Here is a 71,304-nt window from a genome sequence, read left to right on the forward strand (position 1 = left end):
AGCCACTTGTGGGAGTAGATTCTCTGCCTCTGCCACATGGCCCCCCGGCTCAGGCGACCAGGCCAGCTGGGACCATCTCACTGGCCCTTAAAATGTCCTCTTTAAAAACTCAGCTTGAATGAAAGGAACAAGATAAAGATGAATCTAGACATTGGAGCATTGGAGCACCTAGAAGTTTCTCTGAGAAGGAAGTGTAGGCTGAGTGCCACTAGATGGCAGAGGAATGTTACCAACCAACCAGCTGTCCCCACCCTGCAGTTATCTGCAGTCTTATCAGCCTGCCTGGTCTGCAGGATCCTCAGATAACTAACTGTAAGGTGAGCTGTGCTCCTAGCCAGGTGACAGACAGCTCTTCTCCTCCCAGCTGCAGGCACCCACCAGCCCCAAACTGTATTCTGTGTGGCTTCACTATTGTCCAAACTCTAACCCAAAACACATTGACAGCTTCCCAAGCTTTGAGAACTTTATTTCCTACTCTCCAGGGGAGGGATGGGGGGTGGACACGGGAGAAAGGACAACATGCTTGCAGAAAATTTCCCTGAACCACTGTGATGTCATTTTCTTGCCTCACACAAGCCAGACCCACTTCTCAACCTCCAAGACAACAAGCTCTCTCAATTTGTAATTCCTTAATCTCAGAAAGCTTTCCTTTGGGATTTTAAATGGAGTTGCTAGCGTTCCAACATTTGGGAAGCTAGTTTGAATCAAACCTGGATGATGTTATTAAAGAGTTTTCTTTTTGATGTTTGGAAGATAAAGCTGTGGGCCTAACTGGAAGGGCGTTTCTGTTTGTTTTGTTTTGTTTTGTTTTTTACACGTCTAAACTCTAGAGCAGCTGTCTCCTACCTAAGAAGAGTTCAGGATGGGAAAGGTCAAGCAGCCGGGAAAACTTAAGACAGAAAACGGCTGTTCCAATGTCATAGTACAACCAGCAGAACCAGCCAGGAGAGCAAGCTGTGGTCCGCCAAGGATTCACAAACAGACAAGGTGGCAAGCATTGGCTTCTCACCCTGTTCCTGAGCAAGGAACTGCCCCGTCTGGCCAGGTGCTATGTTCTCACCCCCTTAGCATATCCAGCTGAGCCGATGACTGAACGTTGTCCACTCACCCAGGCCCTCGGGGAATGAAGGAAGCCTTCTCGGAGGAAGCTTTGTCTGGGGTGGACAGTTTCCTATTAAGCCAAAAGGATCGCCATTCCTTTTAAAAGAAATCCTACCTCCCAGCTAGTGGGGGAGCTGGGTGCCTCTCCTCTGGCTTCCTCAAAAGGGCTGCTGGAGCCATGGATGGATCAAAGGACACCACTGAGCAATCACGGAGCGGCCAAGGGCGGCTCCGGGGCTGCGCGAGCTCAAAGGCTGGGAGGAGCCGCACCCTCGCTGCGAGCCTCTCATCCCTTTGTCCCGATGTCTCCACTGGGCTTTGAAAGGTGCCCTCCAAGTGGCAAGCTGGGAACAGGTCCCCTTTGGAGCTGCGGGCCAGCCACTTCTGTCAGCGGCCCACCACCCCTTTCCCCCACCCCTGACTTTGATTCCCCTCGCCCCGCCTTCCCTTTTCAGGATCCCACACTTCACCTGGCTTTGAGGACTTCCCAGGAGCAGATTTCTCTGTTGGCAACTGCTGGCCTCCCTTCTGCACCCGTGAGCCAGAAGGAAAGCAGCCCTGGGTTGCTCTTTCTCTTTTCTGGTTTGAAATCTGGGGGACTCTTCCCCGGGAAGCTATTTCCATCTGTGCATGCCTAGCTGGAAACATTCCTGGAGCTTTGACGGTCAGTTCGGTGGGATAAGGGCCCCAAGGGTTGCTCTCTGATAGAGTGCTTTCTGAGCACACTTTGTCAAGACTCGAGGTTCAAACACCACCACCACCCTCCCTAAGATGTAGCCAGAGACTTGCCTTTAGCATTCTGCTTCAGTCAGTCTACTTATGATGTCATTGCTTACCTGCCACGGGGGGGGGGGGGGGGGGCGTGACCCTACCCAGGACCATATAAAAGGACAGACTCTCCACGTGGTCTGTCTGTCTCCCTCCCTCCCTCCCTCCCCCCCCTCTCTCTCTCCCTCCATTTCCCTCCCTTCCTCTCCCTCCCTCTCTCTCTCTCTGTCTCTCTCTCTCTCTCTACCCCTCTCTCTGTCTGTCTGTCTGTCTGTCTGTCTGTCTGTCTCTGTCTCTCTCTCTGGGGTACCCCTTCCTCCCCTTTCCTTATCCCTCCATGCCCATTTAATAAACTCTGTATAACAATATCTGCTGCCTAGTACCTTCTATCTATCGTTATCTTAATTATTAAATATAAAATTGGTGGCTGGTACCTCCTTATATCTTATTACCTTTGTCAATTATTACCTCAATTATTAAATATAACACTTAACACAAGTGCTGTGTTGTGTTGCGCTGGCGGTCGGAGCTGACTTGCCCTATGGGAATTGCTAAGATGGGCACCCTGTACCTCACTTGTTGTGGTACTTGGTGAAGATCCTACAAAGTGTGACATTGCAAATATCACTGAAAGAGACATGAGGAGCTGCTCCTTGCACCCCAATAGGACATGTCTAAGATTCCCACAGTTCCAGAGTCACCATGCCATAGTCCAGATAAGGATCCAACCCTACCTCTTGGCATGGAGATCACAGTTGGAAATTGGCTTTTATTGGCATATTGGGACTATTGCCAAGCATATGTGTGCATGGATACAAATCTATTGACCTTCCTGAATGCTGCGATGATGTTAATAAGAAAATGACAACCAGACTCTTCACGAATCCAATCCATCATCTAAACTAATGAGCCAGAACATGAGTTCTCAGAACTCTTGGGTTTTGGACCTGGAGCCAGGCAGGATGCAATGTCACTATGCTTGGTAGACCTCAGGCAGAGCCTGGCTCCAGAACCCAGAAAATGAGTCTGCAAGCATGGATTATGTCACTGTCACTTTCAACAGTTACTATCTTAGCCAGATAGTGGGATGTCTGCCTGCTGGGAAAGTCAGCCTCAGCTCCCTGTCCCCACCCCGCTGCCAGGAGGGACAAATGTGGCTGCAGCCCTGTAGGCAGAGGAAGTGATGGGGCCAGTACAGAGGGGACTCCTTGGCCTCCCCTTCTGGGGCCACTTCCTTGACAGAGAAAGTCTTGTTCCTCCCAAGGTTAAGCCCAGTTTGGAGCCTGGGAGCCTGTAACCCAGAGCAAAGAGGGAAGGGGCGAAACGGGTTCACCATGCAAAACCCTGCTCACATCCGAGTTTCAGTTCCCTGTCCCAATGCAAAGCAAAAGGCCACAGAAAGGAGTCACCAGGAGGCAGTGGACAGGGCAACAGCAGAGCCAGGAGCTGGCCCTGGCTGGGTAGGAGGGAGCACATTCCAGGTATCTGGAGGAAGCGAAGGTGCCAGCCAAGGGGCAGCTCTCGCTGGACTTAGCTCTGCGGGAGGATGCCAGTTTGTTTGCTTGTCTGTCTGTCTGCTTTATCAGAAGCATTGTCATTCCCGGTCCTGAGACTGGGCACACTGGAAACCTGACGAACAAGGACAGATGAAGAGGGTGCCCTAGCTTTCCTGTGGAAGGAAATGGAGTGGGGCAGAGAACCCCGCATCACCTTCCCACGCATGGGGACGTTTGCTGTAAATACTATTTGAACAACATAGTCAGCGAGAGACCCGTTGCATATCACCAACTATGCAACAGAATTGGTTCCCATACACAAAATAACCCTGTTCCATAAAGGATTTATGAGGTGTGAGGCTCAGGAACTGGCTCTTGCTCAGCATGGGAACTCAGGGAAGTTTCAGAACCAGGATCCGGTCTTTGTCTGCGATGGCAGCCATGACAAAACATCAGGCATCAGAGAGACGTAAAGACAGCGTTCCTCTCATATTGGGAGCCAGAACTTCTGGGCAAAGGTGTGAGGAGGGGTTGGTTTCTTCTGCACCCTGCTCTTGCCTTTGCAGGCATCTCTTGCTGTGTGTCCATGTGATCTGCCTGGATGTTTGTATTTGTAATCCTAATCTCTCTTTATAAAGACACCAGTCAGATTGGATTAGAGCTCACCTCAGTGACCCCATTTTAATGTAATTACTTCTTTTGAGGCACCATCTTAAACACAGCCACAATCTAAGGTTCATACTCTGGGGATCTGAGAAAGGCATGACTCAGTCTCCCCACTGGCAAGATTGGAATCAAACTTGAGACGCAAATGAGATCCAGTAAGAAAAGGAACTTTGGAGGGTTTCGGGTGCTATAAATAAAAGCAAGCTGTCACTCTACAGGTAGGACAGGCATCTTCCACAGTGTGCCTTGCGGGTGGAGGGCTCTGTGAACGTTCTTGTCTTTGTGTATTGTCACCAGTTACATACACACTCTGTGTGGAAATAAGATGGAGGAGGGCAGCTAGGGCAACAGGAAGCTGGCGGGAAAGCTGCTCTCTGGCCGCTGAGACTCGCTGGACCCTCACTGAACATTCACTTGCCTTCGGGAGCTTTTGCCTAACCCTGCCTCAGGCACCAAGGCTGTTGAGAACCTGCACATTGGGAGGTCATCCTGGGCCTGGGCCTGGGGCCACATGGTCTAACCTAAGGCAGGAACAGACCCAGGTTACTCTTAGATGTCTATTAGGGCATAGCTGACACAGCGAGACCATTCCGGATTGTATGAAAACCAAGAGCCAATGGTGTTCGCACACAGAAGCCACAGGAATTTACGCTTGAAATGGAATGGTGTTTCTGGGTGGAAAGATAAACTGTGTGACTAACCAGACTTCACCAGAAGTTGCTTAGAAGACTTTAAAATATCCCCAAACTTTTAAACTATTTACCCTTGTTCTTTGATAAAGATGGTAATTTTAGTAGTTTTTATTACTAGAGATTTTTCCCCTTTGGTCAAGTGTTGGAGCGCGAACCCAGGGCCTTGTGTGTGCTAGGCTGGTGCTCTACCACTGAACTATGCCCCCTGTTCATGTGTTCTGTACAGGACTGAAGAGTCAGCTCACAGAAAGTCAAATCTAGCTATCGTTGAAGGGCTGTGGGGTTGGTCCTGGACTCCTCTCAGATACCTGGAACCACAGATTCATGAATCCATTATATGAAATCGTGAAAAGTTTGCATATAACCAATGCATCTCGTGTGCTCCTAATTATCTTCCAATTACTTGAAGTAATTAATTCCATATAAACATTATGTAAATTGCTGCTGTAATGAATTGTTTAAAGAATAGCGATAAAAGAAAAATTTGCATGTTCAATGAAGGCAAGTTAAAAATGTGTAATTTTTGCCGCAAATTGGTTGTATCTATAGATGAAGAAGGCTGAGTGCAGGCTCCTCATATGTCTTGAGCATTCTCTCACATTTTGAAATTTTCAAAGTTGACAGAGAAATGAAATACCTAGGTTCCCTCTTGCCGTGGCTGAGGAGACACTTCTCTGTCAAATCCTGTTTCATGCACCGCAGCCAGTGAGGAAACAGTAAGAAATACTGTTCTGCCTTCCTGGGATGTTCAAGAGCAAAGACGGGACACCTCGACTGCTTTCGGATGCCGGGCTTTGAGTGGCAAGTCTCACTGGATAAGAGAAAGGGCACACTATAAGCAGTCTGCAGCCATTAAAACAACACAAGTCAGAAGCCAGAGAGCCGAAATTGGGCAATAAGATGGCTCAGCAAGCAAAATCAGGTGCCGCCACACCTGACAGCCTGACTTCCTGGAACACACAGGACAAAAGGAAGGCCTTAACTCTCCCCATTTCCCTCTGATTCCACACGCGTGTGTGTGCTTGTGTATGCTCGTGTGTGCATACACACTATGAGTAAATAAGTTTAAGAAGGGGCTATGCTAAATATTGAGTAAACATTTAACAATTCTGTGGAGGGAGTAAAACAAGAAAGTCCAGCTTGTCACATGAACGTAAACAAGACAGCACAAAAGGAAACCCGGAAGAGCACAGGGCTGAGAGGAGTCCTGACTTAACTTTTTACGTGGAAGCTCCAAGCTGCTCTGCATCATAGGAAGCGTGTCTTTCACTTGGACTCCAGTCTTGCTTTATTCCCAAATCAGGATTGGAAATAGGAATTATAAAGCCAAAAATACCATACAGCCTTAGACTCTTGGGTAAAAACATCCGAGGCAACACACGACCAAGCTCCCCCCGCACGTCCCCCCCCCCCCCATGCCTGACATTTGATTATAAGAGGAAAACCACAAGCCAAACCCAGCGAGCACCGTTATAATTAGCTCAAAGCCCTCGTGGGCGCACTAGTGGTTTTTAGGTCTCAGACACATAATGTCGGATGTTACTTAGTAGGCGATACAGAAGGGCAAAGCACGCTTTGCTGTTACTGAGCAGCAGCCCAGCCTGGTTCCGCATCAGGGCTAAAGCCCAGAGTTTCCAGGCTCAGAGGAATCATTTGCATGAGATCTATTTACGTATACTAGGTACAAGTTATATGGGGTTCTTAATGGCAAATAACAAGAATCAAATGTGACCCTTTGAGGAAGAAGCAGGGGTGCGTCAGAGTGTATTAAGCAGCTCCCAGAATCCTTTGTGGGCTGGAGGCTGAAGCTTAGAGGCAAAAAGTCAGTCTCGTAGAAGTGATTCTTAGATACCCTCTGCCTTACTGTTCGGTGGAGATGCTGTGGCTTTGCCCTACAGCCTTCCTTCCCATTGGCTAAGATGCTAGCTGCTCCATAACCTGGTTGTGGCAGCCACCAGCCTGCCAGCACAGCCCCAAATTCTAACCAGGCTGTCATCACTTTGAGGCTTGAGCTCCCATCCCCATACCTGTTGCTTTGGCCCAGGCTGAGGCTGTCTGTCCACAGCGGCACCCAGGCTCCATCTTGATGACGGGTGTTTAGACAGGAGTCCCACAGAGACTGCCGCCTCTGAGCTGCGCGTAGCTGTTCCCAGTTCTGCCATGGGCTTCAAAGGCAACTTGGGCTCTTTGCTGCTGGAAGCTCATGCAGGTCTTTAAGGGAGGGACAAATATTAAGCCTCAGAGGACAGTGTGGTTTACACTTACACTAAGAAAGAAACTTCTCACATTTGTAATATACATTACAAAAGTCATATACAATTTTCAGCAGCGTCTGTCATTCTCAGTTTTATGCCCAACAGTCACCTTGGGAGAGTCTAGGACAGCAGAGGACTGTGGCTCGGGCCTAGGGACACACCTGGCCACTTATAGTAAGGACTCTTCGTCTATTTGTCCTTCCCATCCCCTCTGGTGGGTAGAGGGCAGCGGAGGGGTGCTGTCAATTCTTCCCCATCCACCTGACTTCATTCTTCACTTGTTTATGGCCCGAGGCCATGTGTGGAATATGTAATGTGGCTGATGGCCAGCTCAAGGATTACTACCCCTCCCACCCCTTCCACGGCACTCCTCTTAGGAAAGAAAGAGCTAACCTGGCTCTCAGGTGAGGTACCAGGTTCTGTGTCCTGGGTGCCTGGCCTTGTCTTGGAAGCCTTCATTTAGTCCAGCCGTCATCAACCTTCCTGACGCTGCGACCCTTTAATACAGCTGCTCATGCTGTGGTGACCCCCAACCCTACAATTATTTTGTTGCTGCTTCATACCTGCAAGTTTGCTACTTTGCAGGCTGAAGGGAGCAGGAAGGTGGTGGGCACCTGAGCTGGCTGGTTGGAAGGGCCTGAGGCTGGTGAAAACCCGTTTCAGCTGGAAGATGCTACATTGAACAATGCCGTATCTTGCTTGAGGACTGGTTACCTGGAGACCAAAAAGGAAGTGACCACTGGCGGACATTCGGATCCCTGATGGCCAAGACAAGTCCCACCGAGACCCAGTCTAACATGCAGGGGCAGGATGCTCACCAAACCCTCCTCAGCAGCACTAGGACCAGCCTGGGTTCAAGGCATAAACAAAGGCCATGTGAGAGGGAACCACAGCAAGCACCTACGGGGTTAGGGGAGTGGAGGAGGAGTGCATGCCCAAGGGCGCGGTGATGGGAGGCAACCTGGCTGAGCATCATCTCCAAACTGAGAGAATTGTTGATGAAGTCTGACTATGCCCCACATCCTTGATGTAAGAATTGTTCTAAATTGTCAACCTAAAAGGATTTAGGGTCACATGGGAGATATGCCGTTAGGTGTGCGTGTGAGGGTGCTTCTAGAGAGAACTCAGACAGGAGACCTACCACAAAGTGGTACCTCACAATGAGTGGCCTGAGGAAAAGGCGCTGTCCCCGACTCTCTGCTTCCACCCAAACAGGACCATCTATTGCCACTGTGGCCATCCTCCCCTGGCCCCGTACTCTAGCCTGGACTGAAGGCCAGCAGCTCTCCAACACTTCCCCCCCCCCCACCAGGCCTTCAGCATAGCTAAGGACCTCTGAGGCAGCCAGCTTCAGGGAGCGAGTATCTCCTGGGTTCTCAGCCGCTCCTGTGTGCAGGCAGCCATTGCTGGACGCTCAACCTCATCTGTTGCTTCTGTCCTTCCAGCGATCCCTGCCTAATACACGTGGCAGTGATGTTGCTAAGGCAGGACGGTGAGTTTCTGTCAACCCCTCAGCCAACCTTTGAGGTTGCTAATTGTCCCGTTCTCATACTCCGTCCATCCTAACTCCTTTCCTTGGTGCACCGTATTATCTCAGTGTGACTCTGGATGTCACCAGCTTCTCTATTCAGACTCTCCCTCTAGTCAAAGGTCCACCCCGGATACCATCTGGGGTCTACTTGTCCTCTCTGTCCTGAGCAACAGCATCCACTCAGCCGTCCTCCCTTTTCTATAATGACTGTAATTTTGCCTGATCCCGGGCAGTGATCTTGTACAATCCCTCTACCTTGCGTTTGTCGGGATTTTTCTCACAATTAGAAGGGGTCACTATAGGACTTGAGAAAGAGTTAACAGAGGGTGACGAGCATTCTCATCCGACAGCTCAGACAACCCACACAACGTCGTCTGTGTGTCAGCCCTCCTCCTTGGTTAAGGATTTCCCCAGGGTAAAGAATTATTTTTCCCTTCCATTTTCTAGTCTTTATAAGCATCCAATCCTTTAAAATCTGCAATAGGAAAATATAGAAACCTGATGCTACTTGAAACTGAGCATGAGGAAGCAACAGTATCTGTGACCTGGTACCTGATGGAAGGTTTTCTTGCAGCCCTGTGCCAAGAGCAAAAGTAGTAACTCTAATGGTGGGAATTTCAGGATGGGTGACAGTTGGGTGTGGGCGTATGAGCTGGTGTGACAAACGTAAGCAGCCTTTCCATCCCACCACTTAGGCAGTGCCCTGCTCCCTGCTCCTCCTATATATAGGGTGAGACCACAGAGTGTACTGTTTATAAAATCTTGGTACAGATTTGAAAAATTAGCACTCCCACACACAAAGGAGGAACCATCCTACCGTTTATTTTCTAATTCAGGGTGTGAGTGCAGATTTAGAGGGACTGGTGGTTATTTACCCAGGATACTCTGAGCATCCATGATTGGGGATATAACCAAAGAGAAAAAGGATTACTTTTCTATTCCAAGTGCAATGAGAGGGTTGCTCCGTTTCAAAAGCAAGACCCTTCCTAACCCTTCGCTACAGAAGGGAAGAGATGGAAACACTATCACATGTCCTCCTTGGGGTCATGACCCCTACTTGAAAAGTTTCCACTGCTTTGGTCACCCTGAGGCTTCCAGGGCTTGTGTTTATTCCACTGTTGCTGCTGCTGGCCCCAGATCATGCTCCACAAAGCAAGGGCCTCTGTGGTTGATCTCCCAAGGCTCCATGCACCACTCAGGGTTTGTGAAATGACTGTTGAGTAGACGTTGGAACATGGCATAAGCTCTCTGTTGGGTCTCTAACTTGTGGAGTAGCGAAGGCTTTATCCACAGCTCTGGAGAGACCAAGTGTGGTGATGCTTATGCAAGCGCTGCTGTCAAAGCTAACGTTAACTTTCATAACCATCCCACAATGTCCTCTCAGTAGGGATGGGATAGGGGAGGTCTTCGAAAATTTGGGATCCTGTGGAAATCTGACAGACATTATGAGAATTTGGATAGGTCCCTGGGTGGGTGAGTTGAGGTCAGGAAGCCTAGCTGAACATCTCTCACCAAGGCTGACCAAGGATCTGGATGGATCTCAGCTCCACCCACCTCTACCTGGCTTATTGCAGCACAGCTCATGGGAACTGATTCTCTCCTTCTATCCTGTGGGGCTTGGGGATCAAAGTCAAGTCTTCAGGCTGGGCAGCAAGCTCCTTTTCCTGCTGAGCTGCTGTTTGGCCTTATCTTGTTTATAAAGAAAGGGCCTCTTGTTCAATCCATTTGTCCACAAATTTCAGGAATTCCTTGTTTTTAATAGCTGAGTAGTATTCCATAGTGTAAATATACCATAGTTTCTTTATCCATTCTTCTACTGAGGGACACTTAGGCTGTTTCCATGTTCTGGCTATTATGAGTAAGGCTGCTATGAACATGGTTGAGCATATGTCCCTGTTGTGTAGTGGAGCAGTTTCTGGGTATATTCCAAGGAGTGGAATAGGTGGGTCTTGAGGAAGCCCTATTCCCATTTTTCTGAGCGAGCACCCGATAGATTTCCAAAGTGGTTGTACTAGTTTGCATTCCCACCAGCAATGAAGGAGTGTTCCTATTTCTCCACATCCTCGCCAACATGTGGTGTCACTTGATTTTTGATCTTAGCCATTCTGATGGGCGTAAGATGGAATTTCAGTGTCGTTTTGATTTGCATTTCTCTGATGACTAAGGAGGTTGAGCATTTCTTTAAGTGTTTCTCGGCCATTTGATATTCCTCTGTTGAGAATTCTCTGTTTAGTTCTGAGCCCCATTTCTCAATTGGGTTATTTGGTTTGGTGGTAATTTCTTGAGTTCTTTATATATTTTGAGTTCACTCAGAAGCAAAAAGAGTCAAATGGTATATACTCACTTATATCAAGACACTAGCCCAAGGGGCATGCCATGAAAGTCTTCACTTACCAGGAAAGTGGGTCACAGGGGAAGACATCCTATTGGGACTTTAGGTGAGAGAAGCATGGGAGAATGGGGAAATAGAAGGATCTAGCAAGTCCTAGAAACCTACAAGAAGAACATTATGATGGGCGGACCTGGGTCCAGGGGTCCTGCTCAAACTATGGCACCAGCCAAGGACAATCCAGGCAGTAAACTTCGAACCCCTACCCAGATCTAGCTGATGGACAGGACATTCTCCACCACTGAGTGGAGAGTGGGGTCTGGCTTTCATGCGAACTCTGGTGCCCCATTTTTGACCATGTCCCTTTGATGGGGAGGTCTGGTGGCACTCAGAGGAAGGATAGCAGGTTAGCAAGAAGAGACTTGATACCCTATGAGCATATACAGGGGGAAGAGGTCCCCCTTAGTCACAGACATAGGCGAGGGGAGTAGAGGGAAAGTGAGAGGGAGGAGGAATGAGAGGATACAAGGGATGGGCTAATAATTGAGATGTAATATGAATAAATTAATAAAAGAAAAGATGAAAAAAAAAGACAAGGCTTCTCACTGGGAGAATCCTGGAGTCCACCAATTAGGTTAGGCTGGCCGGCTGGTCAGCACTCCTCCTGTCTCTGCCTCTCCTGGGCTGGGATTACAAATCCACGCATTTCTTACATAGATACTAAGGGTCAAAGTCGGGTGCACATGCTTTCATGGCAAACACTCTGAGCCCAGTCCCACATCGTCCTTTCTTCAGTGCCGCTGGTGGGTGTCGGGCTGCTTGGCAAAGCATAAGAATGAACCTCTGCTCCTGCAGACATGAGTGTAAATGGAGCCAAACCCAAGGAAGGGGAACATGATACAGCTGGTAAACAGCGAGGCAATTAAAGCCAGCAGCTGGAGCCATAGCACAACAAAGTAGGTGGGGAGGGGGTCCCAGGCAGGAGGGTCCCTTGTGCGGATTAGGGAGACTACAGGTAGGAAACCCAACCAACTTCCTCCCAAGTGGCAATGAGTTGTTCTTCTCTTAAAGAAATGTGGCGTGGTGATGATGCCAAACCTCACCTGGAAAAATGCAGAAGCAGCACAGCTAAGACAGGTTTGCAACGGGGAGGGTCCCCTCAGATGCTGCAGGCCAAGCATTAGAGTGTGGACAGCTCAAGTCCTAATGTGGACAACTGGGAACACTTAAGTGCCAAACATGGGCAGCAATGAGGGAAGACATGCAATTTATCCAAAGAAAGACTGGGAAGGGTTATTTGCCAAAAGTCAAAAGGCTGGCCACATCTGAGACAGTAAAGTGCATCAGAGATGGTCTGGCACGGAAGTGAAACACAAAGCTTTTTAGAAGCAGGACAAATCAATCCCACCTCTGGATCCTGCCTGAGCACCACATCACTCAAATGAATGTCGAGGAAGAATGGGAGTTACGGAACTCGGCAAGATTAAACAACGGAACCTCACACGACAAGCTGACAGACGTTTGAACACTTCAAGGAAGAGTCGCTGCAAGGCAGAGTCGCTGTCCTTATTTTACAAGAAAACCTTATAAAATATCAAGAAAGGGGGCAACACAAACACAGGCAATGGACATGTGCAGAAAGGCAAATACCCAGTGAACACAAATCATGCTCAACCTGCAGGCTAAAGAAAGCACTAACTATATGTGTTCAGGGTGCATGTTTCCACCTACCAGAGTGCCTGAGGGTTTTAAAAGGAGGGCTTTGGGCCGGGCGTGGTGGCGCACACCTTTAATCCCAGCACTCGGGAGGCAGAGGCAGGCAGATTGCTGTGAGTTCGGGGCCAGCCTGGTTTACAAAGTGAGTCCAGGACAGCCAAGGCTACACAGAGAAACCCTGTCTCAAAAAAAAAAAAAAAAAAAAAAAAAAAAGAGGGCTTTAACAAGATGTGACATGAGCCCTGAAAAAATTTATTTTTATCACCTTTGCCCTCAAACTCCACATTCAGAAATCTCTTTAATGGGTAGAAACTTGGAGGTGACCTAGTTTTAGAAGGGATACACTCTCCCCACAAGCTGTAGCTCCCTGGGTAGAGTGCCAGCCGAGCACACCAGAGGGTTCGAGTCTTCAGCAGCCCCGAAAGCAGGGCATTGGCACACAGGCCTGTCAAGAGTTCAAGGTCATCCTGAGGCACGAGCTACTGGCTCACTTGGGCTACGTGAGACTCTAAAGTCCACCACCACCACAACACATAAAATGAGATCTCGGCTCCACGTTAACCAAGACCCACAAAATTCCAGTGGACGGCACCTCCTGTCATATTACTGTAACCCTGAGTTTGTCATTAAACCACGAAGTCACTAACACTGTGATGACAGGCAAGTCTGTTACCTAGCCTCTCTGGACCATCTGTGACGTTGCTCTTGCTGGCTTGTTGCTCGCCTTTAGCGCTTGCTAAACGAACCTCAGAGTTTTTGCCTTCGCGTCTTCCTTCCATCCCATCCTTGAGAGAGGGAGGTCCTTGTTCGACTGTCAACTCCTCAAACTGGGATGAGTTTGAGTTTGCACAGAAAATGAGCACCTGGCAGAAGAAGAGGAAAGGACGTGGTGTGAGAAGAGCCTCAGGAGGTCAGAGCTGGCTGAGGGAAAAGATGGAGGCGCCACACAGAGCAAAGCAAGCGCACTGCTCCTCTGGGAGAAGAGAGCAGAGACACCTCAGATCTGATCTTAGACCCTTGGATCTAGCACTGACCAGCCTAGACTCAAACCCAACACACCAAGAGAAAGCAAGCCCTGATCTCAGAAATGCTTGTGGCTATCTCTCTTAAAGGAAATATCCAGATGCATTGCTCTCCTGCAGAGTTCATGGTTTTCTCCCGACCAATGGCCGGATGCCTCTGCTCCACAGAGGACACAGATCTCTGGAGGACTTCTGGGTGGAGTGACTTTGCGCTCTCTCCCAGATGCTCATTAAAAACTCTGATTGGATTGTCTACCATTGGATCCTAAGGAAAACAGGCTGTCATGTGCCAGGAAGAAAGAGAACTTTCTGTCACATCGTATATGGCCTGGACTTGGCTCCATTGAAGGGAAGGGGTCACTGACCCAGGGCTGCTGGAGACAGATGTGTGGCACACTCCCAGGCCCCAGAGGCCTCAGCTTGGGGACTATGAAGTCTTGCTCATCGGATCTGAGAGGTCCTGGGCTTCCGTCCTTATCATCCCTTCGGTCTGTCATCTTGTCTCCATGTCTGTCAAGCTGTCTCTGCTGGACCCCTGTCAGCCTGACCAGAAATGAAGTTTTCTCCTCTTTCCACCAAGAATTCGCTCCTCCTAGGCCCTGTGTGGGTCCAGTTGTCCTAGCACCGGGTTCTCCCCTGAGGCAATTCTGTCCCTTGGGGCCTATTTGGTGATATCTGAAGACAGTTAGGTCACCACAGCTGGAATGGTGTGCTACTGGCATTTGTAGGTAGAGACCAGGTGGAGTTACTGGCCTGCACTGGAGCCACGAAGGCCGTGAGCTTGGCTGACGGCCCTGAGCAGTGCAGAAGTTTCCTTCATCCAAGACTTTTCCCATTTTCTCTGACACAGTCGTCTATGATTTGGGAAGAAAACAGATTCCTCTCCCTGTGTCAGTGCCCGTGTCAAAGCAATAAGAGCATGGCTTGGAGGTTCATCCACTTTACCATTGAGCTGGTAAAGTTCTAGAAGGGCACAGGCGCAGCACTCGCCTCTGGTGAGGCCCTTTTGGGAGCGTCTGTGAGAGCTTGCTCTTGGGAGAACTAGGTGAGGTCTTGGGAGGGAGGCATCCCCGGTGATGTAATTACCTTTCATGGGGCTTCACCTCTTAAAGTGTCTGTCACCTCTCAGAATTACAGCGGGAACCAAGCTTTTACTACTGAAACTTTCTAAGGCAACCGCAAATAATATCCAACCACACACGATTATGCGAATTCATCAGATTTGGGGACCAGTAAGAGCGTGTGGACGAGGAAGGGGCACAGAAAGCTCTGAGACTCCTCCAGCATAGCCTGGAGTGGAGACCCACGTGAGGCAGAGCCACACACGGGCATGAGGAGCCCAATCAGAGGACAGCTGCTTCAGAAAAAGTATGTTTGCTGCTGTGAACACAGTCAGGGTCCCCTGCCGGAAGCCCCAAGGTTCTGAACCGCCTTCCCTTCTCCCACCTGTGGAGAGCCACAGATAGCAGCGCCCCCTGCTGCTTCCCCAGTGCAATGCGCCCCTTATGCACATGCACAATGTGCCCTTGAGTGAGCCCCTTATGCGCATGCCTGAAGGCATAGCGTGAGGTGGCGTGATCCATATGCACCAACCAAGAGCGACGACGTGGCAGTCTCTGATAGGACCAGGCACACTATAAAGGTTCTGTGGAAGCTTTTCCCGGGGTCACTCGGGTAGTCAAAGTTCCTGAATAAACTGCTGCAGGAAGAGTTCCCGGTGTTGGTGTCTTTCCTGCTGGATGGGGGCGGCATCGACACCACCTCCAGCCACTACCACTTAACTCTCGGCGGGAGCTGGTGGGCCTCTGACTTGGCAGAGCAAAACTACTGTGGGTTCTTTCACTTACACACGATCTGTTTAAACAGGCTTAGAAGAGGCTCCCAGTTGTGGAAAGAAAACACCTTGTCCATCTCTGGAACTTTCAGTGCAGACAGAATACATCGGATATGAAAGACCCCTTCCTTCTAAAAGGGCACAAAACTACAGTTAGATGAAATGCTTAGCTGTGTGAATGCCATCACATCTCACCATGGTAACAGTCAGGATAGTAGGTTGTTCTCTGAAAACAACAAACAAACAGAAAAGCACTGTTTTCAGCCCCCAAATGATGAGGAGGCCATGTGTGTGCTAATTAGCTCCATGCAGCTCTTCCTCAAAGCATGCACACCTCAGAGCAGCATGCTGTAAATAGTAAACAATCCTACTTATTAACTGAAAATGAATTTGAAAAAATTAAGAAGGGCTCTAGTTTCTTTTGTTGTTGTTGTTATGGGATGATAAAACACCCTACCAAAAACAACTGAGGAGAGAAAGAACTTCTTTCTGCTCACAGTCCCGGGTCCAGGACAGCAGAGAAGTCGTGACAGCAGGAAGTTAAGATAGCCAGTCTAGTCACAGACAATCAAGAGCAGAGAGTACAAAATCCATGCCTTTGCTCAGGTTATGCTGGACATGACTTCACCACTCTTAGACACTTTAGGACCCCTCCTAAAGAATAGTGCTGCCAGCTGGCCACGGTGGCCCACACCTTTAATCCCAGCACTCAGGGAGGCAGAGGCAGGTGGATCTCTGTTAGTTCGAGGCGAGCTTGGTCTACAGAGTGAGTTCCAGGAGAGCCAAGGCTACACAGAGAAACCCTGTCTAGAAGAGAGAGAGAGAGAGAGAGAGAGAGAGAGAGAGAGAGAGAGAGAGAGAGAGAGAGAGAGAGAGAGCGAGAGAGAGAGAGAAGTAAAGTGCTGCCTACAGTGGGGTGGCTCTTCCCGTGTCAGTGAACTTCATGGCAGTTCTCCACAGGCCAACCCTGTGTCCAGTCCTTCAAGAGATCTTCTTCCTAGTGATTCTTGCGTGTGTCGCATTGATAATTGAAGCTACCCACCAGCAAGCCCATCTGAGGAGCCGAGCAGCTAGCTCCCTTGCAGAGGAGACACAGGGCACCTGGTGGTGTTGGTGAGCTCCTAAGAGGCCATGAGAGCCTGAGAAGCAATCCAGGCATCCTTGAGAAAAATGAAAGCTGAGATTGCCAAACTACAAACCCCAAGGGGGTGGGGGGGATTTTCACTCTGTAGGGGAAGGAGGAAGTGAAGAAAATCTCCCAGAAAAAGGGAAGATTAAAAAGAGATGGCGAGACTTGTTTAATAAAAAGAAGAACTAACTCCAAAAGAGATTGGGGCGTGGAGGGTAGGTAGAGGCAGAGAGCTGAGGAAGAGACACGTCAGGGCACTGAAAGTTTTCTACATTTTTTTTTGTTTGTTTGTTTTTCCTCCAGGGAATGGTGAGGCTCTTCCTAGAGAGCTTGTGTTAGGCATTACCAGGAAGTTGGTCTGTACCAAGAACAGACATACATAAGCCTGACATATTAAAGTCAGCCTGAGCAGAGGACATTGGCAGGCTCTTCCACTCCCCACAGCTAGGCTTGGAGAGAGCCTGGGAAGGCATGGGGAAATGTGACGGCTGTAACTCAGGGCTTCAGGGACACAAGAAGAAGGTCCTACTCCGAATCACTGAAACCACTGCAGCCCACACAATGAGCCGATAGACTACTTGGGTCATGGTGGCATGTGTTTCTATATCTATGGAACCTGCTCTGCTGAGGTAGATGATGAGGAACTGAGCTCCCTGAGAAAGCATGCCTGAGAAAATGCCACTGGCACCGTCCAGGCCTGCAGGCGTGACACATGTTCCCCGGAGGCAGAGACCATGCTGGTCTGAAGTGAGGATGCTTGTCAGGCTACCGAGACTCCGCCAATGCTGCCCTTGCTCCCAGTCTGTCTTAAGGACAGTCTCCACACGGAGGCTGTGACAGTGTCTGCCTGCCTGTTCCTGCTGTGTGCCACCTGGGCATGTGGTCTCACACACCTGTCCCCTGTCTGCTTGCTCCGGAGTGCAGCGTTTAACTCTTTGGAGTGGCCGTGGCCTATGTGACCGGCACGAATGAATACTGTTTATTTGCTAGGCAAAGTGCATCTTGATTGGAATATGAGATGAAAACTTATTCCTAGGCGATCCTTCCCACGGACCACCTCACTGTCTGCTGCAGTTCTGGGGTCACCCTACTGTGTGACTTTATGCACAGAGCTGGCTAAGGACAGCAAAGCTGTCAGCACCAACCCACAGAAGCATTTCCAGAGGGAAGGAGGTGACCCCTGACCAAGAGTCCCAGAGTTAACAAACCCCAATGCCGCCGCCACCAGCTGGGAGGGATTAAGGAGGAGACTGTGGACCGTTACAGGCCCTGGGCAGCCCACACCATCCCTTCTGCTTTTGCAGACCCAAAGAAATCCTGTAGCTTTGAAATCCTGAGCAGGAAATGAGAAGGGCTTGGAAGCTCAGATAACCCTGAGATGTCTTCAGAAGAGGGGGAAAAAAATCTATGGAATAAATGATAAAATGAGGCAGCAGGACTTTTATTTTTAGTTGTTTATTCCATGCAGTATTTATACATTTTTTATCAGGTACATATTTTATTTTGCAATATTTTTAAGTGAGTCAGGAACACAAAATAAACATCTGGCTCGGGAGCAGAGCGGTCCAAGGACCAAAGTTCACAGCCCTAGGATGCTTTGAGTCACCAAGACTTGCTGGGAACCAAGTGGCAGCTCGGATGTGGAAGCCAGACTGGTGAGAACAGATAAGAGTCCAGGCCTGGGGCTGGAATTTTGATTTGAATACCCGCAGCCTGTCTTCTCGTGAGACTGTGGTGGAGAGATTATCATAGCCATCGACCACAGTAAACCCTACCCCCGCAACCCTTGATAACTTCTTTCCATGGTGATTCTGGGTCCAGCATGTAACTTGCTTGGGCCAATAGGATGCCATCAGACATGATGGAAGAAGTCTGAAGGGTGCTTGTGGACGGACTGAGGCTGGTCCTTTCAGAAGGCTGTCTCCCTGTCCTAAATCGTCTGGCCCAGTTGACAGCTGACACCGACCTGCTGATGTGTCCTCTTCTGTGTTAGCCCCAGAAGAAAGGCCAGATCAATGAGTTCAGGAGCTTGAACAGCAGAAGAAACGCTAACCCAGCCTTGTCCAACCACAGAATCCTGAGCGAGCAAAGCAATGGTGGTTTATTATGCAGCAATAGACAACTGGTCAACCATGTCCTCTGCCTGTTATGACCTTTGCATCTAGCACTTTGCCCTGTGACCCTGTGACCCTGTGACCTTGTGACCTTGTGACTCATGTGACCATGAGCCTTTCTATAGCTTCTGTTTTAAGGAGACACTGACAGAAAAATGAAAATTTGTCTGGAATGGCTAGAACTGGGCCTCACACTGGCTCGGTTAGGCATTTAATCTCTCCACACTCTAGTTTATTTTCGGATTGGCGAGTTCATAGATTTCATGGAGTCTAGGTCACAACAGATGCTGCCCATGGGCTTCATTCTCCTCTGACTGCATCATGAGGTCAGAAAGATGTCTCCAGTATTCAAAGGGGGGAGACGTCAACTCACTCTCCATCTGCATTCCTCTTCCTGTTTCTCGTGAGATGACTTGAAGGATTCAGGGAGAAGTCAGCATCGGCTGGACCAAGTGGTAGACATGTCATCAGCCCCCCAGCTCCTAGGCTGAGCTCTCTTCCTGGGAACCACTCCTCCCAGTCAGCACAAACCGCCAGGCAGTGCTAGCACGAGGCATTGGCCAAGCACTCCAGAGACTATTCATGAACCTGAACCTTCTCACGGCGTGGAAAGAGAAAACTAGCACTTCATGGAGCGAACTACATCAGAATTTCTTGGGAATTTTAAGATATTTGTCTTTGGCTCAAAGAGTAACTTGTCTATTGGCCGTGGGTTTGCAGGTTATGGCCAATTATGTAAATAGTTCGTGAATGATTTTATGACTGATAAATATAATTAAAAAGTGGAACGAATGGACTGTGTGCTAAACAGAGACTTTTTCTCAGAATGATTTATTTAATGAGTCACATTGTTCTTATCTTTTTTCCATGGAGAGGGCATCCTGGCTGCCGCTCTGTTGCCAGGTTCCTCCTAAAAACATTGTCCTCTTTGCACCAGAGAAGCGCCGTGTGTGCAGATCTGCCCTGACCTCAGAAGAAGGCTGCCCTTTCCTTCCTCCTGTAGCCTCTCCCACAGAGGAGGAAGCAGCACTTGTCTCAGGCAATTTATTTTGCAGGTACTGCTTCTAAAAATCCTTCATCAGCCACTACTGCATCAAGGTCAAAGCCCCGGGGACAGGCTTCCGCTGAGTGGCATCCCAGATGCTGTGCCTTTCCTTTGGGGCTTCCGAGGGCTGCCATCTGGGCATGTGCCCTTGGCTAGCTGGAGGCTTTTGGAGCACCACGTGGATCTTTGTCATGAATGGATGTCAAAGGCATGACCTTACGGGGGCCCTCACTGACTCACTCCCCTCCACACGCTCCCCACCATCACCAGCAGTCAGTCAATCCAAAGCCTGCTGCGACTGCCTGTCAGAACCAGTGTAATGAGACAGCGAAGGGGCATCTCGAGGAGCTTCTGGTCACGCATGCAAATGATTTACATATTAAACAAAGTCAAGCCAAATCAACAAAGATAGGGGGAAAGGACCCAGAGTGAATGCTGACAGAAGCAGATCCGCTCAAATGTATTTCAGGGTAGAGTGGGAGCATTCAGGATGGTTTGGCTGGAGGCCCAGATGCACTTCAGAGGTAAATAACCAGAATGCACCATGGCGGTGGGGGGGGGGAGGGGGGGTGGAACCAAACCAATCGACTGTTGAACGCAGTACCCTGAGTGTAGCTGCTCAGTTGGTAGAGAGCAGTGAAGCTGCAGACAGACTTTGAGCCCTCGTTAACATGTATCTGTAGTAACTAAGCGACAGTGGCTGCTGTGGAACTGAGCAAATGAACTGGTGGTGTGAAACCAGAGCCTCCCCACCAGGGAAGATGGGACCTGCACACACAGAAGGGGAAGCCAAGACAACTTCTGCCCATTAGAGGTGTCAGGAAAGCTCATGACTTCCTCCTGACCCCCTCAGTAGTCTCCATCCTTTCCTTTCTGGTTTTTGTATCCTGCCCACCTTGGTAGGGTGACGGGCAAGGTCCCCAATGCCTTGGGGCAGACCTAGGGCGATGGTTCTGCAGGTTATGGTGTTGCCATCAGGCCCAACTTTGGTGCATGGAGGAAGGAGAGAACCAATTCTGACGAATTGTCTTCTGACCTCCACACTCATGTCATGGTATGTGTTCCCTCCCTCCATATACACTCAATCAATTAATTTAAACAAACAGGCCCTCTCTGGGAGATAACTGAATTGGTAAGTTACTGTACAAGCATGGTAACCTGGTTCAGATCCTCAGCACCCACATTAGAAACCAGGCTGCTGGTGCACACCTGCAGTCTCAGAGCTGAGAGGAAAAACCAGAGGACCAATGAGGTCCAGGTTCAGTGAGAGATCTTGCCTGAAAAAAATAAGAGAACGCGTAAAAAATAAGCCTGATGGAGATCTTTGGGTTACACGTTTTTGTGTGATCACCTTCACACATACATGCACAAAACACATGTACCCCGCCCCCCACCCCACCCCACCAAAATAAAGCCCACTGCCTTGCTCCAAGATGTCTTCTATCTTCCCTGGGCTGTGTGTTTGCTTTCTCTGAACTTCAGTAGTGTAGAAGTGAGGTAGAGCAGGCGCACGGAGGGAGGAAGGTGCACCATCTCGCAGCACCACGGAGGGAGGAAGGTGCACCATCTCGCAGCACCACGGAGGGAGGAAGGTGCACCATCTCGCAGCACCACGGAGGGAGGAAGGTGCACCATCTCGCAGCACCACGGAGGGAGGAAGGTGCACCATCTCGCAGCACCACGGAGGGAGGAAGGTGCACCATCTCGCAGCACCACGGAGGGAGGAAGGTGCACCATCTCGCAGCACCACGGAGGGAGGAAGGTGCACCATCTCGCAGCACCAAGGTGGAATTTGGAGAACGGCGGTCTGCGGGGATGAGGGCCAAATTGTGCTAAGAAAGTTTGTTAGAGGAACCAAGACAGACACTTAAGAAGCAAGTCACCCACTAGGTCTGAAATTGAAGCTACTATTTCCATTGCCTGTTGGCTAATAAGCCAGCTTTTCACGAGCTTTTATAAATAAAGGGACAGAATGACGTAGCTGAGAGCCCTCCTTGTTTTATAAGGCCGACTCTCCAAGATGATGTTACTGGTTACCTTCGCAGACTTCTGAGCAAAAGAGAGCTGTGTGGGGAGAGAGACAGAGACAGACAGACAGACAGAGTGTGTGTGTGTGTGTGTGTGTGTGTGTGTGTGTGAGAGAGAGAGAGAGAGAGAGAGAGAGAGAGAGAGAGAGAGAGAGAGAGAGAGAGAGAGATGTATTGTGGAGGTCAGACCAGGCTCTTGTGTCTCTTCCCCTATTGCCCTTCACCTCTTTCCTTGAAATGGGATTTCTCGCTGAACTGGAAGCTGGAAGCTCCCCACCTTTTGTCTAGGCTGACTGGAAAGCAAGCTGTCAGGATGTCCATGCTGCTGCCCGGCCATTGCTGGCCTTGTAGGCTTACACTGCCACGCTTGGTTTTTTCAATGTGTGACATGGACATACAGACTCCATGCTTGAAGAGCAGTCCCTCTTGTCCAGTGGACGGTGTCTCTTGCCCAACAAGTATCTTAGAAAAGAAGGCTTTACTATGAAGTTAGGTGAAAGTCAGAAAAGAGGGTGGACACATGAGCTGAGGCCAGTTCTGGCCATTGCACCTCAACTTCGACATGATTTCTCAGAGGCGTATGTCCAAGTGTCAGGAAGGACGGAAGGTGCCAAACTCTCGACCTCTGTATGGCAACTTCACCTGAGTCAAATTAACTTCCTGTCTTATTGAGTAATCGAAAACCACAACGGTGATGCCAGTGCTAAGAACACCACATCAGTGGCCTACGCGCTCTGAATACTTCTTTTTCAGGTTCCTTCATGAGAGCAGTTAAGTCGTGGGTCACTAGAGAATTCCTGTAGCCATGTCCCGCACAACAGTCAGCACTGCTCATAAGTTTTAGAGCACCCAGGGAACTTCCGGGTTCTCTACCCCCCCACCTCTCTCTCTCCCTCCCTCCCTCCCTTCCTCTCTCCCCCCACCACTGTAATGTTGAGAGCACTGACCACCCTCTTCCTTTTTCAGTTGCTCAGCGGCTTTGTAATGAGGTTTCACCCCAAGCTGTAGCAGAGTTCTCACCATGACAGTTCCGTCTGTGTCTTAAAATAAAATGTTTCGCATGGAGAGATAGATGCTCAGAGCTACTTGTGGACAGGAGATTCCTCTCCAGGTCACTGGTTTGCAGTTGCCACAGAATGGAAAGGCAGATCACGCCTGGCCACCTTATGGTGACCAGGGCTGCCAGGACTACAGCAGGCGTGGGATGGAGGAGATGAACTCCGCCATAAGCCACACTCCAGTCACCTTAAAACGGTAATCAGAGGAGTACTAGGTTGTAGGTGAGTGGCCTGACCAGGCTGCTGTGTGGCAGGGTCCACCCAGTGATAAATACAGGAGGTGTGAGAATGCAGCCAGACAATCTCAGCTCACAGCGCTGTGACAAGAAGGGCCGTCAGGATGCGTCAACTTGAAGTGACCCTAGTGAAGGGAGCCACTCTGAGCCACACTCTTGCCAGTGCATCTGAAAGGGTCACCCCAGAGAGCCTGGACCTGCCTTTCGTGGGTCTTCCCTTTCTGCCTTGCTTTCTTCACTCATCCAGTGACTGAACAGAAAATGGATATGGAGGAAGAGGATCTGGGAGGCAACAGCACACGCACGCGCACACGTGTGTGTGTGTGTGTGTGTGTGTGTGTGTGTGTGTGTGTGTGTGTACATATTACTTCTTCAGCTGTGTAACCACAGTAGCCCCAGGATTTGGTAGAGGGACTGAGTGTGAACTGCGAGCTCAGGCTCTCTCACTCACTGAAGCACTCCACACCTCTTCTTTCTCATTGCCAAACATGCTCTGTGACCGACTCTGCTCTAGAGGGTGTGTTATTGTTGTTATTAGTCAACAATAGGATAGCCAGAGAAGCTGAGAGAAAGCATTCGGCACAGCTGTGGCATGTAGGCATCATTTCCTTTGCCTTACCAGAGCATTGGTCAGCAGTGGGCCAGGGGCTTGCTGCGTCAGTGAGCATTGGTCTGCAGTGGGCCAGGGGCTTGCTATGTCGGTGAGCATTGGTCAGCAGTGGGCCAGGGGCTTGCTATGTCAGTGAGCATTGGTCTGCAGTGGGCCAGGGGCTTGCTATGTCGGTGAGCATTGGTCAGCAGTGGGCCAGGGGCTTGCTGTGTCAGAGAACATTGGTCTGCAGTGGGCTAGGGGCTTGCTGTGTCGGTGAGCATTGGTCAGCAGTGGGCCAGGGGCTTGCTGTGTCAGAGAACATTGGTCTGCAGTGGGCTAGGGGCTTGCTGTGTCAGAGAACATTGGTCTGCAGTGGGCTAGGGGTTGGCTATGTCAGCCAGCATTGGTCTGCAGTGGGCTAGGGGCTTGCTATGTCAGTGAGCATTGGTCTGCAGTGGGCTAGGGGTTTGCTATGTTGGAGTCTCAGCATCAGGGTTGTGAACCTGGAAGGAGCTAGTGGTGCAGGCTAACTGATGACTCAGTGACTACAGGGCGACACCCCAGCATTTCTTTGTGCCAAGAAGGACTGGAGAAGGACAAGTGCCATAGCTTGAGCCTCTTGCCTGTCTACCAAAGCCTCTGGCAGAGAGCTGAGAGGGACAGTCACGCGGCTGCCCTTGAATGAAGCTCTCCTTTGCACAACTGATAATCATGAGAATGTTTCAGAGCAGAACCTGGCATTAGTAAGCAGGTGGCCACTTGTCTTTTCCTCACACAGAGTGCAGCCCATACCCCTCTTTCTGTGTGTGTGTGTGTGTGTGTGTGTGTGTGTGTGTGTGTGTGTGTGGTGTGTGTGTGTGTGTGGTCTTCCTCAGTCACTCTCCATCTTGTTATCCAGACAGCGTCTCTAACTGAACCTGGAGCTTCGTGATTCGGCTAGAATAAGTGGCCAGCGAGCCCCAGGGATCTGCCTGTCTGTACCTCCCCAGAGCTGGGATTACAGGCTTACTCCACCAGCTTCCACCTTTTAAATGGATGCTGGGGATTTGAACTCAGATCTTTGTGCTTGTATTGTTGGCACTTTACAGAGGGGGCCACCTCTCAGCCTCTTCCTGTTCTTTCTACATCCATTCTGAAGGTAAATTTCTGGATCCCATAGACCAGAGATGGCTGTTTCTGCATTAAGCTGAAGCCAAACCTCAAGGTGAGTAAACGCTATGAGAAGTGTTTAAAGAAAGTCACAGTCTTCCCAGATGGACCACATTTGTCTCTTTACTGCTTCTTAGAATTTATTTCTAGCATTTGGAGGCCTGGGTTCTTAAATCCATATAGGGTTTGGTGCACCCATGATTGATTTCCTTGTACTGCTGGGTGGCAGAACGGCACCCAAAGGTCCTTAGGAAGCAAAGCCTGTGAAAGTCCCAAGAAGCCACAGCCCCAGATTGTTCTCCTTGTCCCTTGTTTTACAGCTGCAGACAGATGCGAAGGGCTGCCGCAAGTGGCCTCTTGAGTCCAGTTGTCAGGAGTTGATGAAGCAAGCATAGCTAGCTTTGGCATCATCAGTAAGTCAAAGTCTCTGTGCACAGGAAAGCCTCAAGGGCCGGTGTGGCGGGCAGATACCCAAGCTGGCCATAGCCTGGGTCTCTCACGCAGACATGTACCGAGGCTTAACGTTTAACGTGCCTGTGGCAGCAGCCAGAGAAATGTTCTCCCTAGAGACATTTTTTGTTATTTCTTTTGTTTTCCGAGATTCTAATCTAGGTACATCGTTTTGCTCTTCCCTTCCCTCCGTCCAACCTCCCAAATACCCTTTCTTACTTTCTGTCACATTCATGGCCTCTTCTTCCATGAACTGTTGCATGCATATGTGTGTACACATATGTTCCTAAGTACAGCCTCTATAATGTTACTTGTATGAGTGCTCTCAGGGCCAAGTCAGAACCCTGGGGTCCATATTTATTTCACATAAATGTTACAGAACACACAGGGCCTCTGTAACTTTCTCACGGGCCTATGCTTCAAATTTCCCTGATAACCCTCTAGTGCTTTGTTGGGTAGCACAGAAATGTTGGTGCAGGCAATTCTGTTGCTGGGCTGTTTCTCACACCATGAGGTGCATAGCACCATCCATGGCCTCCAACCCTTGGGAGCAAGGAAGAGAACACACTCAGCTGAGACACCAACATGGCCCTGGAGAGCACTGGTGAGGTGGTTCTGCACAGTTGAGACAGAGTTAAAATTTTACCAGTTCAATTAAAAAAAACTCACATGCTTGATATTATGCAGGATAAAGTGAAAGCTAAAGCAACAACGAGATTCAGTCTACGCAGACTAAAATGGCTAAACATTTTCAAAATGACAATGCCAAGTGCTGGCAAGTGCATACAGAGAAGCTGGGACTCTCAAACACTGCTGGTGGGGATGCAAAATAGGACAATAACTTTGGAAAATAGCTTGGCAAGGTTTTCGTCTTAAAAAATAAAACCAAACATACATTTATTACAGGCCAGCAGTCACGTAGTTAGGAGCGAGATTTACTCCTAAATTTGTACACAAATGAAGATTCAGGCTCACACATAAGCCTGAGAATGGGGGCTTAGAATTTCTCTGTTCGTAGCTGCCAAAAATGTAGGCACCACCCGATGTCTTGCCACTTGTATGGGGACAAACATGCTTTAGCACATCTATCCAGAGACAGGAAGCAATCTCCTGGGGTAGATGCGGTGCTTGGGAGGGTGAAAGAGGGGGCTCCACAGCCACAGGCTGTGTGTGTAACCAAGTTCCTGCAGCATCCCAGGCAAAGGCACACTGTGTGAGCAGAAAGCAGACCCAAGCTTGCCAAGGACCATGACAGGCAAGAGTGGACTGCAAAGACCACTGGGGGACTTGGGAGTGCTGGAACCCCAACATTTCTATTCTGCTTGTGGCTATGTGCCACATGCTTTTGTGAAATGGCCTAGGATGGTGTGCTTTGAAAGGCTGAGTTTTCTCATACCTACCATACATGTATTCATTTAAAAGTATTGATGTGGCCAGAGTAAGTAAGGATAGCTCACCTAAAATCAACACAATTCCTAGCCTTTTCCAAACTAAACATGTGCTACTTTTAAAGGGTTCTCAAAGAGAAGACAAAAGGTAAATTTGTTGATTTAGTGACACCTCAGACATTTATTTAACATTCGCATATACTCCAAAAGACCAGGGCAAGCCTCTCCCTGCAAGTGGACCCCACCTTCAGCATCAAGGGCCATTAACTGGTCAGGCACATTTTTTATAGGTCCTTTCCACATTCTTTGCCCACCTTGGTTTTCTAAAAGTTTTTTTTTAAGTCTGTCTCTCTGTCTGCCTGTCTGTCCATCCGTCCATCCGTCCATCAGTACATCTGTCTATCTATCTATCTATCTATCTATCTATCTATCTATCTATGGTGACTAGTGGATGCAGGTGTATCTGTGCCTGCCTGTGGAGGCCATCTTCTAGGGCACGGAGCATCCTGTCTATCATGTATCACTTTATCTCTCAGTAAACCCTGAGCTCATCATGTTTTGGCTAGGCTGGCTAGGCCAAAGGCTCCCGGGAGCTGTCTCTCTGTCTGCCAGTGCTGAAGTTACAGGCACTTGCGGCTTCTCCCCGGCTTTTTATGTGGGTGACAACGATCTGAACTCAGATCCTCATCTGTGTGTAACTGTGCTTACTAAAGCACCTCCCCACCCCCCTATTCGTCCCATTCACGTCCTGTGGCCACAGCTGCTGGGGCGCCCTTGGGGCAGGGTGCACCTCTGTCTGTGTATGGCAGGCAGTCCCGAAGAGAAGGCATTTGATGTGCGCGTCACCATGATGACCGCAGTGAATCAAACCATGGCCCACTCATAGAGCTGCTTGACTTCTCAAGAAGCCAGATTGGAAGGACGGAAGAACGGCTGGCAGCATTCCCCTCACTCACCTCTGCGTGAGAAAGTTATGCAAATGAGAATGCAAGGATTTTAATTGGTGAGCTTTCTCATCTGCAGACCATAAGAGGGTAGTTACAGGCCCCGCTGAGCCATCTGTGGGGCTGGGGTCTCACCTCCCAAGGGGGGAGTTTAACCTCTATCGAGATACTGAGCTGCCAAGAATAATGATCTTAGGAGTGAGATTAAGTCCTCTCCCAGAAAACTGTCTTCTGGGGTTAAGAGGTTTCCTCTGGAGCCAAATCGAGCTTGACTGACAGGCAAGACAGAGGGGCAGAGCTCCCTAGGGCATGAATGGTATCCGACACTCCCCTTGTTTGAAATTCTTTCCCTTTATTGTCTCTATTTAAGTTTTAAATGACGAAAATGAAGAGAAATGGTTAGTAGAATGAATTCTAATAACAGAGGCAGCAATAAAAAGTAACATCCGAGGAATAATTGCCCTGAGCCTGGTGGAAAAGTTCTGCAATCCCAGCTACTTGGGAGGCTGAGGCAGGAGGATCAAAAGTTCAAGGTCTCTCTGGGCTACACAGTGAATTCCAGACTAGTGAGACAGGGCTCAAAGAAAAGAGAGAGAGAAAAAGGAAGAAGAGGTGTGGGGTGAGGCTCAGTGGCAGAGTGCCTGCCTAGCAAGAGTGAGTCCCTCGGTTCAATCCCAAGGTGGGGAAGAAGGAGAGGGGGAGGGGCAGGGAGGGAGGGAGGGAGGGAGGGAGGGAGGGAGAGAGAGAGAAGGAGGGAGGGAGGGGGAGAGAGAGAGACAGAGAGAAACTATCTAGTGTCAAGGGAAAGCTCTTCTTCAGTCAAACTGGAAAATCTAGAAGAGACCAGCAAATTAGCCAGAAGATTGAAGCAAAAATTCAAACTGGATTCTCCTTGGAGAAATGTGTAGAGATCTCTGTAAAGCAACTGGCACACCTGGCAGAGGACTTGTTTGAACCGGTGCCAAGGGTCCCTGACCTTTGGCTGTCGCTGCCGCTGGGCGTCAGGATGCACCAACTTCTCTCCCCTGTGTCCATCACCTTCTCCCTTAAAATGGAGTTGAAGTCAAGCAAACTCCAGACCATGGGCAGCCAGCCTCACAGCTGGAAGCAAAGGAGGATCAACTGCTCTGAAAGCTGCCATGCTGGGCAGGAGCTCAGTATCCACAGCCACCAGAGCGCTGACTTTGACGCCTCTCAGCCATGGCTTCATCAGAAAGTGGAGAGCTGCAAAACCAGACGTGCATGGGAGGAGCTGCCGATGAAACCTCAGCTCACCTCGCCCGGGTCCCCTGTGGTCTAAATCCACAAAGGTCAAGTTCACCAGAACCCAGGAGAGGACTCTTCTCTCTGAAGCCGACAGGCAGCTTTAGATGTTCTAGTCCATCTTCTGAGGCCCAGCTCTCCCGAAACTTGAAGATGAGAGAGTGATATCTTGGAATTCAAACCTGCAGGTCCTCAGTGTCCACGTGACTGACAGCCAGGCTGGAAGGACTGTGGCTTCAAAGCACATGTTTTGGAAATTATGCAAATAAGTTTGTTTACATAGTGGATTATGAAAACCTTTTAAAAACAAACTGGAATTTACATCACAGACCTGGAGACTCCAAAAAGTGGTGAGGTTCTAGTAAGTCAACTCTTGTTTGCCAGTGGGAGGCCTTTTAAAAAACACTGTCTTGCGATGAAGTAATGAAAGAAGGAGAGGAAACCGCAGGAAAAATAAGGTTAATGAGCCGCCCTGGAGACCACTGCTCCACGTGACTTGTGGGTGGAGGGAGAGCCTGTCTGGGTGAAGAAACTACAGCTGGTGACAGAAAGGGCAGAAGGCTGCAGCAAGTCCCAGCAAGGTAACCTGAAACTCCACAGCAAGGGAAGACAGCAGCGCTTGGCCCTCCCTACTTGAATAACATTTGTGGAATTAGTCACTTCCAGAAGGAGGAAAGAAGCTGTTTTTCATCATGAAAGCATATTCATTCGAAGAAAATAATCCCCCGAAGTCAACCAAAAATCTGTTGATTGCAGCTTTTAAATGCGTCTTTTAATCTGGTAAATCAGAAGTCCTGTGATTCTCTGTGAACCACGCATTTTTATTTTCTTCATCTCACCCACAGTTCTCAACACTTTCCAATATCAAAAAGTTTTGCCCTCCAGGAAGCATCCTGTTTAGTGAAGAGTAGCTTTACAAAGCTAGTTGTCACAGGTGCTTTAAGATCTCAGGAGATGTTGCTAAGCAGTTGCAGTTGGAAACGTGGGCCTGCGGGAACGGCCCAGTAGACAGGGCGATTGCTGTGAATACACGAGGGCCTGAGTTCGAATCCCAGCACCCATGTAAATGCTGAGTGGGCACATGGCAGCCAAACTGTAATTCCAAAGCTTAAAGGACACATATAAGGAATCCTGAGCAACATGGCTTAGCTGGGCTAGTCATGGTGGTGATCTGAGTCCAGGTAAAGATCATGAATGAGGGTACCAGAGACTGAGGAAGACTCTCATCGCCTGCGTCAGGCCTCCATATACGCACATGTGCACTTGTGCTCATACAAACAGGAACCGTATGTATAACACACGTGTGCAGGAAAATAAATAACTAGTAATAGGGGCCAGATGGAAGGTCCCAGGGCTACAACATTAGCTGCCTCCTCAGGTCCCCGTGCACCCCATCTCTCTCACTGGCTTATGCAGCAGACTCTAAATGACAGACTGACTATGGGAGCTAAGTGTAAGGAGACTTTAGCGCTGATTTGACCTTACCTGCATCAGGCCTTCATTGCATACCATGTCTCTCCCCTGCTCCTGCCTGCAGCTTGAGCCTAGACTGAACCTGTCACTAAGCAGATGGGAGCTTTCTGGCTGCCTTACATCATGTCCTGGTCTACACTACAAGACCACATTCCTCCGGTGTCTTCCCTGCCACAGCCACAGGTGGGTTTCTCTTGTAGTTTTCCCACCAGCCTATTGGGCCACGCTCCCCTGGCCTCCCGGCTGCTGTGGCAGGGTGCAACTCTGCATCCGTCTCAGCCACTTCTAGCTCCCGCCTCCATCCTGCACTGGCTGCTCTTTCAGAGCTGTTATTGGCAGCTACTCATCCTATTTCATGGGTGGCTGCAACAGCAAGGTTTTGCTTCTGCATCTATTTAAAAGGAAACTACAAATGCTGGGCTTTCCACAAGTATAGACTTTTCTAGAAAGAAAAGAGAAACACAGAGATAGATAACTACAGCTATTGGGTGACCAAAATAAATCAGTTTCTAGTGCTCCACACTACCAATCTACTCTAGTCTCTTTCTTGAAACGGCCATTTTGTCCTTCCCCAGTTATCTCCTGGGCAGTGTGCTGTGTGGGCTCTGGAACTCAGCTGGTCTGATTCTTCACCCAGTCTCCTCAGATGGAATTTGTGATGGCCAGTGTTGTCCACTTGACAGATCCTAGACTTACGTGGGAATGCACTTCGTGCCTATGGAGGCTATCTTGATTGCACTGATTGTGCCATCCCATGGACAGGACCCCATGGAGTATCCTGAGCGCAGATAGCAAGCTTAGCACTAACTAGCACACATGCATTTTCCTCTATCTCCTGGGAATGCGAAATAACTAATTCCCTCAAGCTCCTTCTAGGGTTGCTTCCCCATCGACTGCGGGGCGGATGAAGGAGTCAGGGTTAGCTCTCTCTCTCCCCAGAGGGGCTTTGTCAAAGCACTCTGCCACAGCAAAGGAAACGAAACTAAAGTAGAGGTAGAGTTAATGATACCGAAAAATTTCCTTACTGTGGGATTTTCTTTTCAATCCTGAGATCCACCACTAAACCACATCCTTAGCTCCAAGTGTAGGAGTCTTAGTCTCTACCTTTCTTATCCTGGAGAATCTAGCTAGCCTACCCAGACAGACGCGCCAGTGCTAGAGCTAGCTGCCCTGGTGGGGTGAGGTAGGGAAGAAGTCTGACTCCAGAATCTTGTGACGGCCACGCAGGGAGACAGAAACACGAGGCTGGACCATGAGCAGGGTGACCACTAAAGGCCGTCCAACTCTGAGATCTATGAATATAAATTGTTTTCTAGAAAGCCATTAACATGTCAAGTTAAATTTGTACCCATTTATATAGAGACACCAGACTTGACAGAAATTCTAGTTAAGTTTACTGACTTGTTTAAAAAAAAAAAAAAAACCAAAACCAAAAAACGAAGAACAGGTCTTGCAGGGACAGGGGTTGGACAGCCCCATGGAAAAAGTTGTCTGGAGCCCTGCAAGCTGGAGGAGGGATGTAAAGCGCTGCAGCGCTGGCTGTGCACTCCCCGCCCGGCACACTGGCCTTCCCTCACCGAAGTCTGAGGTCGCCTGTGAGGTTTATGAGCATTCTTCTCTCTAGAAGCTTGAGATTCACTCTGTGGGCTGCAGGCTCCCAGGAGAGGCTTTTCAAGGGAAGAGAGGGGAGGGGAGGAGAGGGGAGGGGAGGGGAGGGGAGGAGAGGGGAGGGGAGGGGAGGAGAGGGGAGGGGAGGGGAGGGGAGGGGAGGGGAGAGGAGGGGAGGGGAGGGGAGGGCTCCAAAAGCCAAGCTGTTCCGAACAGCATCATCCCAGAAATGTGCTCATGAAAGACGGTCTGTGGAAGGAGTGGCCGTGTGATGGGAAAACAACTTTTTAATTCACACAACTGAAGTTACTTGTGGCTAAAAGGACCAGGTTTCTTATTAAATTTCAAAGTTGCTGAAAAGAAAAGAAAAGGAAAGAAAGAAAGAAAAACGTTGGGTTTGTATCCGTGTGGTGGCTTGAGTCAGGTGTCCCCCACAGACTTGGGTCCCTGGACACTGGGGTCTCAGTTGTCGGTGCCGTTTGGGCAGGCTTAGGAGGCGTGGCCTTGCTGGAGAAGTATGTTTCGAGGCTTTGAGGTGTCTCTTGTTTTGTTTTTGCCTTCTAATGCCAGAGTCTTACGGGGGGACACCTCATTCAATCCACCAGAGGTGACTTGCCTCAACTGCTCATCGCCTCTAATTTTGGGGACGAGGTCTCACAGAAGACCTGAAACTGACTGATTCAGCTGGGCTGGTTGGCCAGTGACCTCCAGGGACCCTTCTTATTCCCCCAAGGCTGGGGTTACAGCACGCACTGCCCCCGCCCGGAGTCTCATGTGAATTCTCGGCGTCTGCGTGAAGCCTCTCTTACTTCTGCAGCAGGTGCTTCGTTGACTGAGCCATCAACATCGGCCTGGAAAACAGGGCGTTTTAACAGAGCAGCAAACAGTAACTCACTTAAAACTTTTTGTATCAGACACACGATTACATGAGAGAGTTTCATCAGCGGAGCCACGCTCTTCACCCACGGACACTGGTCACACGTATGTTCCTGTGTTGTTTGAGGTGTATTCTGGCCAGAGTGCCTGGGAAATGCCTTTGCGTTTTAGTAGATGGTGCGGGCACCTGGGTAGACCTCAACAAACCCCTAGCAAGCAGCATTTCAGAGCTGTCTGAGTGTCTGGCCACTGGTAGGACTTTGTCCCTCCCCCAGCCGGGAGATGTGGAATCTGACACACGAAGCATGGCTATTTAAAGGCCTTCTGCTCTGTTGAACTTAATTGTCTGCTGTGTCCTGGTGTCCCATGGATGTGGAATTCTGGATCTCTCCAAGTGAGGGGGGAGTGTCCCGCAGGGTTCGGGATGCCTGCTCCTGAGGAAAACACACCCGTGAGAGGAAGAGCAAACAGCGCTCTGGGCCTGGAAAGGAAAGCAGATGAAACCCAAGGCGTCAAGGTCAAAGGAGAACTCCACGTGTGAAGCTGGAGCCATGACTCTCACATCTTTTATATCCTAAGTCTTTAACAGCCACCCAAGGTGTCCTAGCACGGTGCTGGGTACGTGGGGCAGGGCCCATGGGATAGTTGTACCGTTTGGCCCACTGGACAAAACCCAAGCTCTCAGAGCCATCCAACCATGGGTGGTTTGCACCAGATAGCCCCAGAGAGGCAGTGCTGAGAAGGCGATGTGCCACCAGTCCCTTAGAAAGACATTCTGAGTGATAGGCAGGAGAGGGCGGCATCTCAAGACACAGGTTCGGCAGGTGGCCCTGGAGGCAGGATCTGGAAAGGCCCAGCACTCTCCCGAAGCCTCATTTGGGGCAAGTTGTTTGCCTTCTGTCAACCTCATCCCCAAAATGTGGTGGCACAGCACTGATGTCTGGGTTCTCATCTCTCAAGTGATGAGAGGGGTGGGGGTGGGGGTGGGGTGGGGACAGTCATCGTAGAGCTAAGGAAAAATCAGAGAAGAAGCAAACTATTGTTTCAAAACCTCCTCCTTTCGAGCTGCGCAGCACTCTGGAGAGAGTGTTCTGCATTTTCCATTCATGCTAAGACAAATCTGGAGAGCTTGAAATCGTTGCTCTGGGTGATGGCCCGGAGCAGGGTACCCACAGAGACAAAGCACCCTGAAGGCTGCGTGAACTGCTTCTGAGAAGGGCAACAGCCCTCCTTCTTGTTAGAACCAGCCACCGACCACAGCCCTGCCTGAGGTGGGCTTCAGTAATGAACTCAGATGTAATTAACATCTCCCACTGTGGATCTTCCTATTGTTTCCGGCGCTTTGCTGTCTAATGACTACATGTCTAGGAGTCCTATTTTTAACAAACGTTTACAACCTGGCAGATGACAGCTCTTAGGTTCTAATTGTTCGTTAAAAATAGGACTCTCAACAGGTAGCTGTTAAAAAGAGAAGGAGGGCTGACTTATTAGGGGGAGTCCTCCTGACAAGCACGGATGAATACGGCTGAACGCGGCACTACAGTGAGGAACAGAAAACGCCAGGTCAACACAGCTCTGTCCGTCAAGGGAACCAAAGGCTGTGCGTTACGCAACAGGCAGACATGGCCGTGCCAGTGCCAAGAATCTGCTTCAAGCTGCCTTCGCCCTGTTCTCACACTGAGTGACCTTCTTGGAAGTGGGTGAATTTGCCCTGCTATTCCTGGCAGCTCTCCTGGTCTCAGGCTCTTGATGCTACCAGTTGCGCTTCTGAAGTCAGAAGCTCGCTGTCGGCCTGACACTGGGCCCCGAGCACCGAGCACCGAGCACCGAGCCCACACTCCCGGTGATGGAGGGGAGGGTCCTGCGTGAACTGGGTCTATTAGGGCAGCAATTCCAATCTAAAGACAGAAACATTCCCCTAGCTGTTCTCCGGTTATTTAGCTGGTGTGTGTGTGTGTGTGTGTGTGTGTGTGTGTGTGTGTGTGTGTGTAATTTAATAACAACTAGAGCCTGTGAGTGTGTGTGTGAGATTTAATAACAACTAGAGCCTGTGATTTTCTGGCATCCTAATCAACATTTGAACTGGATTTAAAGAAGGGATATTTGTCCCTAAGATAAATGACTTTTAGAATCTTGGTGAGATGCATTCATTTTGGGAAAAAAAGCCACAGAAAAGTTGTAGAGCAATCGCCCCCTCCCTACCTTCACTTCCCGACTTGGTTTGTGCGGCTTTGGTTAGTGCTCTTGGAAGTTCTTGCTCTTAGCTGTTGCTCATCTTGAGCCAGCAAGGCATTGCCCCTGACTTCAGCCCCACTCTGAGCCGCAGAGCTACTTCCCTAGCTGCTTAGGGGGCCTCTCTCCTGCCAAGTGTCCCTCAGACCCATGACCCTGGGCCACACGCTCCGTTCACGGGGGAGGGGGCGTTTCTCCCAGTGAATTCTGCTTTCAATCCTGTCTCAGTTTTTTAAAAACTTATTTATTTTTGATGTGTGCATTAAAGCGTATTTATCTTTGATGTCCATGCAGGGGTCAGGGAACAGCTTCTGGGAGTTGGTTCTCTCCCTTCACCCTGTGGATTTGGCAGTAGCACCTTTACCCGATGTGCCAACCCCCACCCCCAGCCCTATCTTTCTCCATTTTTTCCTCCACTGGGCCAGCCTCCCTCATATTGTGGGGTGTAGGATGCATCTGAAAGCCGACTTGATTACTCTTCGCCCCAAGACCTTTGAGGACTCCCTTCCTCACAGAATGAAGTCCAGGGTCCTGCGACCTTTGCCTCTTTACAGGCTGGAAACCTTATGATGACGCTGTTGTGCACATTTTCCTGGTGTCTCCAAAGCCCGTCCTTCTCTTCTGAGTTTTCCAGCCTTTGAAATCTGCTCTTGTGTTGGGACCATCTTTCTTACCTCCTGGCACAAAGCACCCAGCACTCAAGTTCCGGTTCACTGGGGACGCCAGCAACGAGAGTTTCCCCAACCATCCCAGCCAGTTTTCTCCTGCTCTCTTTTTAGGGTCCCACAGCAAATGGAAGCTACAGTTGCTTGAGAGCCATTGGTACTTAAAGCCACGCAAACACTGAGAAGCAGGAGAAAGCCTAAGCAGTGGTGTGGTTTAGCCGTCTCTCTTTCCGCAGTCAACATTGAGGTAACCAGATATAACGTTACTCGAACCCCCATTTACTGGAGGCAGGGGGCATTGGACGCCATATAGGTCTCACTCCTTATCAGGAGCCGTTTCTGGAGAGAAAAGAGACCAGTGATGTTCTGATTCCCGTGGTAGGGCTGTTCTCCTAGCCCTAAGGACGGTCCAAAGCAGGCAATCCCATACAGTGCTTTCATGCATGCTTGCGTAATCCTCAAGGTCAGAAAACTGCCCAGGACAGACAGCTAGATACTGAAACCGAAACAAAAGCTTGACCTCTGGACAGAGAAGTCTGAAAGGGAGAGGCGCATTTCACCCAGGCGGCACCCAAGGGTGTTAGAAACTGGAGGAAGCAGGAGGCGGGGCAGCCAAGTCTGAGGGAATTGTGGGCCCCATCACGCTCAGACCATCGAGCTAAACAACGTGAAAACTTCTGGTCCCAGAACTCTGTCCATGGGTCACTCCTGAGCGGCCTCTCCCTCCGGATCCCAGGCTTGTCCTCTGAGGTCAGACTCAAGACCCCACAATGAAAGCTGATCCCACAGCACCCTGGAAGGTGCGTGAGCGAGGAGTGGAAATAAAATAAACTTCCTTTAGGATGGAGACGAAGAGACGGGGATTTCTACTGTAGCTGAGTTAAATTGCTGGTGTTGAGTCTGGTTTAACAATGAGCGGTGGGTGATGCTGGTCTACGAGGTGGAAGACTTGGTCCTGGGTCTGGCTGATGCCACTGTAGAGGAACACACTGGGTTTCTGTCTGGCTTTGCTTTTTTTTTTTTTTTTTTTTTTAGCAGAGTTCTCCATTTCTGCAGCTGAATGAACTCCCTTGGGCTATTTGCTTGACTTGTAGCTGGTCTCTGTGAGCTCTGAGCTCTTTACCAAACAGCAGACCTCGGGCACTGAGCACAGCCACATCGCTTCAGGAGCCTTTCCTTCTGCAAAGGGAACCGATACACAGCTGGCAGTTTGCTTTGGGACATACATTCCACCCAGTGACTTACCCAAGACAACAGGCAAACAGCTTGCTGTGTGTACACAGCAGTTTACCTGTCCAGACTTGCTTTAGGACGCTGTTCTGTGCTGTCTGCCAACCCTACAGTGTTATGTTACAAAGGCTGCCCAGTTTCACCAGTTCCGCCTTGATAGACTTGCCTGGAATGTGTCCATGCTAAAGCCCATGGACAGCCAGCCCTGCCCTTCGCCCTCCTGAGACCGACGTTCCTCCTTGCGACTGGGCGTTGCAGCAGCAAGCGGTCTGGTGATGGTTTAGGGAGTTGCGCACTCTGTGTCTTCAGTCTTGCTTTCCTGCTGTGGAAGCAGGCCCCAAGAGACTGTCACAAGCTCAGCTGACTGGCAGAACCATACTGGAACCTACACGTCGGCTCTCCAAGTCTGCCTTACTGCAGAAGCCATAACTTCCTTGTCTGCAACCAAAGAGGATTACATTGGCTCTTTAAGTCTTAAAATTCTGCCTTGCTCAAACTCTGCTAAAAACAAATGCAGGGCTGGGAGTGGTCAAACACTCCTGTAATTTCAGCACTTGGGAGGATTAGGAGTCCAAGGCCGAGCCTCAGCTACATAGCCAGGTAGAAAGTGGGAAGCCAATCCAGGCTATATGAGACTCTGTGTCAATAAGAGAAACAAAATAAGACAAAAGGAATAAATTAAAAATAAAAACCCAAACTTAACCACTGCTCAAGCCATCCTTTCTCTCCTCTTCTCTCTCTCTTGTTAAAATACGTTTTTGTTTTAATAAGATTTTGTTTATTTAAATAAAGTGTAAGTATATCAAAGGGCCTTATCAGGTTTGTCTGGGTGTGCATGCATGCTAAACAGGTAACAGAACTGGTTTTAGCCATGTGCTTATGTGCACAGTTTGGTGAGCTCACACTCCAAGTTTGTGCTGTTATCACCGTTATCTGATGTCACTACATTTTCATTGCCCTAAAGTAAACTCCATGCCCGTTAAGCAACTGTTCCCCATTTCTTCTCCTCGCAGCTCCTGGAAACCACTAGGCTATGTTCTGTGTCTGTGGGTTTGCCTGTCCTTGGCATGTTCCTGCAGTGCATGATGATGTCTTGGGGTTGCCCATATGACGGTGGGCCCATAATACCGCATCACCAGCGTGTCATAGCCATCTGAGAGCAGGTGATTACACTCTATGGTGTTCACACAGGCTTGAAATTGTCCACAGACACATTTCAGGATGTATTCCAATCATTTATGACTTTTGTATACATGGACCAATGCAGTATGTGCCTTCTGGGTGGCCTGCCTTCCTTGGCTTAGCAGACTATTTTCTAGGGTACATGAGATGTGGGCATCTATAATACTCATTTTACGTGTGTGTGTGTGTGTGTGTGTGTGTGTGTGTGTGTGTGTGTGTGTGTTTCTCTGAGTTTATACGGCTGGATCTATCTTCTTCTATTGCTGTCCCCTTTCTTTTTTGAGACCAGTGAGTTCCAGAGGTCTGCGACTGTTCACTCCCCACCCAACCCTCAATTCTACCTCCATATCCAGCTGTTTACACGGGTGCCGGGGGGCTGAGCAAGCACTTTGCCCATGGAGCATCTTCCCGCCCTTCATGGTATCTTCTTCGTATTAAATAGCAGCAGAAGAGTCAGCCAAATATAATCAGTATCATGGCGGAGAGCTTTTCTCCTACTGGCAGGTAGAGAAGAAGGGAAACCCTCCCCGGGCCTGGACCACTTGACCTCGGAGGAGCTGTCCATCACTGTCCCAGGGAGCAGAGTCGGGCAACTGGAGGTTCCTGTCAATGGTGGAGGAGGGTCTGGGTGGGGCCCCCTTTTCCATCTTTCCAGAGTAAATGGTGAGAGTTCAACATGCTAACACCTCCTGCCTTCCCATGGGCTTGCAGAGGTGTTGCTGCCGGTGAGCTTCTTTCTGATGCTTGGACCAGAAGGTATACTCTCTCGAAAAGACCAGACAGGAGCTCAGAGGTGTGTGTGTGTGGGGGGGGACGTGTATGGAGGTGTGTGTGGGCTGTGTGTGTGTGAGAGAGGTGTAGGGGATGTGTGTTTGTGTGTGGTATGTGTGTGTGTGTGTGTTGGTGTGTGTGTGAGGGATGTGGGGGTGTGTGGAGGTGTGTGTGAGTGTGTGTGTGTTTGTGTGTGTGTAGGGTATGTGTAGGGTGTGTGTGGTGTGTGTGAGAGAGGTGTGGGGGATGTGTGTTTGTGTGTGGTATGTGTGTGTGTGTGTGTTGGTGTGTGTGTGAGGGGTGTGGGGGTGTGTGGAGGTGTGTGTGTTTGTGTGTGTGTAGGGTATGTGTGGGGTGTGTGTGGTGTGTGTTGGTGTGTGTGTGAGGGATGTGGGGGTGTGTGGAGGTGTGTGTGAGTGTGTGTGTGTTTTTGTGTGTGTAGGGTATGTGTGGGGTGTGTGTGGTGTGTGTTGGTGTGTGTGTGAGGGGTGTGGGTGTGTGTGAGGTGTGTGTGAATGTGTGTGTGTTTGTGTGTGTGTAGGGTATGTGTGGGGTGTGTGTGGTGTGTGTTGGTGTGTGTGTGAGGGATGTGGGGGTGTGTGAGGTGTGTGTGAGTGTGTGTGTGTTTGTGTGTGTAGGGTATGTGTGGGGTGTGTGTGGTGTGTGTTGGTGTGTGTGTGAGGGATGTGTGTGTGTGTGTGTGTGAGTGTATGTGTGTTTGTGTGTGTAGGGTATGTGTGGGGTGTGTGTGGTGTGTGTTGGTGTGTGTGTGAGGGATGTGGGGGTGTGTGAGGTGTGTGTGAGTGTGTGTGTGTTTGTGTGTGTAGGGTATGTGTGGGGTGTGTATGGTGTGTGTTGGTGTGTGTGTGAGGGGTGTGGGGGTGTATAGGTGTGGGGGGGATGTGTGTATGAGGGATGTGTGTGTGGGGTGGTATATGGTGTGTGTGTGTGTGTGTGTGTGTGTGTGTGTGTGAGGGGTGTGTGTGTGTGTGAGGGGTGGGGTGTGTGTGTGTGTGTGGGGGGGGGAGATATATTACTGTTCACTCAGAATTCTCTCCCATTACACTCCTCAAAATGTCAGATAGGAGAAATTCTGCGCCTAACACTAGCAAGTCTGAATCATGCTTTAATGCAGGGGACCAGTGTAAACTTTTATTCCCCTGTGGCATCTCAACACTTAAAAAATTTACTTCAGCATTTCCTTTCCTGGCTAACGCCAAAATGAAAATCACTGCTTTGAAGAAGGTGCTAGCTGGAAACTGTCTTTTCTTTAGGGGCTCCTTTTTCTTTCTTCCCCCTCTGTGTGTTGCATGATAGAATACATGAAAATACAAAAAGAAGAACTAAAGAAGTGCTATCGCTTTTCCTGTCTACAACCTTTGAGGTAAAGATGAAGGGTCACAGTGGCTCAGACGTGGTTATTTTATGCATCTTGGACTGAAAATCTTAAGTTGAGGTAAATGTCACAGGAGCTACTGAGGCATGTGGCCAGTCAGTCTGAGACAGCTCGAGACGAAGGTGCTGCTCTCTGCGTTTCCACACTGGCTGTGAAAAGCAGTTGCCTTCTTTTCAAATGTGGCAAACATCTGAGGTAGGAATTTGGGTGGGAGAGGGGTTGCAAGACACTGACTATTTGACATGGAAATGTGTGTGCATCTTTCTGGAGTGGAGAAAGAAATATTCTTTAACAGCTGTTTGCACATTGCACATATGTGCACTTGTATATGCACATAGATGTGGAAGCCACAAATAACCAACAGGTGCCTTTCTCGGTCTATCTATCTATCTATCTATCTATCTATCTATCTATCTATCATCTATCTGTCTATCTATCTATCTATCTATCTATCTATCTATCTATCTATCTATCTGCCAGTTATCACTGCATAGCCCTTTCTGGTCTAGAATTCTCTGGGTAGGCCAGGTCAGTTAGACTTGAATTCCTGAGTGTTAGGCTTAAAGGCATGCACCAACACACCCACTCTCTGACTTACGTTTTGACTCAGGGTCTCTTGCTGAACCCGGAGCTTACAGACTGCCTAGACTGGCTGGCCAGCAAGCCCCAGGGTCATCCTGACTCCACCTGCCCAGTGCCAGACACATGCCACCATAGCCTTTGTGTCAAACTCAGGCCCTCATGTTGTGCAGCAAGCACTTAACCCACTGCCTCTCCCTGAAGGCCCTGCAGTGCCTGTTGTGAAGCCGTCCTACAGCTGCAGTTCTATGAAACTCACCCTCTAATAAGAGTCAAGGAGATTGTTTTGCTGAGAGGTCAGGGCAGGCAAACAGGACTAGCCACATGATATGCTGACTTCTGTTGCTTCCCAAAAAATGTTTCTCTTGTGTCTATGATGCCTCTCACCAGGAAAGTCAGCTTTGAGATTCAGTCTTAGTTATTTTTAAATCTTTTTTGTTTGTTTGTTTGGGCTGGGGATATAGCTCGTTGGTAAAGCAGTTGCCTGACATGTGAAAGGCCCTAGGTTAAAAGCGAGCAGCACACACTCACACATGCATGCACACGCAGCTAACCCTTACCTCAGTGTAAGAGCTTTGAATGGTATTACCGCTGGGTGAGTTGTCAGGCCAGAGGTGGCAGGTTTAAAACCGCTTTGATGGCTTCCTTCATGACCAGGTGATGTTCTACAAAGGGACATGTCAGAACACGGGTCAGCAACCTCATATGCCAAATTCCCTAGGTCCAGAAAGCTCTCAAGATAGAGTTTTTCCATAACTCATTTGGCAGTTAGTGTGACCTTACTTGAACTCATTTGGCAGCAAAATCTGACTTGAACTGGCATGAGGCTATTTATAGTCATTATTTATCTACTTGGCATGAATAATCATACATTTCACAGTAGAGACACTAATATTTGCTTATAGGATCCTGACCTGGACCTTACTTAGTGTAGCGTGTAATGACTTCTATCACAATTTATCTTGCAAATATTCCAAAACACATATGGCCCCCTGGGGCTGAGGATAAGAGTCCGTGCCATGTTCCATGCATTTTGTCTTAAAAGTCTCTCTCTCTCTCTCTCTCTCTCTCTCTCTCTCTCTCTCTCTCTCTCTCTCTCTCTCACACACACACACACACACACACACACACACACACAGGGTGTATGTGTACACAAGCATCTACACACATGTACAAGTCTAAGTTTGACATTTTCAATATATGAGTTTGGTTACTCTTTTTATTTTTATTATTTTTATTTTTTTGCTTTTTCAAGATAGGGTTTCTCTGTGTAGCCTTGACTGTCCTGGACTTACTTTATAGACCAGGCTGGCCTTGAACTCATAGTGATCCACCTGCCTCTGCCTCCTGAGTGCTGGGATTAAAGGTGACGTGCGCCACCACACCAGGCTTGTTTGGTCACTCTTAAGAGAAATAAAACCTTTCTCCATCTTTCAAGATTGAGCTGACAGCAGCTAGCTTCTGAGTTTGATAAATGAACTTTTAGAGTACGTGCTCTCTTTGTCTTCACTAGTGCGACATATGGCTGCAAGCTCACAGAAATTCTAGAAAGGGGGTTAGTGGGGGCCAGGAGATGAAGGAGGCCAGGAAGGGCAGGGGTCAGATATCCAGGTAGGGGACTAAGACGCAGATGGCTGACTGTGAGACACCATCACAACAGTTAGTAACAACACACTGTGCCTGCCAGAGCTGCTATAAAGTTGGATTTTGGATGATTGCATCACAAATAGAGGGTAGAGTTAAGAGCTCTCACAAAGGGCCTCAGTTCAGTTCCCAACACTCACCTCAGGTGGCTCACAACTGCCTCTAACTCCAGCTCCAGACAGTCTGATACCCTCTGTGAACACGTACACACACGACACACACACATGTACACACACTTGCACACATACACATAAATAAAAGTAGTGCAAATAAACCTTTAAAAAAAGAACAGGTATGTGTGGAGATGGATATGTTAATTAAATCATTAGTATGATATGCATATATATATGTACACGTGTATATTCATTACATTGTGCTGGTGAGTATATAAAGCTATTATGTCAGTTAAATTAAAAAAGTTAAATATATTATGCACACGTGAAATGAAAGAAGAGCGACAAAGACAGTACCTGCCTAACACTGAAGACGACCGTTCTCGGAGTTGGAGAGTCACTCAGCAGGTAACAGCGCTGGTTACTCTTTAAGAGGATCCAGGCTCAGTTCTCAGCACCCACAGGGCAGCGCACAGCTCCAGATCCAGGGAATTTGACACCCTCTAGTGACCTCCAATATCATGTACATGGTGCACTTAAACACACGAAGGCAAAATGCTCATACGTGAAAGTAAAGACAAATAAATAAGAAGACTGCATACAGGCCAGGACATAACTAGAAGAACAGATGCCTAAACAGCACACATTTCAGACTTTGCTCTGTGACTATAATCTAAACTGTGTTGTATTGAACCCAGGGCCTCAGGGCCATCACAGACTGCACCGTTTCTCTTCCCTAGGCAAACATGGTTTCTCCTCATAGACCGGCTTCTTGTGGCTGGAGCCTGGATGGCCGGCCCTGCAGAGCGGGCTGTTTTCAGAGGTCAAGCTGGCTAGGCTGCTTCAGACACTGTGAATGATGAACATACACTTTCAAATTCGTCCCATAGGCAAATTAGAGAAATAAGGGTTTGGATGTGGGCTAAACGCGTCCGTGTTGTGTTTCGAGGAAGAAGAACACTGTCTCTGCCAGAGAGACGAACGGAGTCAAACACCTGGTGCCCAGGACCTGGAGAGAGAGCCAGGAGTGTTTCTACAGGAAATGGGAACTCTTCTCAGAGTAGCAGAGAGGCTGTAAAATCCCTCCCTTCCCCAAGGCTTCCATTAGCCCCGAGATAGCGGCTGAGAGCAGAGGGAGGAAGCTCTTGTAAAGAGATGGCCAGGTCAGCCAGACATAGCTGTGGCCTGCATAGGTAGATGGCTTCTACAGAGCAGGAATGCTTCTGTTGGGGAGCGAGAACGTGGGCACGTGCGCTCGGGTGCTGGAAAGGGGAGACAGAGTCCGCAAGCTGCACCTATGGGAGAAAGAGTGTGGGACTCAACAGCAGGAAGCTCCCTGAATTTCAAAGATCCAGCTTGCTAAGAGCCCTGTCGTTGTAATTGTCTTCCCCGGATGACGAAAGAATGCAGAGAATGGCGTCTGTGGTGTCCACGCTGCGAGCTATTGATCCGGCCTTCCAAACCTATATGTCAATCTCAGAAACTGATGCCGAGGAATGCGCTCATACCAAACAGGGCTGAGTGTGTAAGTGTCACGCAGCCGTGCTCAGACAACCCCTGAGCTGCTCCTTCCTGCCCAGTCGGCAGCGCTATACTGAGTATCTCGCAAACAAGAATTCTGGAAACGTAATGTTTGATTGACCATGCGACCTCTGAATATGTACCCCAAATGATCAAGCCAGCTGAGTATAGACATACATTCATACCCGTGTGGAATCAGTCCATGTGCCAATAGGTGAAAGAAGAAAATGTGAGATGCACATATACACATATGTATATATGTGTACACATACATATATGCACATATATACATAGACACACAGTGAAGTTTTATGCAGCCATAAAGAACAAAAAAAATTTTTTTTGGCAAGGAAGTGGACAGAACCAGGCAAAAATCAGCCAAACTCAAAATGGTAAGTATCATGTTTCTAGTCATGTGAAATTTATATAAAAACATTAAAATTGAAAGTTGGACTAGGAAAGCTATAAAATTGAAAAGAAAAAGCAGGAGGATGGGAGAGGGTGATGGGGGCTGAATGCTATCCAAGTACACACCTGTGAAAATGTCAGATTAAGACTGATATATGCAATGAAAGAGACATTTCCATTGTTCAAAATTAATGCACATTGCTGGAAGCAGACAGATATATAACACACAGAACAAAGAAGGAAGTGTAAGTCTTAATGCTTTCTCAGATGGTATTTTGACAAATATAATTTCCCTGAGCAGAGAGTTTCCTGTAAAATCTCTCTCTCTCTCTCTCTCCCTCTCTCTCTCTCTCTGCCTCTCTCTCTCTCTCTCTCTCTCTCTCTCTCTCTCTCTCTCTCTCTCTCTCGCTGCCCCTCTCTCTCTCTCTCTCCCTTCTCCCTCTCTCTTTAGTGATATAATGATTAGGAATCCCTTTCAAGACTGAGGGGACCTGAAAATGCTGAGAGGGCTGTGATGTCCATATATGTTATAGAAGGCTATATACAATTTATCTTTAATGGCTATAGTGCTATTTCTTGCAGTGATGGCATACAGGAACAACAACATGTGTTCCTCTCCTAGACGTGATCTGTGTTTGATTACGACCTTGAGCAAACTTCCTGAAATCTTGAGCCCTCCACCCTCAGGGCATGCCCTTTGGCATATACTTGAGCTCATGAGCTCAGAGATGTACCTGGTACATCTGTACATCTCTTACCCCTGAAACTGAATGTAAAATAAAAAAAGCCAAGTCAGTAAAGATCTCTTGTATATGAAACGGTATAACAATTAGTTTTCTATTTTGTGCAGTGAGATTACTGAATAGACTCAGAATTACTTTTGAAAATTAAGGGAGATTTATAGTCAACATCGACAACTGATCTCTTCCAAAAATTGCTTTAGCCCTGACATTTCTGGTCATAAATCGCTACGCTTCTGGAAGGAGGGGTCCATAAACACCTTCTCTGCTCTCAAGAAACTCCTCCAGGCATCCAGTTACACCATCGACTTCTGAGCCAACAAGAAGTGTCTGCAATCAGCTATCTCCTATCAGAATACTCATCTCTGAGTACCCACAATGCTTTGCTTTTTTTCACATAGTTTCCTCCCCCTAGTAACTTCCCAAGGAATGACCCTTCGTGCATTGCACTACCTTCAAGTTTATGTCGACATACCATCCACTCTGTCTTCCCCTCCTGAGCACCTAGAATGTGGCTATTGCCAATTGAGATGGGTTCTAAGTGTCAGACACATGCCAGATTCCCCAGGATTTACATGCATGTGCACATATACACATACATACATATATACATGTGCTCATACACACATATAGAATATCTCGTTGATAATGCTTTTATATATCATTTATATGTTAAGAAGCGAATTTCATCTATTTTTCCGCTTTAAGAAAAGAAGTTACTAGTAAATGTGAAATTAAACACAGCTTGTATTGTGCTTCTAGTGGATGGAGCTGGTTCTCTTCCCTTTTACCCCATATGTCTGGCATATAGCTACACCTGCCTCATTATCACATTTTCTGGGGGGCGGTGCCTAATCTCCCCAAAGTGTGAATGCCTTGGGGACAGACTCAGAAAGGCTGGGAGAGCCCGGAGTACCCTCAATTAACAGGAGTTGGACATGTGACTCACAGCCGTCGTCACGGGAGGCCCCATGTGTTTCTGAGCACATCTGTTGTGAAGACAGCACACGTGCCCTTCAGGTCTATCGCCACTGAGGCTTTAGGAAGAGCTGTGCACCTGTGTCTCTCAGGGAGCAGCTGTCCTGAGGCTGGTGGAGGGAAAGCTGTGTTGCCAGCTCTGCCCCATGCTCACAGACGCTTCTGTGGGATTGTAAGGATTTGTTTTGCATGTTACATCTTTTCACTTTGTGTAATTTTTTTTTCTTTAAGCTTCAGAGCTTTGTGGATCTGGTGACACTGATTTTTTTTTAATTGCTAACAAATTCCAGAAAGGATGCCATGCTGATATTGGCTAGCATCTTGTACCAGGCTGTGTTTGTTCTCTTCTTCGGCCACGAGCTATCTCTGGGACTAGAGATGATTTGTGGTTAACAACAGAAAAGAATGCAGTGGTGTGACACTGTTGAGGAAAGCAAATGGGATTGCCTGTAGCGCAGAGAACAGTGCAAGGGGTCATCAGGACAGCTGAGGGCAAAGGGGCGGGACCATCAGGATGGCTGAGGGGGAAAGGGGCGGGACCATCAGGATGGCTGTGGGGAAAGGGGCGGGACCATCAGGATGGCTGAAGGGGAGAGAGGCTTGCCACAAAGCCTGACTACCTGAGCTTGATCCCTGGGACCCATATAGTGGAAAGAGAGCATGGACTCCTGAAAGTTGACCTCTGACCTCAGCATAGTGTGTTGTGGCATGCAAACACAGCCTGAGAGAGAGAGAGAGAGAGAGAGAGAGAGAGAGAGAGAGAGAGAGAGAGGGAGGGAGAGAGGGAGAGGGAGAGATGTTTTCTTTGAAAACACCTAAAATACCTTTGGCACATCTGTGAAAATTTCACAATAAAAGCCATTATTATATGTAAATAATATATGCTAAGAAATGTACTTTAAAAAAGAAAGCTAACGAAGGTTTGGTGCTGATTTTCATGTACCTCATTGGAAAGCTCTGGAAAGAGCCACTCAGATGGACTAGGAGCTAAAACTCCAGAAAGAATTTTAGTCTGCTGTAAGGGAAGAGGCTGCCAAGATGAGGGGTAAATGCATGGCGGACCAGCAATTTAACCCTAAACTTACTCCAACCCCATTTTCTGAGGTTCGGCATCGATTGGGGAAGAACTCCACAGGGCTGGGGAATCACCAACCAGATGCCTCAAGATTCCTCACATGCCAAAGTCTAGAATCTTTCTAAGTGACTTGGTTTTCCTTGGTTCTGCCTCTGGGGTGGGGGTGGGAGGGTGGGGGTTGGGGAGGGTGGGGTCGGGTGGGGGGTGGGGGTGGGAGGGTGGGGGGTGGGGAGGGTGGGGTCAGGTGGGGGTGGGGGGGTGCAGGGGGCAGGCATTGTCTCAGGATTGATCACAGAATCATTTAAGTGCAGCCATTCTTCACAGAAGAGCATTTTCCTAAAAATGTTACCTCTGCTGGCTGCAGAAAATCCCCACGCTGCAGAAAATACAATTGCCACATATATTAATGTTTACCATTTTTAAACAGATTTTAACAAGGATCTCAAAATTACAGCTAAGTTCCTGTAGCTAAAATGACAGATATTAGAAAGTCAGTCAAGTTCCTGTAGACTTGACGCTGTTTATTAAATCGGGAACAAAGAAACCCAATATCCCACAAGCCACGAAACAAAGGTAAGCAAAAGAGTGCAAGCGCCTTGGCCCTCAGCAGTTTTCCGTCTCCAAACTGCTATTCCAAGAAAAAGAACAAAAAGATAGTTGCTATTAGCATTTACGGCTGGACGCTGAACTGTAGCCTTGTGGGACTTTGCCAGTTGACTTACTTTTCTCCAAGTGCGGGTGGTTTCAGAATCATTAAACTGCCTTCACACGGTGAGCAGGAAGCAGGTTCTTTAATCCCATGCTCAGGAAGCAGATTACCTTGTTCAGTTGTGGTTTCTGTGGAATTTTAAATGCAATTAAAAAAGAAAAAGGAAGGCCTATTTGTTTGGATGCGTGGGGTATTTTATATATATATATTTTATTTTTATTTATTTATTTATTTATTTATTTTGCTATTCTTGGTTGGTCTTTGTTACTTAAGAAAAAAAAGCCACAGGGATTTTTGTGGGTGGAGCTGCTGGAGCCGGGAGATGGTGGTCAAAGAGAGGGTGGGAGCTGCTGAGCTCTGCAGAGCTGCGAGGACCCCTTCCGCGAGGGAAGGAACTGTAAGCAGCCTTACTGGGCACAAAGCTCAAAGCTACTCAGTAACTTTGCTTATAATTCCCTTTGAGCTGCTTGTCTGAGAGCTCCATTCACAAGAAAGCCTGCTGACTTCCCCAAGGTCACTGGGCACAGGAACTGCACTTAGAGACGGAGCCAGGAAGGCCCACGTGGGCCATCTGTTTGAGCAGGTGCTCTGCTTCCTAAAGGTGCAAAGCACAATTCCCGCAATCCACCCTCAACTCCAACACACCAACCAGCTTAGGAAAGAACCTCAGTTCATGTCGTAGAGTTGGTGAAGAGTAACCAGTGAGAGGCTGGACTGATGAGGTAAAGTGGTTGCGAAGAGAACGCCAGAGGCTGCCAGAAACACCAAGGCTGGGAGGGCAGCCCACCCTCCAATACCAGGCCCACCAGCAAGGACTCGACAGGAAGGTATAAACAACGCAACGTTATTTCCTGGGACTTAGCCCTTCACTTTGAACAATACTTGAAGTCTTGGGAGGGCGATGGAACATGGCATTTAATGCATCAGAGGTACATGTTAAATATAAAAGGTGATCTTGCTACTCTTAATTAACAGCTATGAGCAAGAACACGTGTTGAACAGAGAAGAAAAAGAAGGAGGAGGAGGAGGTGAGGGAGGATGAGGAGGAGGGGAAGGAGGAAGAGGAGGGGAAGGAGGAGGAGGGGGAGGAGAGCGAGGGGAGGAGAGCGAGGGGAGGGGGAGGAGAGGCATTCATGTGCTGAGAAATGTGATGAACCAGTTTTAGGAAACCATTTGTGAGAAATGAACAGCACTTGTGGAGAACTACATAGTCTGGATATTTCTAGCTCATTTAACAAGAAAGGAAAGGACGCAGGTATGACGGTTCGACGACAAGAACTGGCCTTGGGTACAGAGTGCAGGCATGAGACCAGTGCCCAGTATCCGACTGAAGGTAAAGTTTAAAGGCAGCAACTTTTTGTGCTGCCTTGGGTGTTGCTAGCATGCCTGCAAAGATCCTGTTCTCATGGCCAGCCACCGTGGGCCTCTCAGTGCTGCTGGCTCTTTGCAGCCTGTCGTTAGAGCAAGTGCATTTGGAAAGCTCTTAACTGCACCATAACCCAAGCTGATTGACGAGTCTCTCCCTCCTCCCGCTGAAAGGTAAAAGGACCATTGATGCAATAGGCTAGTCTGCACAGTACTTATCCACAGCAATGATAATGCCACCTGGATTATGTCATAGGGGCTGCCTGGTAGACTCTCAATGACAACAGGTTAAAGGTGGGTGTTTCCAGAGCCAGGAAGTGGTCCGATGGAGCTCACCTCAAAATCACTACAACAGATCAAAAACTACTTGGAATATAGAGATTAAAAAAATTATGAGATTCAGAAGCAAGATTGTGGATGGGAATTCAAATGACGTGGAGAGTGTGAGTGACGGGGAAGAAGGAGAAATTAATTTAATTCCATTTGCTGATGTGCCTGCAGGGAGCTATTTTTAGGTATAATCCAAACACTGCATATCTTCTCCATTTTGATTAGTAGAAAGTTGGCAGAGAGCCAAAAGAATTAGTGTTTCTCAGCACAGGGAGCCAGAAACGTACAAATAAAACTACATTATCTGTGCCAATGCATTTAATTTGAGCTGCTCATAAGTTTTCTCCACCGCCCCCCCCAAGAACACTTGGTCCAGATTTGGGGTCCAGATTTGCAGAAGACATCTGTCATCAGTAGCAACACAAGCTCTATACTGATGTCTCTAGACCCTCTCTCAGAAGCTGCTGCTAGGACCTTAACTCAACGTTCCTCAGGCACTTTGGGCGTGGAATTTCTGCCTGGCAATTTTACATAATGCTGAAGGAAGTAAGCAATCCAACACAATGTGAAATTTAAATAAGTTGGGGGAAATGTGCTTTAACAAGGAAAGGTTTCCCAATAGGCACTTATGAGTTATTAATAATACCAGTTCCAAGGAAAGCACAGAGCAGAAAAATAGGCTCAACGGGCCAAGCTCAGAACTGGTGAGCTAGTGAAGGGCCATCGTACACGCCGTGCCCATGTCCACTGCTGAGCGTGGGGGGAAGATGAGTGTGTATATCCCGGAAAATCCTGATTATTCCACAACTCCCAAACATGAAATGCCCTATCTCATCCCTAGTGTGCAAGCCACCAATGCATGGTTGCGTTTCGTCCACTGTTATGAAATTAAAGTGGTTGTCTCTGGCATCTTGATGTGCACAGGTTCAAGGGTAAGGGTAGCTCCTTGTACGTACACTGCCCTTTGCCTGCCAGCTCCCGCCGTCTCTCCACACACGCCACCCTCCTAAGGAACCACCCAAGGTAGTTCCATGTGAACGCAGAAGCATGGGATGCCCCTGTTGGAGAACACAGGGGAACAGAGAAATCTCTCCTGGTTTCCCACAAGCCCATATAAGCAGGCCCCTAAGCCGAGGGACATCCCCTAGCTAAATTATGCAATTTGTTCTTAGAGTTGAAAGAGCATTCACGATTCCAGAGCTGAGGCCTGAGGACCTGGGGTGAGGGTACTCCTGTAGACAGCAAGGTGTTTAACCAGTAGCTTCGGGGGGTCTTCAGAGGAAACTAAAGGCACCGAGTTTTAACGTTATGAATGAAAACCTTCCAACAAAATGCACGTATGTTGGGGGTGGGGGGCAGTGACTGACAAGGGCAGTTCCTGGGGCACTTACAGTTTATCCTGAGATGGATTTGCATTTTCCAAAATAAGTGTAAATAATCTTCTTTTCAAAAAACGTTACCATCATTCTTTCCTTCCCCGCCCCCCTCCTTTCACTTTTTCCTCTTTCTCTCTTCTCACTTTCTTTTTCTGGAAACATGGGGTGGTAGACTTCTGAGGGGCCTTTGTTGACACGGCTGCCATTCATTCAGCTTTCCTTGCACAGGGTTCTACAAGGGTAGCCCCACCAACCGCTTTCAGACTGTCCCCTCAGCTTTCAGACATGCCTTTGTGAGAAAGAATGGTGTGGGTCCTGCCTCTGCCTAGAAGAAGCTTAGAGCCTGAGCCAAAACCTTATACTTTTCATTTTACATTACGGTCCAGTCCGTGAAATGAAAAGCTCGTTTAAACATATTAAGTAAACAGATTTGAGGAATGTACAATTAATCTCAGGATCGAACCTTACTATACTGCCCCCGGGAACTAATTTTAATGAAAAATACTCTGTTCGTTGGCTGTTATAACTCCGTTAAGAAGTTAAACGAAAGTTAGAAATTCAACTTTTCCTTTCCTGCCCACCCAGAACTTCTCTTGAAAAGGCTCTAGGTACTTATATGAGAGAGAGAGAGAATATTACTTCAGAAGCCTTTTTATACATCTTTGCTTAATCATGAACGTTTCCCCCCATTCTAAGTAGCCACTGGAGAAACCTGAATCCACTGTGATTTTCAATGGGGGAACAAAAATAAGCCAGGAAGCCACTCACCGCATTTCAAGTGGGCAACGTGGGTCCCTCCCTCCTGCCTGTATTTCTGTGGGCAGTTGCTGCTGTGTTACCTGGCTCTCTCTTGCCAAAGATAAGCGATCCCTGCTTCATTCAAGTGAGGCAGATGGGCTCTTTGAGGTGCCTAAGCTGTCTGGAACACCTTGAATCCGGCTGTGAAAATTTAGGGCAAATCTGTGGCTCTCGGTAGGTGAGCGCCTTGTTTGGTCTAGAGGCATTTTGCTCATGATTGAGTCATGACGAGATATTCAAAGGGCTGCCAGTCTGTATTCTGAGCATCTTTTTTTTTTTTAACCATCACCAACCCTTTACAGACACACGGTACATGACCTCGATTGTGCCGCACTGGTGTTTTATTGCACATGGACCAATTCCTCACACAGTAGTTGGTTGCACCAGAGTATAAATACTTGGTCACACACACAAGAGGAAACAGAATATACATGAGTGCTAAGTTTCACCAGCAGATTCACGTGGGCACTTGGACATTAAAAAATAATAAAAATACGTAAGATAATAATATTTATAATATGGATACAGTTACAGTACCATGATAAGAGTATAAAAACTAATTTCCCAATAAATCAACTCAATAACATAATAGACAAGAGAAACTGAGTTTGAATTTTATTTTAGCTTTTTAAGATCTGCCCACCTCCCTGTCCCATTAAAAATATTTAATTTTTTTGTGCAAGTTAACAATGTCTATGGACTTTACAATGCCCAACACTGTGCAAAATGGCATTTTCAACCACTGCCTTTTTATAAAAAGTCTCCTTTGATTTTAGCCACATGTGCAATAATCTCAACTGTTTCCTTTTTTTTTTTTTCCTGTCTGTCCTATCTTCAGTTGACAGAGTCACATGTCACAGAGAGAGACTCAGCGCCTGGTCCTTCCAACTAATATTGATACATAAATAAGCTGTTTAATATAAACAAGTCTTTCTATCTTGCTGTGCAATGTGCACAGAGTGAGGTAGAATACCCTTAGCAGGACCACCGAGGCGCACAGGGGACAGGGTTTGCCCTCTAGAAGAAAGCAAGGTGAGCCGTGTGTTCCACGAATAGCTTAAAGTTTCTGGAAACCAAATATCTCTGTTTTGTATCCATCTTTTCCCTTTGCTTTAAGAACACTCCGGAATTAACATGCAGTTTCTTTAGAAAGCAAAAGGAACCGCTTTCTGGCTAATTATCACCCTCCCCCACCGCCACCCCAAACCAGAGCTGACTGCTTAGGTTCCTAGGTGTGGAACCTGGCTGCCGCGATTCATTTTATCTTCCTCGTTTTCCTCCCCTCCTAGTTTCCACACGGGTCCCTGCAGAAAGTGTCAAAACCCACCTGGGGGAAAATGCCTAAAGGCTCACTTACGAATACACTCAAAAGGCCTAACCAGGGAGAGAAAGGAACCCAAGACAAATCAGTAAGCCACACTCCCCCAACTACTCCCAAACTTTCCTTTTGTGCAACGGTCAGCGTGGAGCTTTTCTGTACGTCTCGGATGATTCAAAGATCTGTGGGCTTCGAGTTCACCTGCTTTCGGTCTTGAGTAAACAAAGATTTCCTTTCTCCCCCCAGGAGCGGTTCAGGGGCGCCGGGGCAAGCTCTCTCCCTCTGGGGATGCTGAACATATGTCCAGGCCGGGACTATGGGGACCGGCATCAGTGCGCCCCTCCGAAAAGCCTGACCATCTACACCCTGGATTCCGAAGAGAAGTCCCGGCGCCCCGGCTCGTCCAGGCTCGAATCGCTGTCCACAGTGGTCGCCCCGCCATTGCAGCCCGCCCAGGGCTCCAGCAGGCGCGCGGGCGGTGTGGCCCCAGCATCGTCGTCTTCGTCGTCCGAGGGAGCTCCGGGGGACGGCGGCGGCCCAGCTCCAGCCAGGCAGCCGGAGGCGCGCGGCCGGTCACCGTGGGCTGCGTGGCGTCTGCGGGCCGCCCTGCGAGCGCAGCAGAGCAGGCGCTGGAAGGCCTTTCGGAAGTCGGGGCTGCGGCAGTAGATGATGGGGTTGAAGGCCGAGTTGGCGTAGCCCAGCCAGTTGAAGAAGACGAAGAGGCGATCCGGCACCAGGTCGCGGTGGAAAGCCTTCACCACATTGGCCAGGAAAAAGGGCAGCCAGCAGAGTGTGAACACACCCATAATGATGCCCAGCGTCTTGAGAGCCTTCTGCTCGCGCAGGGCCACGAGGCGCGACGGCCGCCGCTTGCTGGAGCGCCCGTTGGCTAGTGAGTCTGCAGGGCGCGGTGACCCTGGAGACGGCGAGGGCGCAGGTGAGGGCGGCCGGGCCGGGCCACCGAGGAAGCGGCGCTCGCAGCTGTCGATCTTCTTCACTTGCTTCTGGGCCTCGCGGAACACCCGCAGGTACACGAAGGCCATGATGCACAGGGGCACGTAGAAGGAGACAACAGACGAGGCGATGGCGTAGGCCCGGTTGGTGACGAAATCGCAGCACTTGGGGTCGTTGTAGCAGCGACGCGCTTCGTCGTTCTCGGCCCGCCACCAGTGCATGAGGATGGGCAGGAAGGACACCAGAGCCGAGATGGCCCACACTGTGCACACGAGGGCCCGAGCTCGCGCGCGTGTCAGCAGGCTCTGGTAGCGGAAGGGCGACGTGATGGCGAGGTAGCGGTCCAGGGCGATGACACAGAGGGTCTCAATGCTGGCCGTCACACACAGCACGTCCACCGAAGTCCAGAGCTCGCAGAAGAAGGAGCCGTACTCCCAGCGGCCCCACACCACGATGGTGGCCCCGAAAGGCACCACCAGCAGCCCCATGACCAGGTCGGCGCTGGCCAGGGACATGATGAAGAGGTTGGTGAGTGTCTGCAGCCGCGGGGTCTTGGCGATGGCCACGATCACCAGCACGTTGCCCACCACGATGAGCAACACGATGAGCGCCAGCAGTAGGCCCATGCCGGCGGTCCACTGCTGCGACAGTGGTGTTGAGCCCTCGCTGGCTGGAGGCAGGAGCGAGGCGGGCGGCGACGCTAGCACCAGCAGCCGCGCCGCGGTGGCCGCGCCGTCGGGCAGCGGCGCGGCCGACGACAGGTTGCAGGGTTCGGAGGCGCCCAGGGCGAGCGCCCCCGCGCCCATGCCGAGCTGCGGAGGCCGGGGGCGGGGGGTGTGGCGGGGCTGGGCCGCGGCTGGAGAACACCCCAGGAGCAGGAGCAGGGGGTGCGGGGCCGGTGCAGGGAAGTCGCGGCCAGGTCAGGGCAGCCGCGGCTCGGGGCCGGAGGCATGGACGCCGGGCGCCTTCTCCGCGGTAGTCGAGAGCTGTCGCCGCCGCCGCCGCCGCCGCTGCTGCTGGAGCCGCTGCCGCTGTTGGAAGAGCCGCCGGGACCTCAGCATGTTTCTGAGCGCGCGGGGCTGGCAGCTCCAGCACCCAGCACCCACCCAATCCCACTGCCACCCCTCCCACCCCAGCCAGCCCCCAGGGCCGCGCGTCAGGCTCCCGCAGCCAATCGCCGCCAAGGCACGCCCCCGACAATGGTGCCCCCACCCCCAACCCCAGCACCCCCTCCTACCCGCGATTGAGCGGTTCCAAAGATTCCGGGCCGGCTGCGGAGCCAGCACCTCCCCGGCACCCACCGGCTTCAGCGAGCGCGCACTTTCCTGCTCAGGCTTCGTCCAGAGTCTGGCTTGCTGCGCCCCCTGCGGCGCCCAGTCGCCTCCTGAGTCCCTGCTCCCTCCACGTATCCCCGCTCGCCCCAGCACCCACCTCTCTTTTTGCCTCGGTGCTGCGCTCCCGTAAGGACGCCCCTCTTTCCCTTCGGCGCCCTGCAGCACCCTGGTCTACCTCCAGTGCCAGGTTCTCTGTAGCCAGAAGGGAACCTTGCTGGCGTTCTTGAAACGCGGAGACGCTGGGGTGCCTTGGACAGCTTATCTGCTGGGGTCGGAGGAGTTTAGCTGTGAGGCTGGTTTTGCCACTAGGCAGCCTGGCTCTTCTCTGATCCCGAGGGGACCCCGCCAGCATGACAGCTTGGGGGAATGGGAAGTGGGTGTCAGCGGCTAGAGGAAACTTTGCAGCCAGGCGGATTGCTGGAGCGTTGAGTGCATCTGTCAGAAAGGCTCTCTGGGCGCTGTTCTCACGCAGCAGACCTGTGCTGTCCCTCAAGAGCAGTAGATAAAGAAAGGAAGTGAAGGTTTGTGGATGTAATAGCCAATGCCAAGGACCAGTTGCGCGCGCGCGCACACACACACACACACACAGACACACACACACACACACACAGACACACACACACACACACACACACACGTACCCCAACCTCAGCTAAGGAAAATGACGCAACGTCGTGTTCCGAGTATAAAGGAGAAGTTTAGGGCAGCACTAAGCCTAGAGTAAATGATACCATCCCCACCCCTAGCCCCAAAATAGAAAGAACCCACAGAATGACGCTTCAGATTTTTTGACTAAGGTACTAACACCTTAACACCTGCATCTGTGCTCTAGTCTTCCAGGGAGTTTAGAATCTGAGCTGAGTCAACAACACAAGGCAGGATCCCTTTTAGTTGACGTCATGAACTGGGATTTCAGATTTCGTGGTAGGGAAGCCGGGTTTCCCCCCCCCCCCCTTTTTTTCTTTCTTTCTTTTTTCTTTTTTTTTTTTCTCTCCTTTACCCAAGTTGCCAGTTTCTCAGTTCCGTGAGATTAGCTTTGGAAAGACGAGGGAATATATTCAAGGCGATCAAATCTGAAAGCGTTTAAAGTCATATCGCATTTTCCCTTTCACGTTGTCAAGGGAATCTGAAACTAGAATAGTTTCCTAAACCCAGGAGGACTAGATGGTGGAAGGCGAGGAGGGTTCTCAGGGCCGGGGTCCTCAGCCTGCCCCTGGGAATGTCCCCACCTCAGAAAATGAAATGTGTAATTAAGTTTTTGAGAAGCAAACCGTTTCCAATTGTGTCAGAAGGGTGCACGGTAGTGTTATATAATGTTATGTAATGCTTTTTGGCATCGGAATAAAAAGAATAGCATCTGGGTTGGGGGGGGGAGGCACATCAACATGCGGCCAAGCCGGTAGGCACTCTCACCTTGTGCACAGATGTGCGGCGTCACACAGCTGCCCATCTCCAGCAAGAGTACTCTTTATAAAGTTAAACACACGGATGTGCTTTAGGCTCAAGCTTGACCATTGAGAGAGTGTTACAACTGGGGAGTGATTTGTTTATTCACCCCTGCCCTGGACTTATAAGCCTCAGTTCTGCCAACTTGGGGAGTTTTGAGAGTCTGGGAACAGGAACTGCCTACAGGACAGAAGGAGTGGATGCTCATTCTCACGCCAGCCTCTCCAAGCCAGGCTCTCCCTCGTTCAGGAAGGACTTGGGGGCGATCTGAAAACAGCCAGCGTTCTGAATGAGCTGACCAGGAAAGGAGCCGGATGCCGGGATACAGGGCTGTGCAAGAAGACTGGTCTCTTAAGTACTGTTATTAGGGTGTCAACTTCGTGTCCCCAAGGCACAGCATTCCTGGGGGATGATAAGGCCAGAACTGGGTAGAAGAGGTTTGAGTCAGGAGCTGAGGCCAGTAACCTCATCATATTTATATGTATAAGCATATCAAGACCAGGCAGGACCATAATTCTGGAACTGTTGGTTCGCCTGGAACTTTCTCCTTGATCACTTGGTATCGCATCAAGTTTCCCTGCATCTCTGTGGGAGAAATACGTTCAAGTGTAGATGTTTAAAACCAGGCCGGGGGCGGGGGGAAGAGGCGGGGGTGGCTTTTCTAGCAGGGCCTTCAACAGAGGGCTGCAAGCTGAGAGGAATCTCAGATACTTTTAGGGACGTCCCTCAGCTGTCCTGACAGGCAAATTTGGAACAGTGCAGCTTCAGCGGCCACATAGACAAAAGTTTTACTTTCATACACACACCCGCCTCCCGCCCCCCCTTCCACCTCCCCACCTCCCCCCGCCCATTCCTCCCCCTACAACACTTGTCCTCAGATAGGGATATGAGGTTAAGAAGAAAAAGTTCAACACGGCAATGCGGTTAGTCTGGCTTCTGTTGCCATGACGGGATACCTGACACTGGACAATGTAAGAAGTATATTTTGGCTTAGAATCCTGAAGGTTGGGAGGTTCAAGTCCAGGCGGCTGCCTCTGGTGAAGGTTAGGGTGAAGAACGGAAGGCATAAGGGTCGTCTTCCTTTGTAACACCCACTGTTCTGACACGTAGTAGCCTGCTCTCATGGGCAGCCGCGTCCACCCTGTCACGGCCCCAACCACACTTAATGCTTCTGCCCCCTCAAACCAACAGTGTTCAAACTTAGCATCCCCTTACATCCGGAGGAGCTGCTGCAGGGTCAAAAGGTGGTTTCCTACTTGCCACTCAAAAAGTGGACCAGTTCGTAGGAACCCACAGGTTTAGCGGTGCTTAAGACAACGGTAGATCATGGGAGAAAGGCAAAGTAGAAGGACCCAGAGGGTCCTAGAAGCCTACAAGTAGAACATTATGATAGGCAGATTTGGGCACAGGGGTCCTGCTCAAACTAAGGCACCAGCCAAGGACAATACAGGCGGTAAACCTTAAACCCCTACCCAGATCTAGCCAATGGACGGAACACTCTCCACAGTAGAGTGGAGAGTGGGATATTGCTTTCTCACATACTCTGGTGCCTCACCTTTGACCATGTCCCCTGGAGGGGGAGACCTGATGGCACTCAGAGGAAGGACAGCAGGTTACCAAGAGGAGACTTGATACCCTATGAACATATACAGGGGGAGGTAATCCCCCTCAGGAACAGTCATAGGGGAGGGGAGTAAGGGGAAAATGGGAGGGAGGGAAGAATGGGAGGATACAAGGGAGGGGATAACCATTGAGATGTAACAAGAATAAAAAAAAACTATGTATAAAAAAAAAAAAAAGACAACGGTAGAAAGTTCTAGTCAGTGCACCTAAGGGTCAAGAGCCCCTTCCTCAGAGTCCCCACCCTGTGGTTTCCTTTCCAGCCGTGTGCTCCCTGCACCCTACAGGGTTAGAGCATTCCAAGTGTGCTGTCACTAGTTCTTATTATTCCGTTGAGCCTCACACACCAAGGCTGAGCGCGTAGCTCCCTTGTGCAGCATGACCCTAGCAGACACTGTCTCCATCTCACAGCGGCAGAGCTCTCCACGGTCCCCTCGTGTGGAGCACTGCATTTGTTCCTTGGTTGTGGGTCTATTCTCTTTCCATAGCTGGGGTATAGTCTCATCTTTTGTCTCCTTCCTCCGCCTGTTGCTTTTGGAAATGACCTCTAACTGACCCACCGTAATCGTGATTTGGGTGGCTGCGACAGATTGCCTTTTGGCATCTCTTAAATCATTTTGATCTCTGTGTGATTTTTTTCCCCTTTTCTAGGTCATATGCTTATGGAGAGTCAGAGCTATCTTACTGCTTTTACAGCTTCCACATTCATTAATAATTACTTGACATTAATTAATATTTAATTTGGATTCATAAATGTCATATTTAATTAAAATATTATTTTGCACAAATGAGGAGCGGTGAATATTTCAGAACTTGGAATTTCTACTCATACTTGTATCTCTTACAGCCAGTCAATATTTTCATATAAGCACCTCCAAACGTCCTATTTATAAACAGAGACTCACTCATGGCGGAGCCCGATCTGTCCTGTGGTCCAGGCTGGCCTCAAGCCCATAGCAATCATCCTGCCTTAGGCTCCCAGGTGCTGAGATTGCCTGTGGTGAACTGCCACACTCAGCTAAACACTTCTAATCACTGCAAATGTTAGGCCACTATTTATCACCCCGCCCCCACCATTTCCATCCTGAGAAGACTGCCTTGAATCTCATTTCAAGTTCTAGATCAAGTCAAATATCTACAGCACAGTGGTTAATAGTAAATCCAGCCCACTCATGGTTATAAGCCGAGGACCTGACAAGGCTGTTCCCACTCCTGAAGATGAAGGCGAAGAGTCTCTCACAACTGCTGGAAGACAGGCTGGTAAAACCTTAGGAAGAGCATCAGAATCTGAGAGCAAAGCATGCCTGGAGGCTGATCGTCACCTCACGATACTTGTAATCAAGCTATCACTAATCAAAAGATGCTCTAATCAGAGCTGAAGTGGCTCTTCCTAAGGACTGACACACAGCTTTTCCCCCAAAGCCATATGGTTGCCCCAAGGATCAGTCAGCACTAACTAGCTGAAGGGCAGCCTGCCTCAGGCTGGCACCTAAGGTCATATTCTGGTTTTGTAGCCACAGTTTACACAGGGACAAGCAACTGCAGCCACTGTGATCACAACAAGCAGAGAGGTGCATATACAGTAAGCACGGCCAAGGCTGGGCTACTTGGGAAATTCAAAAGCTTCCCCCTCTCCCCAAGCCCCTCCTCCCTCTCTGCCTCCTCCTCTTCCTGGTGTGTCTGACAAGTACATCGAACGATGCGGGAGCCAATGATAATATTTTTCAAGAATCGGATGCATTGGAAAGTGTTCAGATAGGGAGGCAGGAGATTCAGGTGCCTGTCCTGCTTTCATCATTTGACCTTCAGTAGTGACTTCACCTTTCAAATGAATTCACTGTTCTCTCTCTCTCTCTCCCTCTCTCTCTCTCTCTCTCTCTCTCTCTCTCGCTCTCTCTCTCTCTCTCTCTCTCTCTCAAAACAAATGACATGCTGTACAGGGATTTAAAAAAAAACTGCACGTATTTGCAATATGCCACCGAACACCGTCTTATCACTGTGACCTTTCAGACCACAGAAGGTGCCGAGATCTGCAGAGGAGTCCGTGCCATAGATGAGCTTCTCTTAGTCAGTGTGACCCCTTCTTTGCCACATTCAATATTTACTATGACTCAGCGCCTGGGCAGCAGTGAACTATTTTTAATTCTCTTATCGTGAGCAAATCATCTTTTAAAAGATTTTTTTTCTGGAAAAAAAGAAAAATATTTTTTCTTTTTCATATATATATATTTTTGTTCTTTTTCTCTTTTCTGTGAGACTGGTATTAAACTTGGACCCATATGTACCTGATCCGCAACTACCCCACATTTTTTTTGAAATCTTAAGTTATACCACGTGTATGAATGTTTTACCTGTGTGCATGTCTGTGCATCATCATGTGTGTGCCTGTGCCCCCAAGAAGACCAAAAGAGGGTGTCAGATCGCCTGGAACTGGAGATCCTGATGAAGATGAGGTGGTGTGTGGTTGTTAGAATTGAACCTGGGTCGTCCGGAAGAGCAGCCAGCGTTCTTCACTGCTGAGCTGTTTCCCCAGCCCCCATTTAACAGATGTTTTAAGTCGCTATATGCAGGTGAGACTGCACACAGCGAAGAGCCGCTGTGGGGCCAGGGTTAGGCAAGCCTGGCGCTACTTCTCTGCATACAGCAGGCTTTTGGTGCAAGAACCTTGAAGGTGGAGCTCGGCTTCCCAGGCCAACTCCCCTGCCCAAGCTGTTCACTGGAAAGGTTAGCTCGTGTGCTTCTCCTATCCAAGTTTCCCTCAGTGCATTTCAATAGTGAACTATTAGCAACAAAGAGAGGGCCTGGTCTCTCTTTAGTCTTCTATTTACTGCCCTGTCTAGAGACTTGAGAGGGAGGAGGGAGACTCAAGGCTACACAGCACCAACCCTAAACCAAGGTTTCTGTTGTTACTCGGTTCTGTAAGGAAAGAGGATTTGGTCGATCAGCTGCAATCCTGCTTCATTGTGTTAGTGGTAATATGCAAAATACTGTCACCTGTGCCGAGCCTTTGGCTGGCAGCCTTCCTTAGACTTGTCCAAGTCCAGGCTTGTGACAGTGGGCTGTGGGAATTACTAAAAGTTTTCTTTTAGCAGTCTTAATGTGCTCCAGAAAAACAATTACATTGTAGGAGCTGAGGAATTGATGACAACAAAAGTTAGTGCCCAAAGGATAGGAGAGTTCTTGTCCACATTCGGCTCCCAGGTGTCCTGGCCTTGTGGAAACTGCGGTCTCAACTTTTGTGTGCTAATGGAACCACTTAAAAGGTTACGTCTAGAAGATTCTCTATAATAAAAGAAGACATTGTGTTTTACCTTCAGCTATGGAAGGAGAGCAGCGGGGCCATCCAACTGAAAGGCGTTGCCAAGAGGAAGAAGGCGGAAGAGGCTGTCTGCTTCATCTGTGGGTGACAAAGCCAACCTCTTGTATTTCTTTCTTTCCACTTACTGCTTTAAGAAAGCCAGCCAGACACCTTCTTTCTTCTTTGTGTTGTATAGATATTTTAGTGGTTAACACACTCTTTATCTACAGATTGTAAAAATGTCTGCACAGACCTTAGTAGGTCGAGGCTTGCCATGGCCGTTGTCCCAGCAGGACAGCCTGTCTGAAGACAACTGTATTGCTGATAACCACTGTGGTCAGGCTTCTTGCTTTGAAAATAAATATCAAACCTTTGACATGACATTTATTGTTTTCCACAACATCTCAGCTTTGCCTCTCCTTGAATAAAACCCATTGGAGACCTTTATCTGATGATGAGGTTTGTCTCCCCCACCAGAGATTATCCTGTAATTAAATGTTAAGGGGGCAGTGACCTTCTTTGTAGGCTCCTGCTAAATTCAAATTACTTTTTATGAGTGGAGAACACCTTCCCTCCAACCTTTGCCCTGCTCTCTTTTAACATCGAGAAAGTGAAGTAAGACGGAAAATGCAAAAGATCTCAAGGAGCGAGAAAACGTGTTTTCACATCCTTATTCCACGCGTTAATCTGTAATTGGCCAACCATGCATCCCTGGGAGACTCTAGCCACCATTACTACTTGTGAGCAGAGTCTAATTGCAAAATATGTTTGGTGCTTGGGGAAAGTCTTGAAGCAACCAATTGTGGAAAATAAAATGGCTGTGCCATGCAACATTTATTTATGTTTTTCAATTGGTTTAGGTAAACTAGATCTAGAATAACCATAGAGTCTAGTCACAAAATGAAAATCTCGTCATTGGTACAGACTAGTGTGGAATTCCAGGAGTTACACATGAACGCTGACTCTGAAGAAAAAACAAAACACCACCAGAGAAAAGCTAAACAATTAAGTCCTTTGGAGATTTAATATGTGACTCCACGGGATAATCTTACTGAGAAGCTAAGGCTCAAAAGTTGTGTTGGCTCTGGGGTGTCAGTTAAGAACTGGAGCCATGGGGAGTTTAGAGGCAAGCTCTACTTGTTTTATTATTTTTGTACCCTAAGTAGTGTCACCCCAGACTAGGGAGTCAGGCGGCATGTGCACTGAGCTCTAAAGCTCAACCTCCCCGCCCCCCCCCCCCCCCCGAGCCCTGAAAGCATTCACGGTGCCATTCGGCTTGCAGTCCCAGTTGGCTACAGCAATGAATGCTGCCACAGTCCTGTTTTTTCTTCTTTTTTAAATTCTGAAATCTGTAAGGGAATGTCTGTAGTCTGACTTGTGCCCCCACTGTACACTGGCCTGGAACTTACAACCTCCCTGACTCAGCTTCTTTATTGAGGTACAGCTATGCAAAGATGTCTGGCCTGCAGCACGGTTTTAATTGTCTCTTCTGCCCTAACCAGTGCAGCTTTTACACCCTTTCGTAGTTTTGCCTTGAGGAGAATGATCTCGGCTTAACACAGGCCCACACATCTTCACTCCTATGTATTGTTTTCAGCTGTGCTCTTCTAGGAGACAACTGAGAACAAAATTTACTTATTAGGCAACTTAAAAACCCACAATTAGCTATGCCAAAAAAAATTGGTATTTTAGAACAGATAGATTTTTGAAAACATCCGGGACCTACGCATTTTTGTCTTAGGTGTAGTTTTACTGCATAATTTAAAATGATGGCATTTTAACAAGATTATACTAATTTTAGTAATTAGTTTTGACATTTATCTCATAGGTATGTGTGTGCGTATGTGTGTGTGTGGTATGTGAGTGTGTGTGTATGTATGTGAGTGATGTGAGTGTGTTGGAGCGTGTGTGAGTGTGTGTATGGTGTGTGTGTGTGTGTGTGTGTGTGTGTGTGTGTGTGCACCTTGATGAGTAAGAACATTATGGAGTCAGACTGTGTGGGTTAAAATTCAGGTTCTGCCAGTTAGATGACTCAAGATAAGTTATGTGAATACTTTAGCCCTCAGCTTTGCCATCTGTTAAATGGGAACAAGAAGACCCACCCCTAAGTTTGGGACATTTGCTATGATAAAGTACAGGAGGCATGTGTTGTAGCTCTTGGCTCATCATAAGCACTAACTCTTTAGTAAACACTGACTCTTTCTTGGCTGGATTGCTTGCAATAACTACAACACAACAGGGCCAGCAGTAAGATTGTGTCATGAAACACAGGAACCTCATTATATACAAAAAAAACACAATGGCAGCAAGAGAACTGACTTCCGATCAGTGAAAAGGAGAAGCATTTCAAGGTGAGAGAATGTGGTAGCGAATGTTATTTAGTAAGTATTTTTTTATTTTATTTTGAAGGCAAATTTATTCCTCTGTGGTCATTTCATCTGATTATTGTTCCGTTTGGGGAATTTGACACCAGAGAGGTTTCCTTGGTGGTACAGCCATTCCAAATAAACAGAAAACAATCATGGCGAAGAACGGAGCACAGCCCACTGAACTCTTAGAAAATTTAGTCTCCCGGCGGCACATTTGGCTTAAGCTGTTCTCTTGAAGGCACAAATTTACAAGATCCCAAGGAGGCTGAAAGGCCTCCATGTCAGCATCTTCATGTCATGGCAACTCTGCGTTTTGAAGGACTGAAGCCATGACATCTTCACCCACGAGGACAGGATGCAAGGAGCGGGTTCCCAACAAGAAGCGGAGATGCTCCAAGTCCGTGGTGAGCAAGCCTTTGGGAGAATCTTCGCACACTAATGTGATACTGCTAACTTTAGAGTTGTACTGTCTTCTAGGTCAATAGAAAATTGGGGTGAAGGGGTGCGGATGATGCAAGCAGTGAAGAAACCATGGGCACGGGTGCGTCACTCCTGCCACTCAAGATCAAAGACTTGTGTATCCACTGCCACTGACAACTCCCGAGATCAGAGACCTCACGTGATGTATCACAGGATGCCCATCACTCATAATTTCCCCTAGAAAACAAGAGGACAAAACCTTTAAAGTTATTGTCCATAACACTTCACTTATGCAGGAGGTGAATTTCGATGGCCTGCCAGTCCTTGGTGGGCGCTGGACTAAAAAAGAAAGACTCAACGTTCCGGACGCACACTCTCCAGGTGTAGGCAGCTGACCTCCTCCTCCCGAGGGTTGTGAGGGAAAGATCTGTTTGAGGCCCTTCTCCTTGCCTTGGGGGGGCAGCTTCTTCTGTTTCCTTCTGTCTGTGTGCCCCAACAGTTCTTTCTCACGAGAACACGTGCCGCATTGGATCACCGTCCACTCCAATGCTCTCATAGTGATTCATCAGTCTCTGTCCAGATTCGATCCCATTGCAAAGCGCCAAGGACTTCAGAGTACAGCGTACTGCCTGGGGACGCATATTTCAAACTATAGCAGAAGAAACTCTATGCACAGCCTTTATCACCTGTATGGTGTCTGTGCCATATTTATTGACCTAAGGAGGATTCCTATCTCATATCTGAGACGCCCCCTTACATGGTGCCCAGAGGCTGGTGACACAATGCTGGATGAGTACCACATTGGGATTGTTGTCGGGAGAAGCGCACACATGTGCTGCGGAATGAGCCTGGGTCTCAGCAGTCGGGGGGTGTAAGGCGTATCCCCTTCTGTGTGTGCTTATGATGGGGGAGTGAATTACTGCTGTTTTATAGCTTTTATTGCGAGCCGTGGACCTCAACAATTTTCTTGTCCATGGGACTGAACAACTCAGTTTTCTGCTGATGATTTTCCAGAAGAAATGTCAGCTAATCCAGTTGGTTTGTCATGTGGGTCACTTTTTACAAGTTGTGTTGATACTATGTACACAAACTCGAAATCTTTTCCCTTGGCTGCAGCATGGCTGTTATTTTTTTCCAAGAAAGAATTAGTGTAACAGACAGCAAATAACCATGTAAAAAAATATATATATATAAAAAACAAAAAAAACCCCCAAGTCTTTATAATTGAAGAACAAAGCTGGCCTTTGAGGTAAGGTAAAACCAGATACTCACACAGAACCCAGTGAAAAACAGGATTTCATGACCTTGAAGCTAGGATTTGAGAAAGCGCTTCAGATCCTAAAATACCAGTTGGGAAATAGCTCTCTTCAAGATCTTGATTTAGATTTAGATTCATTACAGGGCCAGGGCAGCAGCTCAGTATTTGTCTATCGTGCACAAAGGATTATATGTCAGCAGCGCACACACACAATCATAATTACGATGTCCATGGACATGTTATTATGTGTTCTTAAACTGTGCACCAATTGCCCACTGTGTAATGATAACCAAACTAACAATATTTACAAATATTGGTCTGTATATGGTACATGGGTATGTATTAGTGTGTATATAGTACATGTATACTGTGGCGTGTTGCATTATGGGTGCTTGTGTGCATGAACGTAAACATGCACACGAGGGTGTCAGAGGACAGGAGAAGCTTGGGCGGCGTCCTTCAGTTCTATCTTGTTGAAGTCAGGCTTTCTCCATTGCTTGCCACCAGTTCACCCGAGTCCCGGTGTCACCACTCATCACCACACCATAGAAACAGTGGGGTTACAGACAGGACAGCTATCCCCCCCCCCAGCATTACGTGAGGGCTAGGGATTTGAACTCAGGCCCTTGTCCTTGCACAGCCAGCACTTTACCCACCGAGGCATTTCCCTACCCTCCAAACCAATCTTATCTTAATCTGTGCCCGGCCGAGAGCCAGACAAACCTGAGATGTATGCAGAAGAACAAATCCTCACTGACTGAGGGCCAAGTGCTCTCACCAGTGACTTGTCTTTCCAAGTGATACTAAGTCTGGCTCAGCCGATCCTGGGCCCGTCCACGTCAGGCGCTGAATGTGCAAGCAGATGCCCATGATTACCAAGTAGGAAGAATCCGGGGATCGCGCTAACAGAGTTCGCCGTTCTATACGTGCCGATGCCAACTCCTCCCCGGAGGATCTGCTATATCTGCATTACATAAACAGCACGGATTTAGACGTATTTGACTCTCTATTTTTAAAGATGTCATATGTGAGGTTTTTTTTTTTTTAATGGCTGGGCTAGTTTAGTTGAACAATCTTATGTAAGATAGCACTTAAAAGCTCTGATCTGTGGGCCTGTGTACTATTTAGTCATCTGTTTGTGCAACTGTATTTTTAACTTAATTTATGATGAGCAAATAGCTTCTCTGAACTCTCAAGCTGTGTTTCCCTGCTTCAGTTTGGTTTGTTTTCCTCTCGGTTTCCTTCACAACACCTTACAAGGAACTTTCTCTGGGAACTTGCTATGATGCTTGTGCGGAGGTAAAGCGCAGCCCTCACTCAGCAAACCCAGCTTGGAGCGGAATCCCTGAGGCATGCTCCTCCCAGTGCAGTTCAGTGGGCACGCGCATCTGCCACAAACGCTTTCAAAACCGGCATGTAACTAAATGGAGCCACTGTGCTACGGGCGTCACCTGCAATGTCTCCATTAGTGTAACAGACAGCTGTGTTCACTTTAGGGGCAAAGAGATGGAAGCTTAGAGAGGCTGATTTCCCTGGCACTTCCTAGCCAGTTAACACTGCTGTGTGACTTGCAGCCCAGTGCCCACTTCCTGCTGCTGTGACAAATGCCACTTGAAGAAGGAAGGGTTTATTTTAACTCACAATTCCAGCTACCATCCGCCAGGGCAGGAGGTGGTGGCAGCTGGCCTCTTTGCATCATCAGTAGAGAAACTGGCACAATGGGTGAAGGAAGTCACCTGCGCTGGCCCCTCCCTCCCTCACATGCAGCCCAATGGGTGAAGGAAGTCACCTGCGCTGGCCCCTCCCTCCCTCACATGCAGCCCAATGGGTGAAGGAAGTCACCTGCGCTGGCCCCTCCCTCCCTCACATGCAGCCCAATGGGTGAAGGAAGTCACCTGCGCTGGCCCCTCCCTCCCTCACATGCAGCCCAATGGGTGAAGGAAGTCACCTGCGCTGGCCCCTCCCTCCCTCACATGCAGCCCAATGGGTGAAGGAAGTCACCTGCGCTGGCCCCTCCCACCCTCACATGCAGCCCAATGGGTGAAGGAAGTCACCTGCGCTGGCCCCTCCCTCCCTCACATGCAGCCCAAGGCCAACCTGCAAAACAGCACCCATTGTCAGGATGGGTTTTGCTACCTCAGCTTAACTTAATTAAGAGTGATCAGGATTCTCCACAGTTGAGCGGAGAGTGGGGACTGACTTTCGCACAAACCCTGGTGTCCCATATTTGACCATGTCTCCCAGATGGGGAGGCCTGGTGGCACTCAGAGGAAGGATAGCAGGCTACCAAGAAGAGACTTGATATTCTATGAGCATATACAGGGGGAGGAAGTCCCCCTCAGTCACAGTCATAGGGGAGGGGAGTAGGTGGAAAGCAGGAGGGAGAGAGGAATGGGAGGATACAAGGGGTGGGATAACACTGTCACTCAAACCAGATGCTCCATAGCCAAAGCACTCCGACAGAGGGGCAGCTTCTATTCTTCGCATTTGTTGAAACAGTTTACTTATTTGAAATTGAGATGTAAAGGTCAGGTGATACTATAAAGCTTACATGTGGGGCTAGGGGTGTGGATCATTGGTAGAGCACTTGCCTAGTGTGTTTGAGGCCCAGGGGCTAATGTCCTGCACCACAAACTTACACATACACACATGCATACACACACACACATGCATACACATACACACACGTGCATACACACACATGCACACACACATACACATGTGCGTACACACACGCACACACACATACACACACACACGCATACACACACACACACACTCATGCACATGCACAGTGAATGCTGTGTAATCTACAGTACGGACTTCTCTTGATGCTCCTCTCTTGCAAGAGCCTCATTTATGAGGACAATTTCTATGAGCATTTGGGGCCGGCTCCCCAGAAGGTAACCAAATTCTCTGCTAGGCGTTTCCTCTCTTTAGCTGTTGCCATATCAGGTCTGCCCCTCAAATTCCTTCAGAACTCACAGATGTGCCCTTTAATACTTGTAGGATTTCTGTTCCAACTCCGTGACAACCAGTAAGAAATGATCCTTACCTGGAGGCCATGCTGGAGGGAACGTTCTAGACAGGAGATGTGCTCGCTCCCCAGGGGCCCCGTGCCCACTCAGCTGCACAGGATGTGAGGTGGGCGGCTGGCATGAGTCAGGTACCAGTCTCTGTGTCCCCAGGGAAGGGCCTCAGATGTACTGCTAAGACCTGCTGCTTTGTCTGTAGAAGGAGAAGCTCCACAGTGCCCCCCCCCCCCCCGCAACCCTGCAAGGGGCCTATGCTCAAACCTCGTTAAAGATCCTGAAGATGAGGACCTAGAGACCCCTGGACAGCTCTTTTGGGCCACCTCTTGAGAGCTGGTGCAGTTGGCGTGGGACTCTCTGAAGGATGTGTGGGCACCACCTAACACTCCTTGTTCTCAGCTTTGGGGTCTCGGTTTGGACAAAGACATCAGCGCGTCCTAATTTAACTCCCAGCTACGCACAGATTTGGTAGCTGAGCACAGAGTCCTAATTAGAATTGCTGGGGAGGAAGAAGCCGAGGAGGCTGTGCAGGAGGGAGGCAGCCAGAGACGGGCAGCACGGCCGTCTATAAGAAGCAAAGGAAAGCGGCGCCCACACCCAACATTTCAGAGCATGGAGCCAAGATCCTCGGAGGTGAGGCGACCTGAGAGATTGCACAGGACAGAAACAATCAGAACGGTGGTTCGGGAGGATTGAGCACTAAGGGGGAGCTGTGCACCTGCATGGGGTTATCAAAGGACGGGCTGACTCAACTAAAAAGCAGGGGTGGTGTCTGCGGTCGTCGCTATCCACAGCTATGACAAAACACCCGAAGAAATCAACTTAAATGTGTTAAAGGTTTATTGGGCTCCTAGTCTCAGAGCTTGGCTCACCTCACCTGCTGGTGGTCAGGCTTGCAGGAAGTGGCACAGTGGAGAAGATGAATCCTTTGGAGCCACACCCCCGGCCACCCACCTCCTGTACCCTCTAACAACCCAGCTAGGAATCTATAGATGCTTTAATCCGTTGACAGGGTTGTGGCCTCCTCTCCTGCTACTGACGAGCAGCACTGGACCAGCTTATAACGTATGCACCTTTGGGGGATAGTTAATTTCATTGGTTTTACTTTTGTTTACATTTATTTATTTACTTAATGCATATCTTCTGTAGGGGCAGGCCATGAATGCAGAGACCAGGGGATGGCCTGCGGAAGTTGGCTCTCTCCTTCTCTGGTGGGTTCTTGGTGGCAAGTGCCTTTAGCTGCTGAACCAGCTCACTGGCCCTTTCAGGATATTTTCTATCCAAACTATAGACATAGGTCACACAGGATCCATGCCCTGATACTTAGAATGTTCCAGTTGCCAGAACCCAAGAATAAGAAGGCTAAGAGCTCAACAGAAAAGAGGAAAGACCATGAACAGAGAGCTCACAAATGAAGAAAGAGAAGCAGCCTTCAAACACAGAGACTGCCTCCACGAAGGAACTGCAAGAAAAACAGTTCTCACCTCTGAGTTGGCCAAAGCCTTGACAATACCCTGTGCTGGCCCGATGGTGGGGAAATGGGAATTCTGTTCAGAGTGCAAGGGGTTGCTGTTTCTGGTCTTATCTCAAGGAGCCTGGTGATGTATATTTTACACACACACACACACACACACACACACACACACACACACACACACACATCCCTGCTTGACAGGCATGGCTGCACCCCTCTCCTTGAAGGTCCCACCCACGCCCTCTTTCCTCCTTTGAGTTTGGGAATCTTGCTATGGCGCTCTGGCTGGCCTGGATACCACTATGCAGACTAGGCTAAGCCCAAACTCATGGGGATTCTCCTGCCTCTGCCCCAAGTCCTGGAACGGCTAGTACATGTCACATCGGGCTAGCACTTTGCTTTGAGCCAGCGGCTTCCCTGGTTTGCTCTCTTCACCTCAGGCTGTCCCTTTGAGCCCTCTGTGCTGGCTGCCCCACCTCCCCCTGGCCTTTGTGGTACTCACAGCTTCCGCCCAGCATCTTCTTTCCACTTGTATAATTTTTGCAGATCGCCTTACCCATTCTCTATACCTTAAAAAAGTTTTATATTTATTATGTTAATTATGTGCATGAGGTATGAGCACATGAATTTGGGTACCCACAAAAGTCAGAGGTATCAGATCTCCCTGGAGCTGGGTTACAGGCAGTTGTGAGCTGCCATGTGAGTGCTGGGAATCAAACTCAGGTCCTCAGGAAGAGCCGTATGTGCTCTGAACCACTGAGTCATCTCTCCAGACCTCCTAAAACCTCCTCCCCCTCCTTTTCTTTTTCTTCTTTCTTTCTTTATTTTTTTCGAGACAGAGTTTCTCTGGGTAGCATTGGCTGTCCTGGACTCACTTTGTAGCCCAGGCTGGTCTTGAACTCATGGA

General features: G+C 48.9%; 1 protein-coding gene across 5 annotated transcripts; it reads right to left on the reverse strand.

Annotated features, from left to right (window-relative positions):
• Nucleotides 1-32,060: 32,060 nt before the first annotated feature.
• Nucleotides 32,061-57,604, reverse strand: ADRB1 (adrenoceptor beta 1). 5 transcript variants are annotated; one of them, XR_014777535.1, is made up of 3 exons: nt 55,578-57,604; nt 41,378-41,482; nt 32,061-37,327 (listed from the first exon to the last, which is right to left on the reverse strand). XR_014777535.1 is itself a non-coding variant. In XM_084773743.1 (2 exons), the coding sequence occupies exon 2, from the start codon at nt 54,950-54,952 to the stop codon at nt 53,552-53,554; it is 1,401 nt and encodes a 466-aa protein (XP_084629869.1). In that variant the 5' UTR covers nt 54,953-55,177; nt 55,578-57,549; the 3' UTR covers nt 52,198-53,551. The 5 variants fall into 5 exon arrangements, 2 of the variants coding, with proteins under 2 accessions (XP_084629869.1, XP_084629870.1); XR_014777536.1 differs by lacking the exon at nt 55,578-57,604 and adding an exon at nt 48,019-49,010; XR_014777537.1 differs by lacking the exon at nt 55,578-57,604 and adding an exon at nt 42,932-47,008.
• Nucleotides 57,605-71,304: the final 13,700 nt, after the last annotated feature.

The sequence above is a fragment of the Acomys minous genome (genome assembly GCF_964271855.1).
Source record: "Acomys minous genome assembly, chromosome: 2".
NCBI classification, from domain to species: Eukaryota; Metazoa; Chordata; class Mammalia; order Rodentia; family Muridae; genus Acomys; species Acomys minous.

Coding starts and splice junctions, on each gene's coding strand:
- ADRB1 (XM_084773743.1), bottom strand. CDS start 54,952: ATGGGCGCGGGGGCGCTCGCCCTGGGCGCCTCCGAACCCTGCAACCTG.